This window comes from Oncorhynchus gorbuscha, unplaced genomic scaffold (genome assembly GCF_021184085.1).
Source record: "Oncorhynchus gorbuscha isolate QuinsamMale2020 ecotype Even-year unplaced genomic scaffold, OgorEven_v1.0 Un_scaffold_1254, whole genome shotgun sequence".
Lineage (NCBI taxonomy): Eukaryota > Metazoa > Chordata > Actinopteri > Salmoniformes > Salmonidae > Oncorhynchus > Oncorhynchus gorbuscha.
Window position 1 is genome coordinate 35,122 of NW_025746086.1, and position 72,089 is coordinate 107,210.

A 72,089-nucleotide genomic window follows, 5' to 3' on the forward strand; every position below is an offset into this window, starting at 1 on the left:
AACCACTAGTCTATCTGACCATATCTGTTACTGACCCACCACTCTAACCACTAGTCTATCTGACCATACCAGTTACTGACCCACCACTCTAACCACTAGTCTATCTGACCATATCTGTTACTGACCCACCACTCTAACCACTAGTCTATCTGACCATACCAGTTACTGACCCACCACTCTAACCACTAGTCTATCTGACCATACCAGTTACTGACCCACAACTCTAACCACTAGTCTATCTGACCATACCATACCAGTTACTGACCCACCACTCTAACCACTAGTCTATCTGACCATACCAGTTACTGACCCACAACTCTAACCACTAGTCTATCTGACCATACCATACCAGTTACTGACCCACCACTCTAACCACTAGTCTATCTGACCATACCAGTTACTGACCCACCACTCTAACCACTAGTCTATCTGACCCACCACTCTAACCACTAGTCTATCTGACCATACCAGTTACTGACCCACCACTCTAACCACTAGTCTATCTGACCATACCAGTTACTGACCCACCACTCTAACCACTAGTCTATCTGACCATACCAGTTACTGACCCACCACTCTAACCACTAGTCTATCTGACCATACCAGTTACTGACCCACCACTCTAACCACTAGTCTATCTGACCATACCAGTTACTGACCCACCACTCTAACCACTAGTCTATCTGACCATACCAGTTATTGACCCACCACTCTAACCACTAGTCTATCTGACCATACCACTGACCATGTATACCCCTCCTAGTGGTGGGGTTGTTAGGAGTGTTAATCAGACCATGTGGACACCTCCTAGTGGTGGGGTTGTTAGGAGTGTTTATCAGACCATGTGGAATCCTCCTAGTGGTGGGGTTGTTAGGAGTGTTTATCAGACCATGTGGACACCTCCTAGTGGTGGGGTTGTTAGGAGTGTTTATCAGACCATGTGGACACCTCCTAGTGGTGGGGTTGTTAGGAGTGTTAATCAGACCATGTGGACACCTCCTAGTGGTGGGGTTGTTAGGAGTGTTTATCAGACCATGTGGACACCTCCTAGTGGTGGGGTTGTTAGGAGTGTTTATCAGACCATGTGGACACCTCCTATTGGTGGGGTTGTTAGGAGTGTTTATCAGACCATGTGGACACCTCCTAGTGGTCTGGTTGTTAGGAGTGTTTATCAGACCATGTGGACACCTCCTAGTGGTCTGGTTGTTAGGAGTGTTTATCAGACCATGTGGACACCTCCTAGTGGTGGGGTTGTTAGGAGTGTTTATCAGACCATGTGGACACCTCCTAGTGGTGTGGTTGTTAGGAGTGTTTATCAGACCATGTGGAAACCTCCTAGTGGTCTGGTTGTTAGGAGTGTTTATCAGACCATGTGGACACCTCCTAGTGGTGGAGTTGTTAGGCGTGCTTATCAGACCATGTGGACACCTCCTAGTGATGATAATGTAGACAGACAAACCCCATCATGCTTCAGTCTCTGTATTGATAGACACTATGCTGCATCAGTTGATACAGGTGCTATTTACAATAAGCATTATCACATCTAGCTAAGTTAATAAAAAGAGCAATATAATAGAATAAACCCTCCATTCATCAGTATCCTGAACATAGCTGGGTGTTTCTGGGATAGAGGGTTGATATAACAGTCAGTACTACAATAGTAATAAACCCGCCATTCATCAGTATCCTGAACATAGCAGGGTGTTTCTGGGATAGAGGGTTGATATAACAGTCAGTACTACAATAGTAATAAACCCTCCATTCATCAGTATCCTGAACATAGCTGGGTGTTTCTGGTATAGAGGGTTGATATAAAAGTCAATAGATTCAGCAATACAGTAAGATTCTGAGACACAATCATTCCTATTGGTCAGCTGCAGGGAACCGCCCAAGTCTCTGCTGTCATCTAGAGGGTGTTTCTCTGTACTGCTTGACACATGGAGACCCAATGGAGGCCCAGTGGTTAGACAGGGTACATCCAAGAGCCTCTGCTGTCATCTAGAGGGTGTTTCTCTGTACTGCTTGACACATGGAGACCCAATGGAGGCCCAGTGGTTAGACAGGGTACATCCAAGAGCCTCTGCTATCATCTAGAGGGTGTTTCTCTGTACTGCTTGACACATGGAGACCCAATGGAGGCCCAGTGGTTAGACAGGGTACATCCAAGAGCCTCTGCTGTCATCTAGAGGGTGTTTCTCTGTACTGCTTGACACATGGCGACCCAATGGAGGCCCAGTGGTTAGACAGGGTACATCCAAGAATCTCTGCTGTCATCTAGAGGGTGTTTCTCTGTACTGCTTGACACATGGAGACTCAATGGAGGCCCAGTGGTTAGACAGGGTACATCCAAGAGCCTCTGCTGTCATCTAGAGGGTGTTTCTCTGTACTGATTGACACATGGCGACCCAATGGAGGCCCAGTGGTTAGACAGGGTACATCCAAGAGCCTCTGCTGTCATCTAGAGGGTGTTTCTCTGTACTGATTGACACATGGCGACCCAATGGAGGCCCAGTGGTTAGACAGGGTACATCCAAGAGCCTCTGCTGTCATCTAGAGGGTGTTTCTCTGTACTGCTTGACACATGGAGACCCAATGGAGGCCCAGTGCAAGTGCTCAAAGTCAGAACCAAACAATTGTTTGTCAGGCTGGGATCTATAAAGCAGTATGTTCTTCAATTAGATGCCAACTAATATTCATAAAGGGACAATAGGTGGGTCAGGAGGAAGAATGGTGTTCCTGATTTACACAGGGACAATAGGTGGGGCAGGAGGAAGAATGGTGTTCCTGATTTACACAGGGACAATAGGTGGGGCAGGAGGAGGAATGGTGGTCCTGATTTACACAGGGACAATAGGTGGGGCAGGAGGAAGAATGGTGGTCCTGATTTACACAGGGACAATAGGTGGGGCTCCTGGTCCTGATTTACACAGGGACAATAGGTGGGGCTCCTGGTCCTGATTTACACAGGGACAATAGGTGGGGCTCCTGGTCCTGATTTACACAGGGACAATAGGTGGGGCTCCTGGTCCTGATTTACACAATTCCTCTTTTTTCTTTAGAGCTTCAGATTGAGATTGTTGTTATTCTCCAATATGTTTTTCTTCAGTGTTGCACACTGGGTTCTCCAAGGGGAAAACTCTCCCTATTATCCTCTTGACAGTTGGAGCTCCAGGCTTTTGATGGGAAATGTCAACTGTTGGTATCGATTTATTTGGTCCCAAAAAGACCAAAATAAAAGTGTATTTGTCTAGTTTTATCTGAGTCCCCAGTTAGAATCCAGTTAGAATCCATGTGGTTCATTGAAACGTTTCTAAAAAGACTAAAAGTGCATTTAAAAAATGTCTCCACAGCCCCCTCCACCTCCGACTGTTCCTGACTATCTTGGAACAGCGGTGCCAGACCAGATTATCGTAGCCGCAGGTTGTCTGTCCAAAAACCTTCATTTGATAGCAACTGGTTCACAAGAAGAGAGTGTCTGGAATACTGACTTACTGAAGATGTGTGGGTCCATCTACTTGGAGGTGGTTAACTAGTCTGTATATATAAAGTTCTGTGTGGGTCCATCTACTGGGAGGTGGTTAACTAGTCTGTATATATAAAGTTCTGTGTGGGTCCATCTACTGGGAGGTGGTTAACTAGTCTGTACATATAAAGTTCTGTGTTCCATCTACTGGGAGGCGGTTAACTAGTCTGTATATATAAAGTTCTGTGGTCCATCTACTGGGAGGTGGTTAACTAGTCTGTATATATAAAGTTCTGTGTGGGTCCATCTACTGGGAGGTGGTTAACTAGTCTGTATATATAAAGTTGTGTGTGGGTCCATCTACTGGGAGGTGGTTAATAACAACAACCAGGCTATACAGTAGTAGAATGACTGATACAAAGCACCATTTAATAACAACACTAACAACCAGGCTATACAGTAGTAGAATGACTGATACAAAGCACCAGTTAATAACAACAACCAGGCTATACAGTAGTAGAATGACTGATACAAAGCACCATTTAATAACAACAACCAGGCTATACAGTAGAAGAATGACTGATACAAAGCACCAGTTAATAACAACAACCAGGCTATACAGTAGTAGAATGACTGATACAAAGCACCATTTAATAACAACAACCAGGCTATACAGTAGTAGAATGACTGATACAAAGCACCATTTAATAACAACAACCAGGCTATACAGTAGTAGAATGACTGATACAAAGCACCATTTAATAACAACACTAACAACCAGGCTATACAGTAGTAGAATGACTGATACAAAGCACCATTTAATAACAACAACCAGGCTATACAGTAGTAGAATGACTGATACAAAGCACCATTTAATAACAACACTAACAACCAGGCTATACAGTAGTAGAATGACTGATACAAAGCACCATTTAATAACAACAACCAGGCTATACAGTAGTAGAATGACTGATACAAAGCACCATTTAATAACAACAACCAGGCTATACAGTAGTAGAATGACTGATACAAAGCACCATTTAATACCAACAACCAGGCTATACAGTAGAAGAATGACTGATACAAAGCCCCATTTAATAACAACAACCAGGCTATACAGTAGTAGAATGACTGATACAAAGCACCATTTAATAACAACAACCAGGCTATACAGTAGAAGAATGACTGATACAAAGCCCCATTTAATAACAACAACCAGGCTATACAGTAGTAGAATGACTGATACAAAGCACCATTTAATAACAACAACCAGGCTATACAGTAGTAGAATGACTGATACAAAGCACCATTTAATAACAACAACCAGGCTATACAGTAGTAGAATGACTGATACAAAGCACCATTTAATAACAACAACCAGGCTATACAGTAGTAGAATGACTGATACAAAGCACCATTTAATAACAACAACCAGGCTATACAATAGTAGAATGACTGATACAAAGCACCATTTAATAACAACAACCAGGCTATACAGTAGTAGAACTATGTTAAAGGAATTAAATTGCTCTATGTTTTAATTCCCAATTAAAATTAAACACTCTGCCAATTCATAAGGATTTGTAAGATCCTTATTCTATAATAATAGACAGACCCCAGTCTTTAAGTCAAACAGCAGAGTTTATTCACGAGAGTACTGAATACGACACTGGTTACCACAGGTTATAAACTGAAAATGACGTCATTAGTTCCAGTACCAACCGCTGCCATCTCCGTTCCAGTACAAAGGATGTATCTCAAGCCTTCCCACATCCGTCTCCCTACGAATTTAATATAATTTATGGCTGAGCCAAGGTTTTCCGGTGTAGATAAGCATTCTAGCCAGTCTGAAGATATTGTTCATTCATTCCTACCCAGGAACAGACCGTCATTGTTCTACCTCTTGACGACATTCACACACATTATATTCAGTACTGGGATCAAGAAAGAAAACTCATACATATACAGCAACATAATAGTATTCTGATTAGTACATATACAGTAACGTAATAGTATTCTGATTAGTACATATACAGTAACATAATAGTATTCTGATTAGTACATATACAGTAACATAATAGTATTCTGATTAGTACATATACAGTAACATAATAGTATTCTGATTAGTACATATACAGTAACATAATAGTATTCTGATTAGTACATATACAGTAACATAATAGTATTCTGATTAGTACATATACAGTAACATAATAGTATTCTGATTAGTACATATACAGTAACATAATGGTATTCTGATTAGTACATATACAGTAACATAATGGTATTCTGATTAGTACATATACAGTAACATAATAGTATTCTGATTAGTACATATACAGTAACATAATAGTATTCTGATTAGTACATATACAGTAACATAATAGTATTGTGATTAGTACATATACAGTAACATAATGGTATTCTGATTAGTACATATACAGTAACATAAAAGTATTCTGATTCGACAGTCCTGATTGAAATGTTTACATAATTAGTCATCATTGATAAAAATTCCCTTAACATATCCACCCTTTGATGAAATATTATACATCCAATCACACATGTAGTTATATTGTAATATTAAAAAGCCTATTTATATTTTTATTAGAGATATTTCTTGTCATCAAAACATCACCTAAACATAACCCACTACTTACATTCGCCATGACTGTTTCTCAGGCCTACATCAGAATCATAACTCTTCTTATCAGGATTTCCGTTACAATCATCATTAAAAAAACAGTCTAATATTGAAACAGAATACAACCTAGCCTCCCTACACATCAAAAATGGTCTCCTCAAACATAAATTCCCCGCAAATGAAGGATCCAGATTCGTTCACTTGTTCTGTAGACATGCATTCAGCACTCCACGGGTCAGAACCTGGAATCCACTGGTACCTCACCATCTATTGTCATCGATTTCTCCAGTCCTGGAAATAAAGCCTCGTACCCAGGGAATTAGACAACAGCCCCATAAAACTAAAACAGTAACACAGGTGAATGTAGCCCATACTACATTGATCATAATATTTTTTCCATTTTCCGAACATACTATCAAACCAATTAGTCAGAGAAGTATCCACCCCAGAGTTTTCTGCCAAACCGTGAGCCAGGGTGATCAAACCAGCTGAGGCTTCGGGCACTGATTCGTCCGGAGCTGTGTTATTTGGGATGTAAGCACAAACATGGTCCCGGTAATCACGCATACTTCTCCCTTTTCAGCCAATAACATATCTAATGCAATTATATTCTGCCAAGCCATTAGGCTGGTTGCTTCAGTCTGTTCTGCAAAACCTTTAATAGCATCTCTGGTATACTTGGTAAAGCTCTGTTGATTATCATAAATATAATTAATCCAGTCCACGTTCTTATTGAGAGTAGACCACCCGGAAATACTTAACTCTAATCCTGCTAGGATCTGATTTCTTGCTTCGAAATCATCTAGCATCCCCCGTGGAACCCCAATGTTATCAATGTATACTTTGTCATGAAGAGACCCGGATGGAGTAGTTATTTTTTCCATTTGGCTAAACTTCATGTCTTGGTGTTGAATGAGTGTGAAAGGCATTCCCAAATGTACAAGGGAGCATAATCCTGTCCAATCTGTCGGTAAAACCTCGCCCTGACATCACTTCCCAAGAGTACTGTACCGGTAATAATCTCGGTAATAATCTCCTTGATTAGAGTGAAACATCATGTTGTGTTTGACACAGGGACCATCTGACACAGGGACACTGAGAAGCCAGAACCCCAAAGATGAATCCCTGGATAGAGGGGCTCAGTGAATGTGGAGGTGAATGTGATCAAGTGGGTCAGTGTGTCAGTGGAGGCTCTATAGAAGGACAGAGTGCCGGCTGGCCAGTCCAGATACACTCCTACTCTGTGGGAGCTGGAGGGGGGGACGTCTATGTTAGTGAGATTCTTATTGTGCCTGGCATAGTAAAGGTTGTCAGAGCAGCGCAGACTCCAGGACTTGTCATTCCATCCAATATAACAGTCATCAGCCCCTCCTTTCCTCCTTATTCCTTTATATGTCACTCCTATATCAACCTCTCCGCCACTCCTCTCTACCTCCCAGTAACAGCGCCCAGTCAGACCCTCTCTACACAGCACCTGTCCACAGCCCTCAAATCTCTCTGGGTGATCAGGATACGGCTGCTTCTCTCTCATCCCTGTCGCCGTTCTGTTCTTCTCAGACAGAGAGATGGTTCTGAATACTGTGTTTGGGTCCAGTGTGAGATCACAGACATCTGATGGATGAAACCAGACACAATATTAGAAATCATCATCATTCACATTAGAATGTTAACTCACTTGTCACTAATTCATGTAATGTAGATGTTTCTAGGTATCAAAAGGAGAAGTTAAGGTAACTTGAGACTTGTTGAATGATCATATCTAATACTGTATGGTAATATAAAACACACTTATTCCCATGAATTACACACACACATTTCTTACATAACACAAATGTGCCACACACACACACATTGTCAAAGCAACTCTTTGTAAACTTTGGTGTCCCTGATTTCTGCTTCTGTAGAACTACAGTTGATATTTAATATGACCAAGTAAGTAATGATGATGGTCTTTGACTTTGATTTAACTTGAATTAAGACTTATTCTTAGTCATATTCTTCACAGCAGTCAACACTCACATTTTCTAAGTCCAGGTTTCATTCTGTTCTCTCCACCATGTTCCACACTGTAGCGGTAAGCAGAAGAACAGACAGTCATTGAAGGATACACCTGAACTCACACACACACACACAGCAAATAACTTCAAGCGTTTGTAAGAATGTACATGAATGTTTGTGTGTGTCCAGTGTGAGTGTGTGTTTGTGTGTGTCTCTACTGTGTGAGTATCCAGCATGTTTGTGTGTGTGTGTGTGTCCAGCATGTTTGTGTGTGTGTGTGTGTGTGTGTCCAGCATGTTTGTGTGTGTGTGTCCAGCATGTTTGTGTGTGTGTGTGTGTGTGTGTGTGTGTGTGTGTGTGTGTGTGTGTGTGTGTGTGTGTGTGTGTGTGTGTGTGTGTGTGTGTGTGTGTGTGTGTGGACACACACTGGACACACACACACACAGTCAGCACACAGTCAGCATATAACTTTGTCCAAGTGGTGGTCAGAATGTTTGTCTTAACTAGCCTGATAAGTCCAACATGTCTGATATGAACATTGACATAAACCCTCTACATACTTGAGTTTCTCCAGTCTGCAGTGTGGATCCTCCAGTCCAGCAGAGAGCAGTCTGACTCCTGAGTCTCCTGGGTGATTGTAGCTCAGGTCCAGCTCTCTCAGGTGTGAGGGGTTTGACTCCAGAGCAGAGACCAGAGAAGCACAGCCTTCCTCTGTGACTAGACAGCCTGACAGCCTGCAAAGAGTCAAATCATATTAAAATCACACTGATATTCTTTGGTGGTGAAAATAGAGGCAGTATATTTTTTCAGCATATTCAGATACATCAGTGTCCTGAAACCTGCCATATCTATTCATAAATGAATATATCATTATTATAAATGACAAATGATCAAAGTATTGCCTGCAGATGTCACGCCCTGACCTTAGTTAACTTTGTTTTCTTTATTATTTTAGTTAGGTCAGGGTGTGACGAGGGTGGCTTGTTTAGTTGTTGTACATCTATGGGGTTTGTCTAGTCTAGGTCAGTGGTTCTTAACCTTGTTGGAGGTACTGAACCCCACCAGTTTCATATGCGCATTCACCGAACCCTTAATTGGAAAAATAAAATAAGAGTTTTTCAAATTCAAAACATAGGTATATATTTTACTGGTGCACAAAATGAACCATGCGTCAACATCACTGTGTTCAAAGAATAAAATCATCAAAACATGATTTTTCACACAAAAACAAAAACATAATAATGAATATTTACTGCAAATCAGTAAAATCAGACTTCTGCTGTTGCCTTTCATACCTTAAGGGAACATTGACATTATTTATTTTGCTGAGAAAGTCCATATTGCAAATGTACGGTCCCTTACTAGACGTCCGAAAACGGTCGGCGTCGGGCCGTGCGGTAGAAAATAATCAAATGTTGGTCATTTTTCCACTGTCCCGGAAAATCCCACAAAAGGGCATAAGCAATCATATTGCAATTGTACAAAACATCACGAATCACGACGGGCCCTTATCTCCAAAACGGAAAATATTTCGAAGCCGAAACTTGGTGAGAGTTGGTTTGGCATAATGGGCAGTTGGCCCCGAACAAGATGGCGTCTAGGCCTCAACGGTTTTTGAGTTATGGCCATTTATCTGGGATTAAAGGTCCAAAATGAAAATAGAGAAATAATTTTTCCACTTCACGTCAAAGTCAAGGTTTCAATAAAAAAAGAACCAGCCATTTATCTATCGCCATTTAAGAGAAATAGTACAATGACAAATTGGTGATGTTCAAAGATAGGTGTTTTTTTTCAACAGTTACAGATCCAGTTGCAGGGTGTTCATACGAATCTTTTTAAAGTGTGCTGCGGAGCTCTGCGAGATTTCTGTGATTTTCTATGATTTTCTCGGACCGAGAAACAGCCTCGTACATTTGCAATGACTTCAATTCATTTTTGCATCACGAAAATTACGACATTTAGAAAAGTCTCAGAGTCGCAAGACTAGGTGCATTATGACAGCCTTGGCCCATATAGACGGACCCCAACGTTTCTGTCCGATAGCTCATTCAAGGACCCCGTAGCAAGTCATGGAAAAAAGTGGATTTTCAGCACCAATTAGAGTCTTGCTCGGGCACCAAACGACCTATCGAGCTGAAACTTGGGATTCGGGGTCGCCTCAGCTAGGCCTACACATAACATCAGAAATGGACCCGCAGCTAGAACGTAACTATGTGTTTTACTTTTTTTCTGGTTTGAACCGAAGGCGTTGTGAATTTCGGGCCAGCTCTGAAGTATGTGATAGTTGGCTATTAAACGAGTTGGAAAAAGTGGGTTTGGTTTCAGTTTGTATCAATTTGGTGCCAGAATGATATCTAATTGACTGATGGACGGTGACTTGCTGGTGACTCTTGTCCATTTGCAATATGTTTAAACAGTGAGGTACCATCACCAAAGTGACATTCTGAAATCAACCCTAACGAGCGATTGAGAGGAACCAGAGTCACTGCCCAGCCATCCCGAGATCATCGGGCCAGTCAATTTCGCATTCCTGCAGGATTTTTATAGCATGACAAATTCGTGACGGTAAATGCCCATTGAACCATATTGCAAATGCACAGTGACTTTGCAAAAGTGAGAATACATAAACAAATGGACATAATGAAATCAACACAACGAGCGATGGAGAAGACCCACTATCAATGCCCGGCTATCCTGTGTTCATCAGGACAGTCAATTTTGCATTTCTGCAGGATTTTCGACCATGCCAAATTCGTGATTGTACATGCCCATTGAAACATATTGCAAATGCACGTGCACTTGCAATATGTTTATATAGTGAAAAAACATCACAAAATGGACATGATGAAATCAACACAACGAGTGATGGAAAGGAACAACTATCACTGCCCGGCCATCCTGTGTTCATCAGGTCAGTCAATTTAGCAATTCTGCAGTATTTTTGAGCATGTCAAATTTCTTTTGGCATTTGGCCCCAAAACAATTTACTTTTGACTTTGACTTTGACTTCCGATGAAATCATATTGCAAATGGACAAAACATATGCCTTATGCGCAAGTAATAAAAAATAAAGACAAATATCATAATAAAATTGGACAAAAGTATATTCATACAGTTCTTACACAGGTGTAATTGACCACAAAAATCTAAAGAATTTCGAAAAACGGTCCAGAAAGCATTTTTTTGGGGGGTGATAAGTTTTTGAAAAAAAATTCACTTTTTCAAAATTTTGCTTTTGGACGTTGACTTGGGTTACATTTGCAATATGAAAAACCACGGTGGAGCGCGATCGCCACCTGTTGAATTTTTAAAGTGTTACAACTGGCAATTGCCATATGGCATTTGCAATCAACTTTACACGAAACGACGCCGAATTGGGTAGTATTGGACACAGTGTATATAGTTTGTCCAGTGCCAATGACTTCCCATTCATTTTTGTCCATTTCAGGGGGGTGTTCCCTTACAGAGATCAGTTCAGAAATGCGCCGCTTCACCTTGGCAAGTGCCACTCTCATGTCATTTTCGCAACAAAGTCTGTTCCTTTTCTTAGTTTTTATGTCCAGCATCCTCAAAGGTTTTCTCGCAAAGATATGTTGTAACAAACGGTATGAAAATCTCGAGAGCTTTCTTAGCATTAACAGGGTACGTTACCATTTGTTGACACCAAAACGTTGAAAGCGTTGTTGTTCTGAAGAGTTGCTGTTGAACCTGGCTCTGCTGAATTTCAATGATTTCATCGAGGTATCCATCATTGACATCTGTTGTCTCAACACTAAACGTGAACGGCTGTCTCACCCATGCTGGAAATGACTCCCTTATATGGAAGTATCCGTCGAGAGACTTTGCAAGCTCATCTAAGTGCGTGGCAATTGCTTGCTTCAGTTCCGCGGGTACAGAAACGTCTCCGATTCCAGATACATCTTCGATCTTACACCATCGTCCAGCAGGGGAAAGTTTCCGAAGTTATCGTTCTCTGTTCGTCGTTTCCATAACGGTAGCTTTAAAAAATATATTTTTTTCTCCGCTTCGATGATGTTGACTCCACCGCCCTGCATCTTTTGATTGAGATGATTGAGAGCTGTGAAAATATCAGCCATGCTAAAATGAGAATTAACTCAGAATTTTTGTAGCAATCTGCATGACAATTTTTTTAATTTTTTCTTTATTTTACTAGGCAAGTCAGTTAAGAACAAATTCTTATTTTCAATGACGGCCTAACAGTGGGTTAACTGCCTGTACAGCGGCAGAACGACAGATTTGTACCTTCTCAGCTCGGGGATTCGAACTTGCAACCTTTCGGTTAATAGTCCAACGCTCTAACCACTAGGCTACCCTGCCACTAGGCTACCCACTAGGCTACCCAACCGACAATGTTGGTGCTCTTGCAAAAACAGGGCTAATACCACAGGCACGGCAAAAAACACGATTCAGCACCTGTCCCCGGGATAACCACCGAACTTTAGAATGGTACAGAAGTACCTCGAATTCAGAGCCCATTTCTTTACACAGCTCACTGAAGATGCGGTGCCTCAGAGCACTAGTTCGCACATAGTTCACGCATTCCACTACAATTTTTAATACTTCTGCCAGTTTTGGAGGCAAGGTTTTTGTTGCCAACGCATGCCTGTGCAGAATACAATGCGTAACAATGATGTGTGGTGCATCAGCTTTCACTAGCGCACCAAAACCAGACTTTCTTCCCAGCATGACTGGAGCTGAAATATTGTTGTCTTTGAAGAAGTCATCCACAAGTTTCTTCACATCGGCTGCCTTGGTTGTTGTTGTAAGAGGCTTACAGAATAAAAAAATCTTCCTTTATCATGTCGTCTTTCACATAGCGCACGAATACAGCAAGCTGGCTTAGATTGGAAACGTCTGTGGTCTCGTCGAGTTGAAGGCTGAATTTTGCCAGGCTTGAAATCAGATCTGCAACTACTTGAGCCAAGATGTCTTTGCTCATGTCCTCTATTCTGTCGCTAATGGTGTCATTTAAAAGAGGAATTTAACTTTAACATCAGCCTCTTTTCCCAGCATGATATTCTCCATCTTCAACACAGCTGGTTTTATGAGTGTTTCACCAATGGTGTGTGGTTTGCCCTGCTTTGCGATCAGGTAAGCAACTTCGTACGATGCTGCGAGGATCAGTGTGTTGATGGGTACAAAGCCGAGAACAGGCAGAGTAGCCTTTTCATCGAATCTGGCTCTCTTCACCTTGAATTCAGCGAGCGTTGTGTTCTTGTATTTTCCATCTCCATGCAGCTTAAGGAAGTGTTCTCTTAGTTTTGCCGGTGCTAGACTAGAATTGCTCAACTTGGCATTGCAAATCATGCAGTTAGGACGCTGACTCCCATCACGTTCCGTTATACATGTGAATCCATATTGTACATATTCGTCCGACCACTTTATTTTTATTGCTCGACATAGTAAGTATGAAGGGATTAAAATATTAAGAAAGAAATCACAAGACGTACCATCACGACAGTCACAAGTCGACTACTGAGCGCACCAAATTCCCTGAAGCACAGATAGGCCAAGCGATGTAGCGTGATCACCTGCAGCCAATGATGGCCAAGCGGGGCGTGTCATCACGAATCATATGAGTCGGATGTGTGTCTTGACCTCCGCCGAACCCCTGAGACTGACTCACCGAACCCCTGGAGTTCGATCGAACCCAGGATAAGAACCACTGGTCTAGGTGTTTATATGTCTATGGTTGCCTGGATTGGTTCTCAATCAGAGGCAGCTGTTTATCGTTGTCTCTGATTGTGAACCATATTTATTGGTTTATTTGTGGTTTGTTTTTCATGTTTAGTTGCCTGTTCTGACATATTGCTGTTTATCGTTGTCTCTGATTGTGAACCATATTTCTAGGTTTATTTGTGGGTTGTTATTCATGTTTAGTTGCCTGTTCTGACATATTGCTGTTTATCGTTGTCTCTGATTGTGAACCATATTTATTGGTTTATTTGTGGGTTGTTATTCATGTTTAGTTGCCTGTTGTGACATATTGATTCACGGTTCATTTTGATAGTTTATTTTCTTCCTGTAAATAAAGAATAAAGTTACAACGACTGTGACATCAGATAGAAACATCTATAGAATGTTACAACGACTGTGACATCAGATAGAAACATCTATAGAATGTTACAACGACTGTGACATCAGATAGAAACATCTACAGAATGTTACAACGACTGTGACATCAGATAGAAACATCTATAGAATGTTACAACGACTGTGACATCAGATAGAAACATCTATAGAATGTTACAACGACTGTGACATCAGATAGAAACATCTATAGAATGTTACAACGACTGTGACATCAGATAGAAACATCTATAGAATGTTACAACGACTGTGACATCAAATAGAAACATCTATAGAATGTTACAACGACTGTGACATCAGATAGAAACATCTATAGAATGTTACAACGACTGTGACAGCAGATAGAAACATCTATAGAATGTCATCACGTTACAACGACTGTGACATCAGATAGAAACATCTATAGAATGTTACAACGACTGTGACATCAAATAGAAACATCTATAGAATGTTACAACGACTGTGACATCAGATAGAAACATCTATAGAATGTTACGACTGTGACAGCAGATAGAAACATCTATAGAATGTCATCACGTTACAACGACTGTGACAGCAGATAGAAACATCTATAGAATGTCATCACGTTACAACAACTGTGACAGCAGATAGAAACGTCTATAGTACAAATATTTGAGTACACTGACCAGACCAGTTTAAAAAGCAGTTTCAGTCAAAAGACAGACAGTGAGGTATCAAATTTAGATTGTATTGAGTATACAGTCCACACCATATCTATTTTGACAGTGAAGCTAACATTTTAAATGTGTCTCTGTACTCCAGCATTTTGCATTTGAGATCAAATGTTTTATATGAGGTGACAGTTTATAATGTCACATTTTATTTGAGGGTATTTTAATACATATATGTTTCAAAGTTTAGAAAAATAAAGCACTTTATGTATCTAGTACCCCATTTGAAGAAGTCATAAGTATTCAAAAGTACTCAAAAGTACTCTGACACTTAAAGTGTATTAAATTAGTCAAAAGTATATTTGGTCCCATATTCCTTGAACACAATGAGACATCAAGCCTGTGACGCCTTGACTGAGAAAGATCATGAAAGAATCATGAATAATAATGACTGAGAAAGTTACAGAGGCTACAACAAAACATGCTAACCTCTCACCATTACCAATAACAGAGATTACAACAAAACATGCTAACCTCTCACCATTACCAATAACAGAGATTACAACAAAACATGCTAACCTCTCACTATTACCAATAACAGAGACTACAACAAAACATGCTAACCTCTCACCATTACCAATAACAGAGGCTACAACAAAACATGCTAACCTCTCACCATTACCAATAACAGAGACTACAACAAAACATGCTAAACTCTCACCATTACTAATAACAGAGGCTACAACAAAACATGCTAACCTCTCACCATTACCAATAACAGAGGCTACAACAAAACATACTAACCTCTCACCATTACCAATAACAGAGGCTACAACAAAACATACTAACCTCTCACCATTACCAATAACAGAGACTACAACAAAACATGCTAAACTCTCACCATTACTAATAACAGAGGCTACAACAAAACATGCTAACCTCTCACCATTACCAATAACAGAGGCTACAACAAAACATACTAACCTCTCACCATTACCAATAACAGAGGCTACAACAAAACATCCTAACCTCTCACCATTACCAATAACAGAGGCTACAACAAAACATGCTAACCTCTCACCATTACCAATAACAGAGACTACAACAAAACATGCTAACCTCTCACCATTACCAATAACAGAGACTACAACAAAACATGCTAACCTCTCACCATTACCAATAACAGAGGCTACAACAAAACATACTAACCTCTCACCATTACCAATAACAGAGACTACAACAAAACATGCTAACCTCTCACCATTACCAATAACAGAGACTACAACAAAACATGCTAACCTCTCACCATTACCAATAACAGAGGATACAACAAAACATGCTAACCTCTCACCATTACCAATAACAGAGACTACAACAAAACATGCTAACCTCTCACCATTACCAATAACAGAGGCTACAACAAAACATGCTAACCTCTCACCATTACCAATAACAGAGACTACAACAAAACATGCTAACCTCTCACCATTACCAATAACAGAGACTACAACAAAACATGCTAACCTCTCACCATTACCAATAACAGAGACTACAACAAAACATGCTTACCTCTCACCATTACCAATAACAGAGACTACAACAAAACATACTAACCTCTCACCATTACCCTCAAATAAAATCCCGTACTGTACATTTTGTAGTCACCTAATATGAAACATTATATCTCAAATCCAAAATGCTGGTGCATGGCACCAAATTTAAAACTCTAAGCTTCACTGTCCAAACACATATGGTGTGGACTATGTGTGTCTGGTAAACACATGTGGATCTGGTGAACAGTTATCACTTGTTGACCAACTACAGGAATACTGACCTCAGAGTCTCCAGTTTACAGTGGGGATTCCCCAGTCCAGCAGAGAGCAGCTTCACTCCTGAATCCTGCAGGTCATTGTTACTCAGGTCCAGCTCTCTCAGGTGTGAGGGGTTTGACCTCAGAGCTGAGACCAGAGAAGCACAGCCTTCCTCTGTGACTCCACAGCCTGACAGCCTGACAAAGAGATCATCATGACTTCACAAACACACTGTTCATTTAATGAGGAGTTTAGAAGGACAATGGCAGATGAATTTGGTTTATTCTCCCAAACAACATATAGATTAATCTTCTGTCTCCTAGAATTGTGTGGTCATAATGTTATACTAATGTGATAATCAATGCACTGATTCAATATGTTATTCAATATAATTATCAATGAACCCTTTGTCAGTGTGATTGATATGTGATAATGAACATAGAATATCCAATTCATTAACTGTTACAACCCCAGCTTCCTGTGGTGAAACGACTGCTGTGCAAGGTATTGGGAAGCTTTAATCCTGTGTGCGCGTGTGTGTGTGTGTGTGTGTCTGTCCAGTGTGTGTGTGTCCAGTGTGTTTGTATGTCCAGCGTGTGTGTGTGTGTCTATTGTGTGTGTCCAGTCTGTGTTTGAGAGGACATACACACATTCCATGTCTGAATCCTGGCTTAGGAAGACCACCAAAAATTCGGAGATTTCCATACCCAACTATAACATTTTATATCAAGATAGAACTGCCAAAGGGGGAGGAGTTGCAGTCTACTGCAGAGATAGCCTGCAAAATAATGGCATACTTTCCAGGTCCATACCCAAACAGTTCGAACTACTAATTTTAAAAATTACCCGCTCCAGAAATAAGTCTCTCACTGTTGCCGCCTGCTACCGAACACCCTCAGCTCCCAGCTGTGCCCTGGACACCATGTGAATTGATCGCCCCCCATCTAGCTTCAGAGTTTGTTCTGTTTGGTGACCTAAACTGGGATATGCTTAACACCCCGGCAGTCCTACAATCTAAGCTAGATGCCGTCAATCTCGCACAAATCATCAAGGAACCCACCAGGTACAACCCTAAATCTGTAAACAAGGGCACCCTCATAGACGTCATCCTGACCAACTGGCCCTCCAAATACACCTCCGCTGTCTTCAACCAGGATCTCAGCGATCACTGCCTCATTGCCTGTATCCGCTACGGATCCGCAGTCAAACGACCACCCCTCATCACTGTCAAACGCTCCCTAAAACATTTCTGCGAGCAGGCCTTTCTAATCGACCTGGCGGATATCCGTATCCAGGAAGGATGTTGACCTCATCCCGTCAATTGAGGATGCCTGATCTTTCTTTAAAAGTAACTTCCCCACCATTTCAGATAAGCATGCTCCGTTCAAAAAATGCAGAACTAAGAATAGATACAGCCCTTGGTTCACTCCAGACCTGACTGCCCTCGACCAGCACAAAAACTTCTTGTGGCGGACTGCAAAAGCATCGAATAGCCCCCGCGATATGCAACTGTTCAGGGAAGTCAGGAACCAATACACGCAGTCAGTCAGGAAAGCAAAGGCCAGCTTTTTCAAGCAGAAATTTGTATCCTGTACCTCTAACTCCAAAAAGTTCTGGGACACTGTAAAGTCCATGGAGAACAAGAGCACCTCCTCCCAGCTGCCCACTGCACTGAGGCTAGGTAACACGGTCACCACCGATAAATCCATGATTATCGAAAACTTCAACAAGCATTTCTCAACGGCTGGCCATGCCTTCCTCCTGGCTACTCCAACCTCGGCCAACAGCTCCCCCCCCCGCAGCTACTCACTCAAGCCTCTCCAGGTTCTCCTTTACCCAAATCCAGATAGCAGATGTTCTGAAAGAGCTGCAAAACCTGGACCCGTACAAATCAGCTGGGCTTGACAATCTGGACCCTCTATTTCTGAAACTATCAGCCGACATTGTCGCAACCCCTATTACCAGCCTGTTCAACCTCTCTTTCATATTGTCTGAGATCCCCAAGGATTGGAAAGCTGCCGCAGTCATCCCCCTCTTCAAAGGGGGAGACACCTTGAACCCAAACTGTTACAGACCTATATCCACCCTGCCCTGCCTATCTAAGGTCTTCGGAAGCCAAGTCAACAAACAGGTCACTGACCATCTTGAATCCCACCGTACCTTCTCCGCTGTGCAATCTGGTTTCTGAGCCGGTCACGGGTGCACCTCAGCCATGCTCAAGGTACTAAACGATATCATAACCGCCATCGATAAAAGACAGTACTGTGCAGCTGTCTTCATCGACCTGGCCAAGGCTTTCGACTCTGTCAATCACCAAATTCTTATCGGCAGACTCAGTAGCCTCAGATTTTCTAATGACTGCCTTGCCTGGTTCACCAACTACTTTGCAGACAGAGTTCAGTGTGTCAAATCGGAGGGCATGCTGTCCGGTCCTCTGGCAGTCTCTATGGGGGTGCCACAGGGTTCAATTCTCGGGCCAACTCTTATCTCGGTATATATCAATGATGTTGCTCTTCCTGCCGGCAATTCCCTGATCCACCTCTATGCAGACGACACCATTCCGTATAGTTCCGGCCCGTCCTTGGACACTGTGCTATCTAACCTCCAAACGTGCTTCAATGCCATGCAACACTCCTTCCGTGGCCTCCAAAACTGCTCTTAAACGCTAGTAAAACCAAATGCATGCTTTTCAACCGTTCGTTGCCTGCACCCGCACGCCCGACTAGCATCACCACCCTGGATGGTTCCGACCTAGAATATGTGGACATCTATAAGTACCTAGGTGTCTGGCTAGACTGCAAACTCTCCTTCCAGACTCATATCAAACATCTCCAATCTAAAATCAAATCTAGAGTCGGCTTTCTATTCCGCAACAAAGCCTCCTTCACTCATTCCGCCAAACTTACCCTCGTAAAACTGACTATCCTACCGATCCTCGACTTCGGCGATGTCATCTACAAAAGAGCTTCCAACACTCTACTCAGAAAACTGGATGCAGTTTATCACAGTGCCATCCGTTTTGTTACTAAAGCTCCTTATACCACCCACCACTGCGACCTGTATGCTCTAGTCGGCTGGCCCTCGCTACATATTCTTTGCCAGACCCACTGGCTCCAGGTCATCTACAAGTCCATGCTAGGTAAAGGTCTGTCTTATCTCAGTTCACTGGTCACGATGGCAACACCCACCCGTAGCACGCGCTCCAGCAGGTGTATCTCACTGATCATCCCTAAAGCCAACATCTCATTTGGCCGCCTTTCGTTCCAGTTCTCTGCTGCCTGTCACTGGAAAGAATTGCAAAAATCACTGAAGTTGGAGACTTTTATCTCCCTCACCAACTTCAAACATCTGCTATCTGAGCAGCTAACCGATCGTTGCAGCTGTACATAGTCTATCGGTAAATAGCCCACCCAATTTTACCTAACTCATCCCCATACTGTTTTTATTTATTTACTCTTCTGCTCTTTTGCACACCAATATCTCTACCTGTACATGACCATCTGATCATTTATCACTCCAGTGTTAATCTGCTAAATTGTAATTATTCGCCTACCTCCTTCATGCCTTTTGCACACAATGTATATAGACTCTCTTTTTTTCTACTGTGTTATTGACTTGTTTATTGTTTACTCCACGTGTAACTCTGTGTTGTCTGTTCACACTGCTATGCTTTATCTTGGCCAGGTCGCAGTTGCAACTGTGAACTTGTTCTAACTAGCCAACCTGGTTAAATAAAGGTGAAATAAAAAATAAATAAAAAAAATACACTGGACACACACACACACTGAACACACACACACATAACACTGGACACACACACACAGTAACTTATAACTTTGTCCAGGTGGTGGTCAGAATGTTTGTCTTAACAATCCTGATAAGTCCAACATGTCTGATATGAACATTGATATAAACCCTCTACATACTTGAGTTTCTCCAGTCTGCAGTCTGGATCCTCCAGTCTAGCAGAGAGCAGTCTGACTCCTGAGTCTCCTGGGTGATTGTAGCTCAGGTCCAGCTCTCTCAGGTGTGAGGGGTTTGACCTCAGAGCTGAGACCAGAGAAGCACAGCCTTCCTCTGTGACTCTACAGCCTGACAGCCTGACAAAGAGATCATCATGACTTCACAAACACACTGTTCATTTAATGAGGAGTTTAGAAGGACAATGGCAGATGAATTTGGTTTATTCTCCCAAACAACATATAGATTCATCTTCCGTCTCCTAGAATTGTGTGGTCATAATGTTATACTAATGTGAAAATCAATGCACTGATTCAATATGTTATTCAATATAATGATCAATGAACCCTTTGTCAGTGTGATTGATATGTGATAATGAACATAGAATATCCAGTTCATTAACTGTTACAACCCCAGCTTCCTGTGGTGAAACGACTGCTGTGCAAGGTATTGGGAAGCTTTAGTCCTGTGTGCGTGTGTGTGTGTGTGTGTGTGTGTGTGTGTGTGTGTGTGTGTGTGTGTGTGTGTGTGTGTGTGTGTGTGTGTGTGTGTGTGTGTGTGTGTGTGTGTGTGTGTGTGTGTGTGTGTGTGTGTGTGTGTGTGTGTGTGTGTGTGTGTGTGTGTGTGTGTGTGTGTGTGTGTCTGTCCAGTGTGTGTGTGTGTGTGTGTCTATTGTGTGTGTCCAGTCTGTGTTTGAGAGGACATACACACATACCATGTCTGAATCCTGGCTCAGGAAGACCAACAAAAATTCTGAGATTTCCATACCCAACTATAACATTTTATATCAAGATATCAAGAATGTCATACTTTCCAGGTCCATACCCAAACAGTTCGAACTACTAATTTTAAAAATTACTCTCTCCAGAAATAAGTCTCTCACTGTTGCCACCTGCTACGACCCCCCTCAGCTCCCATCTGTGCCCTGGACACCATTTGTGAATTGATCGCCCCCCATCTAGCTTCAGAGTTTGCTCTGTTTGGTGACCTAAACTGGGATATGCTTAACACCCCGGCAGTCCTACAATCTAAGCTTGATGCCCTCAATCTCACACAAATCATCAAGGAACCCACCAGGTACAACCCTAAATCTGTAAACAAGGGCACCCTCATAGACGTCATCCTGACCAACTGGCCATACAAATACACCTCCGCTGTCTTCAACCAGGATCTCAGCGATCACTGCCTCATTGCCTGTATCCGCTACGGAGCCGCAGTCAAACGACCACCCCTCATCACTGTCAAACGCTCCCTAAAACATTTCTGCGAGCAGGCCTTTCTAATCGACCTGGCCCGGGTATCCAGGAAGGATGTTGACCTCATCCCGTCAATTGTGGATGCCTGGTCTTTCTTTAAAAGTAACTTCCCCACCATTTCAGATAAGCATGCTCCGTTCAAAAAATTCAGAACCAAGAACAGATACAGCCCTTGGTTCACTCCAGACCTGACTGCCCTCGACCAGCACAAAAACATCTTGTGGCGGACTGCAAAAGCATCGAATAGCCCCCCGCGATATGCAACTGTTCAGGGAAGTCAGGAACCAATACACGCAGTCAGTCAGGAAAGCAAAGGCCAGCTTTTTCAAGCAGAAATTTGTATCCTGTACCTCTAACTGCAAAAAGTTCTGGGACACTGTAAAGTCCATGGAGAACAAGAGCACCTCCTCCCAGCTGCCCACTGCACTGAGGCTAGGTAACACGGTCACCACCGATAAATCCATGATTACCGAAAACTTTAACAAGCATTTCTCAACGGCTGGCCATGCCTTCCTCCTGGCTACTCCAACCTCGGCCAACAGCTCCCCCCCCCCCCCGCAGCTACTCACTCAAGCCTCTCCAGGTTCTCCTTTACCCAAATCCAGATAGCAGATGTTCTGAAAGAGCTGCAAAACCTGGACCCGTACAAATCAGCTGGGCTTGACAATCTGGACCCTCTATTTCTGAAACTATCAGCCGACATTGTCGCAACCCCTATTACCAGCCTGTTCAACCTCTCTTTCACATTGTCTGAGATCCCCAAGGATTGGAAAGCTGCCGCAGTCATCCCCCTCTTCAAAGGGGGAGACACCTTGAACCCAAACTGTTACAGACCTATATCCACCCTGCCCTGCCTATCTAAGGTCTTCGGAAGCCAAGTCAACAAACAGGTCACTGACCATCTTGAATCCCACCGTACCTTCTCCGCTGTGCAATCTGGTTTCTGAGCCGGTCACGGGTGCACCTCAGCCATGCTCAAGGTACTAAACGATATCATAACCGCCATCGATAAAAGACAGTACTGTGCAGCTGTCTTCATCGACCTGGCCAAGGCTTTCGACTCTGTCAATCACCAAATTCTTATCGGCAGACTCAGTAGCCTCAGATTTTCTAATGACTGCCTTGCCTGGTTCACCAACTACTTTGCAGACAGAGTTCAGTGTGTCAAATCGGAGGGCATGCTGTCCGGTCCTCTGGCAGTCTCTATGGGGGTGCCACAGGGTTCAATTCTCGGGCCGACTCTTTTCTCGGTATATATCAATGATGTTGCTCTTCCTGCCGGCAATTCCCTGATCCATCTCTATGCAGACGACACCATTCTGTATACTTCCGGCCCGTCCTTGGACACTGTGCTATCTAACCTCCAAACGTGCTTCAATGCCATGCAACACTCCTTCCGTGGCCTCCAAAACTGCTCTTAAGCGCTAGTAAAACCAAATGCATGTTTTTCAACCGTTCGTTGCCTGCACCCGCACGCCCGACTAGCATCACCACCCTGGATGGTTCCGACCTAGAATATGTGGACATCTATAAGTACCTAGGTGTCTGGCTAGACTGCAAACTCTCCTTCCAGACTCATATCAAACATCTCCAATCTAAAATCAAATCTAGAGTCGGCTTTCTATTCCGCAACAAAGCCTCCTTCACTCACGCCGCCAAGCTTACCCTCGTAAAACTGACTATCCTACCGATCCTCGACTTCGGCGATGTCATCTACAAAAGAGCTTCCAACACTCTACTCAGAAAACTGGATGCAGTTTATCACAGTGCCATCCGTTTTGTTACTAAAGCACCTTATACCACCCACCACTGCGACCTGTATGCTCTAGTCGGCTGGCCCTCGCTACATATTCGTTGCCAGACCCACTGGCTCCAGGTCATCTACAAGTCCATGCTAGGTAAAGCTCTGCCTTATCTCAGTTCACTGGTCACGATGGCAACATCCACCCGTAGCACGCGCTCCAGCAGGTGCATCTCACTGATCATCCCTAAAGCCAATATCTCATTTGGCCGCCTTTCGTTCCAGTTCTCTGCTGCCTGTCACTGGAACGAATTGCAAAAATCGCTGAAGTTGGAGACTTTTATCTCCCTCACCAACTTCAAACATCTGCTATCTGAGCAGCTAACCGATCGCTGCAGCTGTACATAGTCTATCGGTAAATAGCCCACCCAATTTTACCTAACTCATCCCCATACTGTTTTTATTTATTTACTCTTCTGCTCTTTTGCACACCAATATCTCTACCTGTACATGACCATCTGATCATTTATCACTCCAGTGTTAATCTGCTAAATTGTAATTATTCGCCTACCTCCTTCATGCCTTTTGCACACAATGTATATAGACTCTCTTTTTTTCTACTGTGTTATTGACTTGTTTATTGTTTACTCCACGTGTAACTCTGTGTTGTCTGTTCACACTGCTATGCTTTATCTTGGCCAGGTCGCAGTTGCAACTGAGAACTTGTTCTCCACTACCTGGTTAAATAAAGGTGAAATAAAAAAATAAAAAAAATACACTGGACACACACACTGGACACACACACACAGTAACTTATAACTTTGTCCAGGTGGTGGTCAGAATGTTTGTCTTAACAATCCTGATAAGTTCAACATGTCTGATATGAACATTGACATAAACCCTCTACATACTTGAGTTTCTCCAGTCTGCAGTCTGGATCCTCCAGTCCAGCAGAGAGCAGTCTGACTCCTGAGTCTCCTGGGTGATTGTAGCTCAGGTCCAGCTCTCTCAGGTGTGAGGGGTTTGACCTCAGAGCTGAGACCAGAGAAGCACAGCCTTCCTCTGTGACTAGACAGCCTGACAGCCTGACAAAGAGTCAAATCATATTAAAAGCACACTGATATTCCTCAGTGGTGAAAATAGTGGCAGTATATTTATTTCTAAATGTTCATATGCTAACATGCTAACCTCTCACCATTACCAATAACAGAGACTATAACAAAACATGCTAACCTCTCACCATTACCAATAACAGAGACTATAACAAAACATGATAACCTCTCACCATTACCAATAACAGAGACTACAACAAAACATGCTAACCTCTCACCATTACCAATAACAGAGACTACAACAAAACATGATAACCATTTATTCTGATCTTTGTGCCTCTGTAACTTTCTCATTCATCATTATTCTCGATTCATTCATTATTATCCATAATCATAGTAGCATCCACATGAATGTAGAAGTGTTCAGAAACATCTATTCTTACTGACAATACAAGTAAAGTGACTCCAAAATGACAAGACATTATTCACCATTCAGTTTCTATTAGGAAAAACATCCAAAACACAACCAAGACAAACTGCAAATTAATTCAACAAGTTAGTAGAATCACAAGCTTGATGTAATCACTGCAGGCATGGAATATGGGACCAAATACTAAACGAATGACTACTTTAGTGAATATAACCGAATAATTACGACTTTTCAAATGGGAGAACTACATACATAAAGTGCTTTCATATCTGATAACACAGACCTCAGAGTCTCCAGTTTACAGTGGGGATTCCCCAGTCCATCAGAGAGCAGCTTCACTCCTGAATCCTTCAGGTCATTGTTACTCAGATCCAGCTCTCTCAGGTGTGAGGGGATTGACCTCAGAGCTGAGACCAGAGAAGCACAGCCTTCCTCTGTGACTCCACAGCCTGACAGCCTGACAAAGAGATCATCATGACTTCACAAACACACTGTTAATTTAACACCAGTAGTGTAGAAGGACAATGGTAGATGCATTTGTTTTATTCTCTCAAAGAACATATAGATTCATCTTCTGTTTCCTAGAAATGTATGGTCATATTGTCATACTAATGTGAAAATCAATGAATTTATTCAATGTTTTTTTTAAATAATATATTATACATATTATAAAAATATTTTTCTCTAAACTGAATATTTCTTCCTGATGATTAGTTCTTAAATGTCATTTTATTTACTCACAGAACAGCTCTGGAGGCTTTGACCACTGGCAGCAGCCTCAGAAGACCTTCCTCTGATCTGGAGTATTTCTTCAGGTCAAACACATCCAGCTCCTTTTCTGAAGTCAGCAACACAAAGACCAGAGCTGACCACTGTGCAGGTGACAGGTTGGGTTTTGAGAGACTTCCTGATCTCAGGTATCTTTGGATCTCCTCCACTAGAGAATGGTCATTCAGTTCATTCAGACAGTGGAACAGATTGATGCTCCTCTCTGGAGAGAGATCCTCCCCGATCTTCTCCTTGATGTACTCGACTGTTTCTTCATGGCTCTGAGAGCTGCTTCTTGTCTTTGTCAGTAGACCTCGTAAGTGCTTCTGATTGGACTCCAGTGAGAGGCCCAGAAGGAAGCGGAGGAAAAGGTCCAGGTTTCCCGTCTCACTTTGTAAAGCTTTATCCACAGCACTCTTGTAGAAAGTAACTTCAGGCTTGTCATTTGTTTGCAGTTTGTCCATTAGATTCTCATTGTTGTTGATGAATGAGAGGAACACATATACAGCAGCCAGAAACTCCTGAATGCTCAGATGAACGAAGCAGTACACCTTGTCCTGGTACAGCACACATTCCTCTTTAAAGAGCTGTGTGCACAATCCTGAGTACACTGAGGCTTCATTAACATCAATGCCAGACTCTTTCAGGTCTTCTTCATAGAAAATCAGATTGCCCTTCACAAGCTGTTGAAAAGCCAGTTTTCCCAGTGACAGAATGCTCTCTTTATTCCAGTGTGGACCTGTCTCTTTTTTCCCAAGATACTTTTCATTCTTCTGTTTGGTATGGAACTTCACCAGGTGTGTGTACATCTCAGTCAGAGTCTTGGGCATCTCTTCTCTCTGATGTTTCAGCATGTGTTCAAGGACTGTTGCAGAAATCCAACAGAAGACTGGAATGTGGCACATGATGTGGAGTGTTCTTGATGTCTTTATGTGTGAGATGATTCTGCTGGCCAGGTCGTCATCCCTGAATCTCTTCCTGAAGTACTCATCCTTCTGTGGGTCATTGAACCCTCGTACCTCTGTCACCTGGTCAACACACCCTGAAGGGATCTTATTGGCTGCTGCAGGTCGGGTAGTTATCCAGATGAGAGCAGAGGGAAGCAGATTTCCCTTGATGAGATTTGTCAGCAGAACATCCACTGAGGTTGACTCTGTGACGTCCCAACAGATCTTGTTCTTCTGGAAGTCTAGGGGCAGTCGGCACTCATCCAGACCATCAAAGATGAACAGAACGTTGTACTTGTTGTAGTTGGAGATTCCTGATTGTTTGGTTTCCATTGAGAAGTGATTAAGAAGTTCAATGAAAGTGTGTTTGTCCTCTTTCATCAAATTCAGCTCCCGAAAAGGGAATGAAAATACAAATTGGACATCCTGATTTGCTTTTCCTTCAGCCCAGTCCAGAATGAACTTCTGCACAGAGACTGTTTTTCCAATGCCAGCGACTCCCTTTGTCAGCACAGTTCTGATAGGTTTGTCTTGTCCAGTTAAGGGTTTGAAGATGTTGTTACATTTGATTGCAGTCTCTGGTCTTGCTTGTTTCCTGGTTGTTGTCTCAATCTGTCTCAGCTCATGTTCATTATTGACCTCTCCTGTTCCACCCTCTGTGATGTAGAGCTCTGTGTAGATCTTATTGAGAATTGTTGGGTTTCCTTGTTGAGCGATCCCCTCAAATACACATTGAAACTTCTTCTTTAGATTAGATTTGAGTTCACGTTGGCAAATCACAGCAAGCTCATCTGAATCTAGAAACAACACAGAGGATATTAATATTACGTCTGTTTTAATGTCTACAGTATTGTAGGACTGTTATAAAGTTGTACATTATAATAATTCATTCTCTTAACTGACTGTAAAATGTGTAAATGTTTTCATAATGCATTACAGACTGGTGTGACTGATTATATTATTATTGGTATTATTGATGGTATTATTAATGTTCTCTCTCTCTCTCTCTAAATGAATCACCACAACACATCCCTGCTGCTACTTGATGAGGTCACTAGGTGTTGTGTTAAGGCTGCAACAATATTATTGAGTTACACAGCTACTTTAGCTGTACTTTAGCTACAGCTTTTAAATGTTATAAAACACCATTCAACATGAGGCAGACAGATCTTACATTTCTCCAGTGTGTCAGCAAGCTCCTTCTGGTTCATTTTCCTCAGGATGTGCAGTGTGATCTTCAGAGCCCCCTCTCTGGCACTGCTCTCCTGCTTCTCATCATCAGCATCCACCACTTCCTTATCCTGCTGCTGACTCTCAAAGCCTTCTGGGAGTTCTGGACTAAGAATCCTCTTGAACATCTTCAGCTCATTCTTCACAAATGTCAGAATTTTCTCTTCAAGCAACTGAAATAAATCAAGTAAATAAGTTAAGCAAGAGACTAAATGTTTTCTCATTAACACATTAATGAATGATTGACAGATCAACTTTTCTTGAGGTAAACAAAAACAAATGTACATAACAGGACCACATACAATGAATATGGAGGCCAGGTCTGTTTGATGACTCTGGGAAGACTGACCACTGAGAATCTCTGACTCTGATCTCTCCTGTTGGTTTCTGTGGACAAAACATGAGATTACATCTCCTCATCCAGGGAGTGCACACACACACACACACACACACACACACACACACACACACACACACACACACACACACACACACACACACACACACACACACACACACACACACACACACACACACACACACACACACACACACACACACACACACACACACACACACTGAGGGAATGTTGTGTTTGGTTAATATTGTTTTAGGACTATGAAAATGGACAAAATGATTAGCCTATGGATTATGAAAACAACAACAATAAATGGGAAAATGGAAGGAGAAATGACTAGAGACAGTGTTGTTTAACTCACTGACCAGGACCCATGAGTTCTTCTTACCTTTGTTCAGTAGATACGTCTCCCTCTCTAAAGTATAGAGGAGGTTCCATAGACCGGTCACTCTTCATGGACACACAGCTGGGAACAGGGGAGGCTGGTCTCTCCTGCTTGATTGGTCTTCAACACAACAGAGACAAACATTACATCTCTCATCTACTCTGAGCTCAGATGGGGAAACATAAGAAGAGTTTCACAAATAGAACTGACTTCCAGACGTTAGTTAATGGCGCGAGCAGTGTGTCATTTTTAATGACGAAATTAATTTAGCGACGCGAGCGTTGTAGTCAGTCTGTCAGCCCCGCTAAAAGGCTGGTGTCGTTACTCTGCCTTCTCCGGGGGCATGTTGAGGTAAATTTACTAACCGGGAGGGTTGAATGATGTAATTTATTGGAGGGCTGGAAGACGCACTCTCGGGGTTGTTTACTCACAATATCAGATATTAAGATGAATTTTATAATGAATGTATACTGAGGTTGAGGTTCTGACTAGTGATTATTTACCCGGGGTTCAATACCTGCTATTGAGGCGCCCTGAAAATAATATTCAAAAGTTTGGTAATTGGACGCAGAAGGTTTAAACACTAAAGTTACCGTCCATCTAGTGAAGAGAGGAGAACCGGACAGAGGTAGCCAGCATCCGTCAACGAGAGAGGAAGAAGCCTCACCGGGATTTAACAGGTGGAAGAAACAACCAGGGAGCTCCATCGGTCCACAAGAAATGCAGACAGCCGGTGATGATGTAGTGGTAGCTATGGTAACTAGGATGCTGCTGGTAGAGTAGCTAGCTAGCTTACCGAGCTGTACCGACTAGCTAGGATAACTAGGATGCTGCTGGTAGAGTAGCTAGCTAGCTTACCGAGCTGTACCGACTAGCTAGGATAACTAGGATGCTGCTGGTAGAGTAGCTAGCTAACTTACCGAGCTGTACTGACTAGCTAGCAGGTCGTTTGTCTGTCCACAAATTTAAACAAGGATAGAGAGTGAAAAGGATCTGGCTACACTCACACTGTCCCTGACCGTAAAGAAAAAAAGCAAATTGATCAATAAACTTCGGTGTCTCAACACTGTAACAAACTCCGTCATATTCCCCAAGATCACCTCAGTCCACTCTGCACGTAACCGCCTTGGCGCCACACCGAACGTGGACGTGGACAGTTCTGTACGTGGACGTGGACAATTCTGTACGGGGACGCGGACAGTTCTGTACGGGGACGCGGACAGTTCTGTACGGGGACGAGGACAGTTCTGTAGGGGGACGCGGACAGTTCTGTACGTGGAAGAGGACAGTTCTGTACGGGGACGAGGACAGTGCTGTAGGGGGACGCGGACAGTTCTGTACGTGGAAGAGGACAGTTCTGTACGTGGACGCGGACAGTTCTGTACGGGGACGACGACAGTTCTGTACGGGGACGCGGACAGTTCTGTACGGGGACGAGGACAGTTCTGTACGTGGACGTGGACAGTTCTGTACGTGGACGCGGACAGTTCTGTACGGGGACGAGGACAGTTCTGTAGGGGGACGCGGACAGTTCTGTACGGGGACGAGGACAATTCTGTACGGGGACGCGGACAGTTCTGTACGGGGACGAGGACAGTTCTGTACGGGGACGAGGACAGTTCTGTACGGGGACGAGGACAGTTCTGTAGGGGGACGCGGACAGTTCTGTACATGGAAGAGGACAGTTCTGTACGTGGACGCGGACAGTTCTGTACGGGGACGACGACAGTTCTGTACGGGGACGCGGACAGTTCTGTACGGGGACGAGGACAGTTCTGTACGTGGACGTGGACAGTTCTGTACGTGGACGCGGACAGTTCTGTACGGGGACGAGGACAGTTCTGTAGGGGGACGCGGACAGTTCTGTACGGGGACGAGGACAGTTCTGTAGGGGGACGCGGACAGTTCTGTACGTGGAAGAGGACAGTTCTGTACGTGGACGCGGACAGTTCTGTACGGGGACGACGACAGTTCTGTACGGGGACGAGGACAGTTCTGTAGGGGGACGTGGACAGTTCTGTACGGGGACGAGGACAATTCTGTACGGGGACGAGGACAGTTCTGTACGGGGACGAGGACAGTTCTGTACGGGGACGAGGACAGTTCTGTACGGGGACGACGACAGTTCTGTACGGGGACGAGGACAGTTCTGTAGGGGGACGTGGACAGTTCTGTACGGGGACGAGGACAATTCTGTACGGGGACGAGGACAGTTCTGTACGGGGACGAGGACAGTTCTGTACGGGGACGAGGACAGTTCTGTAGGGGGACGCGGACAGTTCTGTACGTGGAAGAGGACAGTTCTGTACGTGGACGCGGACAGTTCTGTACGGGGACGACGACAGTTCTGTACGGGGACGCGGACAGTTCTGTACGGGGACGAGGACAGTTCTGTACGGGGACGAGGACAGTTCTGTAGGGGGACGCGGACAGTTCTGTACGTGGAAGAGGACAGTTCTGTACGTGGACGCGGACAGTTCTGTACGGGGACGACGACAATTCTGTACGGGGACGACGACAGTTCTGTAGGGGGACGCAGACAGTTCTGTACGGGGACGAGGACAATTCTGTACGGGGACGCGGACAGTTCTGTACGGGGACGAGGACAGTTCTGTACGGGGACGAGGACAGTTCTGTACGGGGACGCGGACAGTAGGTGTCCTAAGTAGTTAAGAGTTAACAGCAGGTGTCCTAAGTAGTTAAGAGTTAACAGCAGCTGTCCTAAGTAGTTAAGAGTTAACAGCAGGTGTCTTGATAATACTATAGAATCATGCAGTGAGTCAGTGGTTCCTGTTCCACATGTAATTGCTTTGGAGAAGTTAAAATAATGTTCTATATTTCTATATGATCAATCCATTAATAATATAGACCTACATGCAACAGTATGTCTTGTGCTTTTGGCAATGATTTATGTATAATAATTATGTATTACTGCATGTTTGTCTGCAGAGCATTTTGTCTTCATTTTGGCAGATTAACTCAGGCTTATTTCTGAAGATTAACTCAGGTTGGAGTTGGAGCTGTGGACGAAGGGTGGCTGGTTCGAATCCCGGGCCGGGCGCTGGAAAAAACAGGTGGAATTTATCTGACCACTGGAGGGCTGCTGGATTCACATCCTCAAAACATGAACCTTTTGTTGATCAGAACTCTAGAGGTTCTTCTTCACTGAACCCCAAAATATATATAACTTTTATTGAGTTCATATTTTAAGGAAGTGATAGAAGCCTTTTTGGCTCTATAAGGAACCTTATTTTCTAAACCTGTCTTTCTTTTGATGATTTAATTATCTACATCATGTTATTTCAAGTTCTCCCTTTGGAGCGCAACATCATATTGTTAAAAAATACTCCTAAATTGGGCATGGATATAAATTGGGCAATTGAAGGCGTAATATGTGTTTGATGAAAATGAATATTGTAACAACCATCAGAATTGGTTAAAAAAAAAATGCATTCCATTATATCAGGCAATAATTAAGACCAGGCAAAGTGGTCGTGCAAAGTGGTTTGTAAAAATTCGATCAAATGTCTTACATTGCAACGAGTACAGTCAGGGTGCCGTGGATTGAGAACCCTGCATTACCTCCACAGACCCCGGATTGAGAACCCCTGCAGTACCTCCACAGACCCCTGATTGAGAACCCCTGCAGTACCTCCACAGACCCCGGATTAAGAACCCCTGCAGTACCTCCACAGACCCCGGATTGAGAACCCTGATTTAGCAGATGCTCTTATCCAGAGTGATTTACAGTAAGTGCATTCATCTTAAGATAGCTATTTATTTTGGAAATAAACTTTATAAAATATTCATTAAATTATCATCTTACCTCTTAGCTTTGGTGTCATGTCCCTCAGAGAGATGAATTTTAGAGGCAGGGCCCCCCTCCTCTCTCTTCCCGGAGAGACTCATTTTAGAGGCAGGGCCCCCCTCCTCTCTCTTCCCGGAGAGACTCATTTTAGAGCACTGACCCCTAAACAGAGATCCAGCATGTTGGTTGTGATTAACACAGTGACAACTAATTCTTGTTCTCATGTATTCATTATCTCTTTGAGAAATAAAACATTTACTAACAGACATAGAAACAGTCAGGTGATTTAATGCATCACATGAACATTTAGCTGTGACATTTCATCTCCATGGTAACTGTCAATAATAATAATAAGTTACTGTTTGTTAAGGTAGTTATAGACAGTACAGCAACACAAGGCCATGTCTCACACTTATTTTTATTCACCAAAAGTGGCTTTGTATTGTCTTTCAATCTGTTATTGTCTAAAGGTATCTGAGAATGTAGACAGAAGGGATAAAACTGGAGTGATTGATCTGAGGGGGAAATCATTGATCCATTCAGAAAGATTTTATGCATCAAGTGAGATTTTTATATTATGTAAAGTAGACTAGGTTATAATGTATAGTAGTGGGTTGTTAGTGATATGTAGATGTTATATTATGTAAAGTAGACTAGGTTCTAATGTATAGTAGTGGGTTGTTAGTGATATGTTATATTATGTAAAGTAGACTAGGTTATAATGTATAGTAGTGGGTTGTTAGTGATATGTTATTATGTAAAGTAGACTAGGTTATAATGTATAGTAGTGGGTTGTTAGTGATATGTTATATTATGTAAAGTAGACTAGGTTATAATGTATAGTAGTGGGTTGTTAGTGATATGTTATATTATGTAAAGTAGACTAGGTTATAATGTATAGTAGTGGGTTGTTAGTGATATGTAGATGTTATATTATGTAAAGTAGACTAGGTTATAATGTATAGTATCGGGTTGTTAGTGATATGTAGGTGTTATATTATGTAAAGTAGACTAGGTTATAATGTATAGTAGTGGGTTGTTAGTGATATGTTATATTATGTAAAGTAGACTAGGTTATAATGTATAGTAGTGGGTTGTTAGTGATATGTTATATTATGTAAAATAGACTAGGTTATAATGTATAGTAGTGGGTTGTTAGTGATATGTTATATTATGTAAAGTAGACTAGGTTATAATGTATAGTAGTGGGTTGTTAGTGATATGTTATATTATGTAAAGTAGACTAGGTTATAATGTATAGTAGTGGGTTGTTAGTGATATGTATGTTATATTAAAGTAGACTAGGTTATAATGTATAGTAGTGGGTTGTTAGTGATATGTTATATTATGTAAAGTAGACTAGGTTATAATGTATAGTAGTGGGTTGTTAGTGATATGTAGATGTTATATTATGTAAAGTAGACTAGGTTATAATCTATAGTAGTGGGTTGTTAGTGATATGTTATATTATGTAAAGTAGACTAGGTTATAATGTATAGTAGTGGGTTGTTAGTGATATGTAGATGTTATATTATGTAAAGTAGACTTGGTTATAATGTATAGTAGTGGGTTGTTAGTGATATGTTATATTATGTAAAGTAGAATAGGTTATAATGTATAGTAGTGGGTTGTTAGTGATATGTAGATGTTATATTATGTAAAGTAGACTAGGTTATAATGTATAGTAGTGGGTTGTTAGTGATATGTTATATTATGTAAAGTAGACTAGGTTATAATGTATAGTAGTGGGTTGTTAGTGATATGTTATATTATGTAAAGTAGACTAGGTTATAATGTATAGTAGTGGGTTGTTAGTGAGATGTTATATTATGTAAAGTAGACTAGGTTATAATGTATAGTAGTGGGTTGTTAGTGATATGTTATATTATGTAAAGTAGACTAGGTTATAATGTATAGTAGTGGGTTGTTAGTGAGATGTTATATTATGTAAAGTAGACTAGGTTATAATGTATAGTAGTGGGTTGTTAGTGATATGTTATATTATGTAAAGTAGACTAGGTTATAATGTATAGTAGTGGGTTGTTAGTGATATGTTATATTATGTAAAGTAGACTAGGTTATAATGTATAGTAGTGGGTTGTTAGTGATATGTTATATTATGTAAAGTAGACTAGGTTATAATGTATAGTAGTGGGTTGTTAGTGAGATGTTATATTATGTAAAGTAGACTAGGTTATAATGTATAGTAGTGGGTTGTTAGTGATATGTAGATGTTTTATTATGTAAAGTAGACTAGGTTATAATGTATAGTAGTGGGTTGTTAGTGATATGTTATATTATGTAAAGTAGACTAGGTTATAATGTATAGTAGTGGGTTGTTAGTGATATGTTATATTATGTAAAGTAGACTAGGTTATAATGTATAGTAGTGGGTTGTTAGTGATATGTTATATTATGTAAAGTAGACTAGGTTATAATGTATAGTAGTGGGTTGTTAGTGATATGTTATATTATGTAAAGTAGACTAGGTTATAATGTATAGTAGTGGGTTGTTAGTGATATGTTATATTATGTAAAGTAGACTAGGTTATAATGTATAGTAGTGGGTTGTTAGTGATATGTAGATGTTATATTATGTAAAGTAGACTAGGTTATAATGTATAGTAGTGGGTTGTTAGTGATATGTTATATTATGTAAAGTAGACTAGGTTATAATGTATAGTAGTGGGTTGTTAGTGATATGTAGATGTTATATTATGTAAAGTAGACTAGGTTATAATGTATAGTAGTGGGTTGTTAGTGATATGTAGATGTTATATTATATTAAAGTAGACTAGGTTATAATGTATAGTAGTGGGTTGTTAGTGATATGTAGATGTTATATTATGTAAAGTAGACTAGGTTCTAATGTATAGTAGTGGGTTGTTAGTGATATGTTATATTATGTAAAGTAGACTAGGTTATAATGTATAGTAGTGGGTTGTTAGTGATATGTTATTATGTAAAGTAGACTAGGTTATAATGTATAGTAGTGGGTTGTTAGTGATATGTTATATTATGTAAAGTAGACTAGGTTATAATGTATAGTAGTGGGTTGTTAGTGATATGTTATATTATGTAAAGTAGACTAGGTTATAATGTATAGTAGTGGGTTGTTAGTGATATGTAGATGTTATATTATGTAAAGTAGACTAGGTTATAATGTATAGTATCGGGTTGTTAGTGATATGTAGGTGTTATATTATGTAAAGTAGACTAGGTTATAATGTATAGTAGTGGGTTGTTAGTGATATGTTATATTATGTAAAGTAGACTAGGTTATAATGTATAGTAGTGGGTTGTTAGTGATATATGTTATATTATGTAAAGTAGACTAGGTTATAATGTATAGTAGTGGGTTGTTAGTGATATGTTATATTATGTAAAGTAGACTAGGTTATAATGTATAGTAGTGGGTTGTTAGTGATATGTTATATTATGTAAAGTAGACTAGGTTATAATGTATAGTAGTGGGTTGTTAGTGATATGTTATATTATGTAAAGTAGACTAGGTTATAATGTATAGTAGTGGGTTGTTAGTGATATGTTATATTATGTAAAGTAGACTAGGTTATAATGTATAGTAGTGGGTTGTTAGTGATATGTAGATGTTATATTATGTAAAGTAGACTAGGTTATAATGTATAGTAGTGGGTTGTTAGTGATATGTTATATTATGTAAAGTAGACTAGGTTATAATGTATAGTAGTGGGTTGTTAGTGATATGTAGATGTTATATTATGTAAAGTAGACTAGGTTATAATGTATAGTAGTGGGTTGTTAGTGATATGTTATATTATGTAAAGTAGAATAGGTTATAATGTATAGTAGTGGGTTGTTAGTGATATGTAGATGTTATATTATGTAAAGTAGACTAGGTTATAATGTATAGTAGTGGGTTGTTAGTGATATGTTATATTATGTAAAGTAGACTAGGTTATAATGTATAGTAGTGGGTTGTTAGTGATATGTTATATTATGTAAAGTAGACTAGGTTATAATGTATAGTAGTGGGTTGTTAGTGAGATGTTATATTATGTAAAGTAGACTAGGTTATAATGTATAGTAGTGGGTTGTTAGTGATATGTTATATTATGTAAAGTAGACTAGGTTATAATGTATAGTAGTGGGTTGTTAGTGAGATGTTATATTATGTAAAGTAGACTAGGTTATAATGTATAGTAGTGGGTTGTTAGTGATATGTTATATTATGTTAAAGTAGATATGTTATATTATGTAAAGCTAGACTAGGTTATAATGTTATAATGTATAGTAGTGGGTTGTTAGTGAGATGTTATATTATGTAAAGTAGACTAGGTTATAATGTATAGTAGTGGGTTGTTAGTGATATGTTATATTATGTAAAGTAGACTAGGTTATAATGTATAGTAGTGGGTTGTTAGTGAGATGTTATATTATGTAAAGTAGACTAGGTTATAATGTATAGTAGTGGGTTGTTAGTGATATGTAGATGTTTTATTATGTAAAGTAGACTAGGTTATAATGTATAGTAGTGGGTTGTTAGTGATATGTTATATTATGTAAAGTAGACTAGGTTATAATGTATAGTAGTGGTTGTTGTTAGTGATATGTTATATTATGTAAAGTAGACTAGGTTATAATGTATAGTAGTGGGTTGTTAGTGATATGTTATATTATGTAAAGTAGACTAGGTTATAATGTATAGTAGTGGGTTGTTAGTGATATGTTATATTATGTAAAGTAGACTAGGTTATAATGTATAGTAGTGGGTTGTTAGTGATATGTTATATTATGTAAAGTAGACTAGGTTATAATGTATAGTAGTGGGTTGTTAGTGATATGTAGATGTTATATTATGTAAAGTAGACTAGGTTATAATGTATAGTAGTGGGTTGTTAGTGATATGTTATATTATGTAAAGTAGACTAGGTTATAATGTATAGTAGTGGGTTGTTAGTGATATGTAGATGTTATATTATGTAAAGTAGACTAGGTTATAATGTATAGTAGTGGGTTGTTAGTGATATGTAGATGTTATATTATGTAAAGTAGACTAGGTTATAATGTATAGTAGTGGGTTGTTAGTGATATGTAGATGTTATATTATGTAAAGTAGACTAGGTTATAATGTATAGTAGTGGGTTATTAGTGATATGTAGATGTTATATTATGTAAAGTAGACTAGGTTATAATGTATAGTAGTGGGTTGTTAGTGATATATGTTATATTATGTAAAGTAGACTAGGTTATAATGTATAGTAGTGGGTTGTTAGTGATATGTAGATGTTATATTATGTAAAGTAGACTAGGTTATAATGTATAGTAGTGGGTTGTTAGTGATATGTAGATGTTATATTATGTAAAGTAGACTAGGTTATAATGTATAGTAGTGGGTTGTTAGTGATATGTAGATGTTATATTATGTAAAGTAGACTAGGTTATAATGTATAGTAGTGGGTTGTTAGTGATATGTAGATGTTATATTATGTAAAGTAGACTAGGTTATAATGTATAGTAGTGGGTTGTTAGTGATATGTAGATGTTATATTATGTAAAGTAGACTAGGTTATAATGTATAGTAGTGGGTTGTTAGTGATATGTTATATTATGTAAAGTAGACTTGGTTATAATGTATAGTAGTGGGTTGTTAGTGATATGTTATATTATGTAAAGTAGACTAGGTTATAATGTATAGTAGTGGGTTGTTAGTGATATGTTATATTATGTAAAGTAGACTAGGTTATAATGTATAGTAGTGGGTTGTTAGTGATATGTAGATGTTATATTATGTAAAGTAGACTAGGTTATAATGTATAGTAGTGGGTTGTTAGTGATATGTTATATAATGTAAAGTAGGTTAGGTTATAATGTATAGTAGTGGGTTGTTAGTGATATGTTATATTATGTAAAGTAGACTAGGTTATAATGTATAGTAGTGGGTTGTTAGTGATATGTTATATTATGTAAAGTAGACTAGGTTATAATGTATCATAGTGGGTTGTTAGTGATATGTAGATATTATATTATGTAAAGTAGACTAGGTTATAATGTATAGTAGTGGGTTGTTAGTGATATGTTATATTATGTAAAGTAGACTAGGTTATAATGTATAGTAGTGGGTTGTTAGTGATATGTTATATTATGTAAAGTAGACTAGGTTATAATGTATAGTAGTGGGTTGTTAGTGATATGTTATATTATGTAAAGTAGACTAGGTTATAATGTATAGTAGTGGGTTGTTAGTGATATAGAGATGTTATATTATGTAAAGTAGACCAGGTTATAATGTATAGTAGTGGGTTGTTAGTGATATGTAGATGTTATATAATGTAAAGTAGACTAGGTTATAATGTATAGTAGTGGGTTGTTAGTGATATGTAGATGTTATATAATGTAAAGTAGACTAGGTTATAATGTATAGTAGTGGGTTGTTAGTGATATGTAGATGTTATATTATGTAAAGTAGACCAGGTTATAATGTATAGTAATGGGTTGTTAGTGATATGTTATATTATGTAAAGTAGACTAGGTTATAATGTATAGTAGTGGGTTGTTAGTGATATGTAGATGTTATATTATGTAAAGTAGACTAGGTTATAATGTATAGTAGTGGGTTGTTAGTGATATGTAGATGTTATATAATGTAAAGTAGACTAGGTTATAATGTATAGTAGTGGGTTGTTAGTGATATGTAGATGTTATATTATGTAAAGTAGACCAGGTTATAATGTATAGTAATGGGTTGTTAGTGATATGTTATATTATGTAAAGTAGACTAGGTTATAATGTATAGTAGTGGGTTGTTAGTGATATGTAGATGTTATATTATGTAAAGTAGACTAGGTTATAATGTATAATAGCAGTTTGTTAGTGATATGCAGATCGAGGTCTATACCTCAGCTATAGCCTACATATCATAGATGACCAGTCTAAACCTGTTCAGATCAGTTCACATAATGTTATAGACCTACCAGCAGCAAGACAGAGAATGTACTGTATATAACCTACATATCATAGATGACCAGTCTAAACCTGTTCAGATCAGTTCACATAATGTTATAGTCCTACCAGTAGCAGGACAGAGAATGTACTGTATATAACCTACATATCATAGATGACCAGTCTAAACCTGTTCAGATCAGTTCACATAATGTTATAGTCCTACCAGTAGCAGGACAGAGAATGTACTGTATATAACCTACATATCATAGATGACCAGTCTAAACCTGTTCAGATCAGTTCACATAATGTTATATTCCTACCAGTAGCAGGACAGAGAATGTAGCCTCGGCCTGATATTTTTTACAACATTTTCAACGGAGGCCATCAGGTCGGTCGGCATGATAAGCAGTGATGTATTTTTTTTAGGTGAGGGAGCGCAGCAAACTATGTAAATGACGTCATAATTTATTCAATCAAAGTTTGTATCGACATATGTAGTAGCCTATTGAATAGTCTATCATTACAGGTCTCTCCAACCCTGTTTCTGGAGCGCTACCCTCCGGTAGGGTTTCACTCCAATCCCAGTTGTAAATAGCATGATTTATCTTATAAAACAATCCATTATTTTAATCAGGTGACTAGTTTTGAATAGTAATGAAAACCTACAGGATCAGAGAGCCCTGTTTTAGAAGATGGATAAAATCCATCCTACCATTTTTTTTACTATTCAGCTTCAGCTAACCGTACTAAAATCTTAAAAGAAATGTATATATTTTGTAACGGTGACGTTACCATTTACCTGGTAATTAAATATAATTTATTTAGAATTTATCAGAATATTTTCTTCATGTATTCTTAAAATGAAGGTTCTCCCTCCCACTACACACATGATAATCAGTGATCATAGATCAAACCTAATCTTGACTATTAAATGTCTGATGACGACCTAACTTTATAATAGTTTGTATGTTGCCTCTAGACTTACCAGAGTCTTTCGTCTTTCCTTCAAAGCAATACTTTTACCAGACGTCTAATGTTGCCGAGAAATGTGCGCCACAGTTTCATCATCCATTTTGTAAGTGCATTCGCCTACAAACTTACTTTCAACTTCTGTTAGAGGGTGTGTGTTATTTTATATCTATATGGCATCCTTTGAAGTAGTCATGGTGATTGATGTCTAGGGGCCTGGTTGAACTGGGGGGGTTTGAGTGTTTGAACTTTTGGAACATGTATGGCCCCCACCCCCAGTTGTATTGTCCTTATGGTTGTTATCTATTAAGCAGGAATGTGTGTGTGTGGGGGGTGGGGGTGGGGGGGTGTTAGAAACTAGGTCCCTTGGCATTGTGTCAATTTCAGGCTTTGAACAACAATTAAACAGCCATCTGAATAATGTTTCTCAGCCTAGTTTCCTATTTAGTTCTCTTTATATGTACAGGCACAGAGCTTCCAGATGGCTCCAGCCTAAGGATTTTCAGTGCATGTACACACAGGGAGATTAGAACCCCAAAGAAAAGATCCTAAAGGTAATTTCAGATTCAGGTTTATCATGACAGCCGCTTTATGAAAGGCCTTTACTTATGGCTAAACAGCTTCTACACAGTTTATTAATTAATGCTGTGGGATGAAATTAGGTGTTTCTAGGAGGGCTTAAACAAATCTACAGTGAAGCAAACATGTACACTCTACACACATATTTATTGACTTTTAAAAAGACCACAGTAACATGACAGAATTTGTGCAAATGCGACGAAATCTGCTAGTGGATATTAAATGTACAACAGTAATATTCTGTAACAAGCAATACGTGTTAAACATGAGGCACATGCAATCATGGGTGGGTTCTGTAGCTCAGTTGGTAGAGCATGGCGCTTGTAATGCCAGGGTAGTGGGTTCGATCCCCGGGACCACCCATACGTAGAATGTATGCACACATGACTGTAAGTCGCTTTGGATAAAAGCGTCTGCTAAATGGCATATATTATTATTATTATTATATTATTATATTATATATTATCATGACAGCTGCTTTATGAAAGTCCTTTAACTATGGCTAAACAGTTTTCTACACATCTTATTAATTAATGATGTGGGCATACCCAGGATTTACATGCCGGATGGATGATCTACACATGGAGGGAAAACTTACGGAGTTATGATGGATCGGGCAAGCGTCTTTGAGTTGGTGAATTGGAAACGGATAATGGTCAGGGCTAACCGGACCCTCTATCTGTAAGAAATAGTAAACATTTTGGAATTATAACATGTGTTAAAATGTAGGTACTAAATATTTTGAATTAAATCACGGGTTTTAAAAATGTATCTCACGCTTTAACGATAGGGGAAGAGGGGGTTTAGGGGGGTTATTAACTTTATGGAAAACAATATTCACACTATGTGGATTATAAACATGTACATACATAGAGAACCAACACATCAAGATCTAGGGGTGAGGGGGGATTCATAGTACAACAGGAGGCTTCTGTAACCTGCAATACGTGTTAAATATGTTTTACATACATCCACGACTGAATGGTTTCACAAACTACCTTTAAAGGTTTTGTCAGAAAGTTGTAACAGGCCTCATTCAACAGTCTAGAGATGAACCTAGAGACACCAAAAACATCAGCGCTTAGAGCAGCTTGGAGATTGTGTGTGTGTGTGTGTTCACAAAGGGTGTGTGTGTGCCGACCACCCGGGGTTAAACATTGATATCTCTAAGCAGAGCCCGGTGCCCCCCACCCCAGGGTTAAACATCGGCACCAACGATGTTAGGATGAAACAGTCAGAGATCACCAAGCGCAACATAGCTTCTGCGTGCATATCAGCTAGAAAGATGTGTCGGCATCGAGTAATTGTCTCTGGCCCCCTCCCAGTTAGGGGGAGTGATGAGCTCTACAGCAGAGTCTCACAACTCAATCGCTGGTTGAAAACTGTTTTCTGCCCCTCCCAAAAGATAGAATTTGTAGATAATTGGCCCTCTTTCTGGGACTCGCCCACAAACAGGACCAAGCCTGACCTGCTGAGGAGTGACGGACTCCATCCTAGCTGGAGGGGTGCTCTCATCTTATCTGCCAACATAGACAGGGCTCTAACTCCTCTAGCTCCACAATGAAATAGGGTGCAGGCCAGGCAGCAGGCTATTAGCCAGCCTGCCAGCATAGTGGAGTCTGCCACTAGCATAGTTAGTGTAGTCAGCTCAGCTATCACCATTGAGACCGTGTCTGTGCCTCGACCTGGGTTGGGCAAAACTAAACATGGCGGTGTTCGCCTTAGCAATCTCACTAGGATAAAGACCACCTCCATTCCTGTCATTACTGAAAGAGATCATGATACCTCACATCTCAAAATAGGGCTACTTAATGTTAGATCCCTTACTTCAAAGGCAATTATAGTCAATGAACTAATCACTGATCATAATCTTGATGTGATTGGCCTGACTGAAACATGGCTTAAGCCTGATGAATTTACTGTGTTAAATGAGGCCTCACCTCCTGGCTACACTAGTGACCATATCCCCGTGCATCCCGCAAAGGCGGAGGTGTTGCTAACATTTACGATAGCAAATTTCAATTTACAAAAAAAAAAAATGACGTTTTCGTCTTTTGAGCTTCTAGTCATGAAATCTATGCAGCCTACTCAATCACTTTTTATAGCTACTGTTTACAGGCCTCCTGGGCCATATACAGCGTTTCTCACTGAGTTCCCTGAATTCCTATCAGACCTTGTAGTCATTGCAGATAATATTCTAATCTTTGGTGACTTTAATATTCACATGGAAAAGTCCACAGACCCACTCCAAAAGGCTTTTGGAGCCATCATCGACTCAGTGGGTTTTGTCCAACATGTCTCTGGACCCACTCACTCTCACAGTCATACGCTGGACCTAGTTTTGTCCCATGGAATAAATGTTGTGGATCTTAATGTTTTTCCTCATAATCCTGGACTATCAGACCACCATTTTATTACGTTTGCAATTGCAACAAATAATCTGCTCAGACCCCAACCAAGGAACATCAAAAGTCGTGCTATAAATTCACAGACAACACAAAGATTCCTTGATGCCCTTCCAGACTCCCTCTGCCTACCCAAGGACGCCAGAGGACAAAAATCCGTTAACCACCTAACTGAGGATCTCAATTTAACCTTGCGCAATACCCTAGATGCAGTTGCACCCCTAAAAACTAAAAAAATGTCTCATAAGAAACTAGCTCCATGGTACACAGAAAATACCCGAGCTCTGAAGCAAGCTTCCAGAAAATTGGAACGGAAATGGCGCCACACCAAACTGGAAGTCTTCCGACTAGCTTGGAAGGATGGTACCGTGCAGTACCGAAGAGCCCTTACTGCTGCTCGATCGTCCTATTTTTCTAACTTAATTGAGGAAAATAAGAACAATCCGAAATTCCTTTTTGATACTGTGGCAAAGCTAACTAAAAAGCAGCATTCCCCAAGAGAGGATGACTTGCACTTTAGCAGTGATAAATTCATGAACTTCTTTGAGGAAAAGATTATGATTATTAGAAAGCAAATTACGGACTCCTCTTTAAACCTGCGTATTCCTCCAAACCTCAGTTGTCCTGAGTCTGCACAACTCTGCCAGGACCTAGGATCAAGAGAGACGCTCAAGTGTTTTAGTACTATATCTCTTGACACAATGATGAAAATAATCATGGCCTCTAAACCTTCAAGCTGTATACTGGACCCTATTCCAACTAAACTACTGAAAGAGCTGCTTCCTGTGCTTGGCCCTCCTATGTTGAACATAATAAACGGCTCTCTATCCACTGGATGTGTACCAAACTCACTAAAAGTGGCAGTAATAAAGCCTCTCTTGAAAAAGCCAAACCTTGACCCAGAAAATATAAAAAACTATCGGCCTATATCGAATCTTCCATTCCTCTCAAAGATTTTAGAGAAGGCTGTTGCGCAGCAACTCACTGCCTTCCTGAAGACAAACAATGTATACGAAATGCTTCAGTCTGGTTTTAGACCCCATCATAGCACTGAGACGGCACTTGTGAAGGTGGTAAATGACATTTTGATGGCATCGGACCGAGGCTCTGCATCTGTCCTCGTGCTCCTAGACCTTAGTGCTGCTTTTGATACCATCGATCACCACATTCTTTTGGAGAGATTGGAAACCCAAATTGGTCTACACGGACATGTTCTGGCCTGGTTTAGGTCTTATCTGTCGGAAAGATATCAGTTTGTCTCTGTGAATGGTTTGTCCTCTGACAAATCAACTGTACATTTCGGTGTTCCTCAAGGTTCTGTTTTAGGACCACTATTGTTTTCACTATATATTTTACCTCTTGGGGATGTTATTCGAAAACATAATGTAAACTTTCACTGCTATGCGGATGACACACAGCTGTACATTTCAATGAAACATGGTGAAGCACCAAAATTGCCCTCGCTAGAAGCATGTGTTTCAGACATAAGGAAGTGGATGGCTGCAAACTTTCTACTATTAAACTCGGACAAAACAGAGATGCTTGTTCTAGGTCCCAAGAAACAAAGAGATCTTCTGTTGAATCTGACAATTAATCTTAATGGTTGTACAGTCGTCTCAAATAAAACTGTGAAGGACCTCGGCGTTACTCTGGACCCTGATCTCTCTTTTGAAGAACATATCAAGACCATTTCGAGGACAGCTTTTTTCCATCTACGTAACATTGCAAAAATCAGAAACTTTCTGTCCAAAAATGATGCAGAAAAATTAATCCATGCTTTTGTCACTTCTAGGTTAGACTACTGCAATGCTCTATTTTCCGGCTACCCGGATAAAGCACTAAATAAACTTCAGTTAGTGCTAAATACGGCTGCTAGAATCCTGACTAGAACCAAAAAATTTGATCATATTACTCCAGTGCTAGCCTCTCTACACTGGCTTCCTGTCAAAGCAAGGGCTGATTTCAAGGTTTTACTGCTAACCTACAAAGCATTACATGGGCTTGCTCCTACCTACCTCTCTGATTTGGTCCTGCCGTACATACCTACACGTACGCTACGGTCACAAGACGCAGGCCTCCTAATTGTCCCTAGAATTTCTAAGCAAACAGCTGGAGGCAGGGCTTTCTCCTATAGAGCTCCATTTTTATGGAACGGTCTGCCTACCCATGTCAGAGACGCAAACTCGGTCTCAACCTTTAAGTCTTTACTGAAGACTCATCTCTTCAGTGGGTCATATGATTGAGTGTAGTCTGGCCCAGGAGTGGGAAGGTGAACGGAAAGGCTCTGGAGCAACGAACCGCCCTTGCTGTCTCTGCCTGGCCGGTTCCCCTTTTTCCACTGGGATTCTCTGCCTCTAACCCTGTTACGGGGCTGAGTCACTGGCTTGCTGGGGCTCTCTCGTGCCGTCCCTGGGGGTGCGTCACCTGGGTGGGTTGATTCACTGTTGTGGTCGGCCTGTCTGGGTTTCCCCCCTTGGGTTGTACCGTGTCGGAGATCTTTGTGGGCTATACTCGGCCTTGTCTCAGGATGGTAAGTTGGTGGTTGAAGATTTCCCTCTAGTGGTGTGGGGGCTGTGCTTTGGCAAAGTGGGTGGGGTTATATCCTTCCTGTTTGGCCCTGTCCGGGGGTGTCCTCGGATGGGGCCACAGTGTCTCCTGACCCCTCCTGTCTCAGCCTCCAGTATTTATGCTGCAGTAGTTTATGTGTCGGGGGGCTAGGGTCAGTTTGTTTATCTGGAGTACTTCTCCTGTCCTATTCGGTGTCCTGTGTAAATCTAAGTGTGCGTTCTCTAATTCTCTCCTTCTCTCTTTCTTTCTTTCTCTCTCTCGGAGGACCTGAGCCCTAGGACCATGCCCCAGGACTACCTGACATGATGACTCCTTGCTGTCCCCAGTCCACCTGGCCATGCTGCTGCTCCAGTTTCAACTGGCCTGGGCCCTAGGACCATGTCCCAGGACTACCGGACATGAGGACTCCTTGCTGTCCCCAGTCCACCTGGCCATGCTCCTGCTCCAGTTTCAACTGTTCTGCCTTACTATTATTCAACCATGCTGGTCACTTATGAACATTTGAACATCTTGGCCACGTTCTGTTATAATCTCCACCCGGCACAGCCAGAAGAGGACTGGCCACCCCACATATGCTCTCTCTAATTCTCTCTTTCTTTCTCTCTCTCGGAGGACCTGAGCCCTAGGACCGTGCCCCAGGACTACCTGACATGATGGCTCCTTGCTGTCCCCAGTCCACCTGACTGTGCTGCTGCTCCAGTTTCAACTGTTCTGCCTTATTATTATTTGACCATGCTGGTCATTTATGAACATTTGAACATCTTGGTCATGTTCTGTTATAATCTCTACCCGGCACAGCCAGAAGAGGACTGGCCACCCCACATAGCCCGGTTCCTCTCTAGGTTTCTTCCTAGGTTTTGGCCTTTCTAGGGAGTTTTTCCTAGCCACCGTGCTTTTACACCTGCATTGTTTGCTGTTTGGGGTTTTAGGCTGGGTTTCTGTACAGCACTTTGAGATATCAGCTGATGTACGAAGGGCTATATAAATAAATTTGATTTGATTTGATTTAAACATTGATATCTCTAAGCAGAGCCCGGTGCCCCCCACCCCGGGGTTAAGCATTGATATCTCTAAGCAGAGCCCGGTGCCCCCCACCCCGGGGTTAAACATTGATATCTCTAAGAGCCCGGTGCCCCCCACCCCGGGGTTAAGCATTGATATCTCTAAGCAGAGCCCGGTGCCCCCCCCCCCGGGGTTAAACATTGATATCTCTAAGCAGAGCCCGGTGCCCCCCCAGGGTTAAACATTGATATCTCTAAGCAGAGCCCGGTACCCCCCCCCCAGGGTTAAACATTGATATCTCTAAGAGCCCGGTGCCCCCACCCCAGGGTTAAACATTGATATCTCTAAGCAGAGCCCGGTGCCCCCCAGGGTTAAACATTGATATCTCTAAGCAGAGCCCGGTGCCCCCAGGGTTAAACATTGATATCTCTAAGAGCCCGGTGCCCCCACCAGGGTTAAACATTGATATCTCTAAGCAGAGCCCGGTGCCCCCCCCAGGGTTAAACATTGATATCTCTAAGCAGAGCCCGGTACCCCCCCAGGGTTAAACATTGATATCTCTAAGAGCCCGGTGCCCCCCACCCCAGGGTTAAACATTGATATCTCTAAGCAGAGCCCGGTGCCCCCCAGGGTTAAACATTGATATCTCTAAGCAGAGCCCGGTGCCCCCAGGGTTAAACATTGATATCTCTAAGAGCCCGGTGCCCCCACCAGGGTTAAACATTGATATCTCTAAGCAGAGCCCGGTGCCCCCCCCCAGGGTTAAACATTGATATCTCTAAGCAGAGCCCGGTGCTCCCCCCAGGGTTAAACATTGATATCTCTAAGCTGTTATGCAGGTGAATGAGGACCCAAAAGCGACTTGGCGAAAACAGAGTCTTTATTCCAGTAAAGGAAATAGGCAATACTCCTAGACAAATCGGAGCAGAAAACAAAACATAAAAAACTAATTCCACTCGTAGTGACGAGGACAGACTGGAGACTCGACCATAAACTGTAGGTTGCCTCGGAAAGGCACCGACCGTAGCAGACTCAGACACCTGCTCACACGCAGCATCTGAGGGAAACAAGACACGACAGGGCGAGACAAAGACACAGCACGGCGAACAATATACAAGGATCCGACAGGACAGAAACGGAAGACAAGGGGAGAAATAGGGACTCTAATCAGAGGGCAAGATACGGAACAGGTGTGAAAAGATTAGATGATTGATTAGGGGAATAGGAACAGCTGGGAGCAGGAACGGAACGATAGAGAGAAGAGAGAGAGGGAGGGAGAGAGAAAAAAGGGAATGAACCTAATAAGACCAGCAGGGGGAAAACGAACAGAAGGGAAAGCAAAATGACAAGACAATATAAGACAAAACATGACATAAGCAGAGCCCGGTGCCCCCCACCCGGAGTTAAACATTGATATCTCTAAGCAGAGCCCGGTGCCCCCCCCCCAGGGTTAAACATTGATATCTCTAAGCAGAGCCCGGTGCCCCCCCGGATTTAAACATTGATATCTCTAAGCAGAGCCCGGTGCCCCCCACCCCAGGGTTAAACATTGATATCTCTAAGCAGAGCCCGGTGCCCCCCCCCGGAGTTAAACATTGATATCTCTAAGCAGAGCCCGGTGCCCCCCACCCCGGGGTTAAACATTGATATCTCTAAGCAGAGCCCGGTGCCCCCACCCCAGGGTTAAACATTGATATCTCTAAGCAGAGCCCGGTGCCCCCCACCCCGGGGTTAAACATTGATATCTCTAAGCAGAGCCCGGTGCCCCCCACCCCAGGGTTAAACATTGATATCTCTAAGCAGAGCCCGGTGCCCCCACCCCGGGGTTAAACATTGATATCTCTAAGCAGAGCCCGGTGCCCCCACCCCGGGTTTAAACATTGATATCTCTAAGAGCCCGGTGCCCCCCCCCAGGGTTAAACATTGATATCTCTAAGCAGAGCCCGGTGCCCCCACCCCGGGTTTAAACATTGATATCTCTAAGAGCCCGGTGCCCCCCACCCCGGGTTTAAACATTGATATCTCTAAGAGCCCGGTGCCCCCCCCCGGGGTTAAACATTGATATCTCTAAGCAGAGCCCGGTGCCCCCCCCCCAGGGTTAAACATTGATATCTCTAAGCAGAGCCCGGTGCCCCCCACCCCGGGGTTAAACATTGATATCTCTAAGCAGAGCCCGGTGCCCCCCACCCCGGGTTTAAACATTGATATCTCTAAGAGCCCGGTGCCCCCACCCCGGGTTTAAACATTGATATCTCTAAGAGCCCGGTGCCCCCCAGGGTTAAACATTGATATCTCTAAGCAGAGCCCGGTGCCCCCCACCCCGGGTTTAAACATTGATATCTCTAAGAGCCCGGTGCCCCCACCCCGGGTTTAAACATTGATATCTCTAAGAGCCCGGCCCCCCCCCCCCCCGGGGTTAAACATTGATATCTCTAAGCAGAGCCCGGTGCCCCCCCCCAGGGTTAAACATTGATATCTCTAAGCAGAGCCGGTGCCCCCCACCCCGGGGTTAAACATTGATATCTCTAAGCAGAGCCCGGTGCCCCCACCCCGGGTTTAAACATTGATATCTCTAAGAGCCCGGTGCCCCCACCCCGGGTTTAAACATTGATATCTCTAAGAGCCCGGTGCCCCCCAGGGTTAAACATTGATATCTCTAAGCAGAGCCCGGTGCCCCCACCCCGGGTTTAAACATTGATATCTCTAAGAGCCCGGTGCCCCCACCCCGGGTTTAAACATTGATATCTCTAAGACCCCGGGGTTAAACATTGATATCTCTAAGCAGAGCCCGGTGCCCCCACCCCGGGGTTAAACATTGATATCTCTAAGCAGAGCCCGGTGCCCCCCCCCCCGGAGTTAAACATTGATATCTCTAAGCAGAGCCCGGTGCCCCCCACCCCGGGGTTAAACATTGATATCTCTAAGCAGAGCCCGGTGCCCCCACCCCAGGGTTAAACATTGATATCTCTAAGCAGAGCCCGGTGCCCCCCACCCCGGGGTTAAACATTGATATCTCTAAGCAGAGCCCGGTGCCCCCACCCCAGGGTTAAACATTGATATCTCTAAGCAGAGCCCGGTGCCCCCCACCCCGGGGTTAAACATTGATATCTCTAAGCAGAGCCCGGTGGCCCCCACCCCGGGTTTAAACATTGATATCTCTAAGAGCCCGGTGCCCCCCCCAGGGTTAAACATTGATATCTCTAAGCAGAGCCCGGTGCCCCCACCCCGGGTTTAAACATTGATATCTCTAAGAGCCCGGTGCCCCCACCCCGGGTTTAAACATTGATATCTCTAAGAGCCCGGTGCCCCCCCCCCGGGGTTAAACATTGATATCTCTAAGCAGAGCCCGGTGCCCCCCCCCAGGGTTAAACATTGATATCTCTAAGCAGAGCCCGGTGCCCCCCACCCCGGGGTTAAACATTGATATCTCTAAGCAGAGCCCGGTGCCCCCCACCCCGGGTTTAAACATTGATATCTCTAAGAGCCCGGTGCCCCCACCCCGGGTTTAAACATTGATATCTCTAAGAGCCCGGTGCCCCCCAGGGTTAAACATTGATATCTCTAAGCAGAGCCCGGTGCCCCCACCCCGGGTTTAAACATTGATATCTCTAAGAGCCCGGTGCCCCCCACCCCGGGTTTAAACATTGATATCTCTAAGAGCCCGGTGCCCCCCCCCCCGGGGTTAAACATTGATATCTCTAAGCAGAGCCCGGTGCCCCCCCCCAGGGTTAAACATTGATATCTCTAAGCAGAGCCTGGTGCCCCCCACCCCGGGGTTAAACATTGATATCTCTAAGCAGAGCCCGGTGGCCCCCCAGGGTTAAACATTGATATCTCTAAGCAGAGCCCGGTGCCCCCACCCCGGGTTTAAACATTGATATCTCTAAGAGCCCGGTGCCCCCCCCACCCCGGGGTTAAACATTGATATCTCTAAGCAGAGCCCGGTGCCCCCACCCCGGGTTTAAACATTGATATCTCTAAGAGCCCGGTGCCCCCCCCCCACCCCGGGGTTAAACATTGATATCTCTAAGCAGAGCCCGGTGGCCCCCCAGGGTTAAACATTGATATCTCTAAGCAGAGCCCGGTGCCCCCCACCCCGGGTTTAAACATTGATATCTCTAAGAGCCCGGTGCCCCCACCCCGGGTTTAAACATTGATATCTCTAAGAGCCCGGTGCCCCCCCCCTGGGGTTAAACATTGATATCTCTAAGCAGAGCCCGGTGCCCCCCCAGGGTTAAACATTGATATCCCCCCCCCCCCCCCGGTTGTAGACAGAATGTCTCGACATCCCCTCCTGTTGTTTGAATTCACAGCCATTGTTCTCTGCTTAGAGATCAATGTTTAACCCCGGGTGGTCGGCACACACACACCCTTTGTGAACACACACACACCCTTTGTTTTTGAAACGCACACACACACACACACTCCTGCTGCTCTGTCACACACTCCTGCACGCACCCTGATTTTCTGTGTCTTTTTTCTTGGTGACAGACCGGGGTGATGTCGGGAAAGGACATTTTCCTATCGTTAAAGGGTGAGATACATTTTTTAAACCAGTGATTTAATTCCAAAATATTTAGTACAAACTTTTTAAAGACGTGTTAGAATTAATTACCAAATTGTACTACTATTTAAACATGCATCATTAGTGTTTTATGTAAAAACATTGGAGGCCTACAGTTGTACCGCACACTCACGCACGCACCCTGATTTTCTGTGTCTTTTTTCTTCGTGACAGACCGGGGTGATGGATGGAAAGGACATTTTCCTGTCATTAAAGGGTGAGATATTGTGTATTCTATAATACTTTAAGATCCATACATATTTTATGCAAAATAATGAATGCTTAATGTAGTTCAGATAGAGCATGATCAGCAGGGCAGGCGATAGAGTACACAACTGTATCAACGGCTTCAATTTCTGACAAAATAATATTATCATTGTATACAATATATTTGTTTATTAGACCTACCAACATATAACACAATATTGAGATACTAAAAAATGTATATGCAACCTGTGGACTGATCTAGACTATGTTGAAATAATCTATATGAATGCAGCGACCCCTTCATTAAAAACTATAGATGCATTTGACCGTAGACCATTTTGTTTTATAATGGTTACATGTTCCATACACACCCCTGCATTCTATATTATAAAGTAGGCTGTTGGTCTTTAAGGTCCGTTATGTCAATTTGCCTTTATCTCATTGACCTACTGTCAACTCCCTCAGTTGTAAACATCTACAATAATCATTAGACGTACGCGTCAGAGTTATCATACCCCGTGTTGGGGTTTGTACAGAGTTGGTTAAATCCGCTCTTTTGCTCCCCCCTTACATGGGTAATAATCTCCAAGCTGCTCTAAGCGCTGATGTTTTTGGTGTCTCTAGGTTCATCTCTAGACTGTTGAATGAGGCCTGTTACAACTTTCTGACGAAACCTTTAAAGGTAGTTTGTGAAACCATTCAGTCGTGGATGTATGTAAAACATATTTAACACGTATTGCAGGTTACAGAAGCCTCCTGTTGTACTATGAATCCCCCCTCACCCCTAGATCTTGATGTGTTGGTTCTCTATGTATGTACATGTTTATAATCCACATAGTGTGAATATTGTTTTCCATAAAGTTAATAACCCCCCTAAACCCCCTCTTCCCCTATCGTTAAAGCGTGAGATACATTTTTAAAACCCGTGATTTAATTCAAAATATTTAGTACCTACATTTTAACACATGTTATAATTCCAAAATGTTTACTATTTCTTACAGATAGAGGGTCCGGTTAGCCCTGACCATTATCCGTTTCCAATTCACCAACTCAAAGACGCTTGTCCGATCCATAATAACTCCGTAAGTTTTCCCTCCATGTGTAGATCATCCATCCGGCATGTAAATCCTGGGTATGCCCACATCATTAATTAATAAGATGTGTAGAAAACTGTTTAGCCATAGTTAAAGACCTTTCATAAAGAGGCTGTCATGATTGCATGTGCCTCATGTTTAACACGTATTGCTTGTTACAGAATATTACTGTTGTACATTTAATATCCACTAGCAGATTTCGTCGCATTTGCACAAATTCTGTCATGTTACTGTGGTCTTTTTAAAAGTCAATAAATATGTGTGTAGAGTGTACATGTTTGCTTCACTGTAGATTTGTTTAAGCCCTCCTAGAAACACCTAATTTCATCCCACAGCATTAATTAATAAACTGTGTAGAAGCTGTTTAGCCATAAGTAAAGGCCTTTCATAAAGCGGCTGTCATGATAAACCTGAATCTGAAATTACCTTTAGGATCTTTTCTTTGGGGTTCTAATCTCCCTGTGTGTACATGCACTGAAAATCCTTAGGCTGGAGCCATCTGGAAGCTCTGTGCCTGTACATATAAAGAGAACTAAATAGGAAACTAGGCTGAGAAACATTATTCAGATGGCTGTTTAATTGTTGTTCAAAGCCTGAAATTGACACAATGCCAAGGGACCTAGTTTCTAACACCCCCCCCCCCCCCCCCCCCACCCCCACACACACACACATTCCTGCTTAATAGATAACAACCATAAGGACAATACAACTGGGGGTGGGGGCCATACATGTTCCAAAAGTTCAAACACTCAAACCCCCCCAGTTCAACCAGGCCCCTAGACATCAATCACCATGACTACTTCAAAGGATGCCATATAGATATAAAATAACACACACCCTCTAACAGAAGTTGAAAGTAAGTTTGTAGGCGAATGCACTTACAAAATGGATGATGAAACTGTGGCGCACATTTCTCGGCAACATTAGACGTCTGGTAAAAGTATTGATTTGAAGGAAAGATGAAAGACTCTGGTAAGTCTAGAGGCAACATACAAACTATTATAAAGTTAGGTCGTCATCAGACATTTAATAGTCAAGATTAGGTTTGATCTATGATCACTGATTATCATGTGTGTAGTGGGAGGGAGAACCTTCATTTTAAGAATACATGAAGAAAATATTCTGATAAATTCTAAATAAATTATATTTAATTACCAGGTAAATGGTAACGTCACCGTTACAAAATATATACATTTCTTTTAAGATTTTAGTACGGTTAGCTGAAGCTGAATAGTAAAAAAAATGGTAGGATGGATTTTATCCATCTTCTAAAACAGGGCTCTCTGATCCTGTAGGTTTTCATTACTATTCAAAACTAGTCACCTGATTAAAATAATGGATTGTTTTATAAGATAAATCATGCTATTTACAACTGGGATTGGAGTGAAACCCTACCGGAGGGTAGCGCTCCAGAAACAGGGTTGGAGAGACCTGTAATGATAGACTATTCAATAGGCTACTACATATGTCGATACAAACTTTGATTGAATAAATTATGACGTCATTTACATAGTTTGCTGCGCTCCCTCACCTAAAAAAAATACATCACTGCTTATCATGCCGACCGACCTGATGGCCTCCGTTGAAAATGTTGTAAAAAATATCAGGCCGAGGCTACATTCTCTGTCCTGCTACTGGTAGGACTGTAACATTATGTGAACTGATCTGAACAGGTTTAGACTGGTCATCTATGATATGTAGGTTATATACAGTACATGTAGCTGAGGTATAGACCTTGATCTGCATATCACTAACAAACTGCTATTATACATTATAACCTAGTCTACTTTACATAATATAACATCTACATATCACTAACAACCCACTACTATACATTATAACCTAGTCTACTTTACATAATATAACATCTACATATCACTAACAACCCACTACTATACATTATAACCTAGTCTACTTTACATAATATAACATCTACATATCACTAGCAACCCACTACTATACATTATAACCTAGTCTACTTTACATAATATAACATATCACTAACAACCCACTACTATACATTATAACCTAGTCTACTTTACATAATATAACATCTACATATCACTAACAACCCACTACTATACATTATAACCTAGTCTACTTTACATAATATAACATATCACTAACAACCCACTACTATACATTATAATCTAGTCTACTTTATATAATATAACATATCACTAACAACCCACTATTATACATTATAACCTAGTCTACTTTACATAATATAACATCTACATATCACTAACAACCCACTACTATACATTATAACCTAGTCTACTTTACATAATATAACATATCACTAACAACCCACTACTATACATTATAACCTAGTCTACTTTACATAATATAACATCTACATATCACTAACAACCCACTACTATACATTATAACCTAGTCTACTTTACATAATATAACATCTACATATCACTAGCAACCCACTACTATACATTATAACCTAGTCTACTTTACATAATATAACATATCACTAACAACCCACTACTATACATTATAACCTAGTCTACTTTACATAATATAACATCTACATATCACTAACAACCCACTACTATACATTATAACCTAGTCTACTTTACATAATATAACATATCACTAACAACCCACTACTATACATTATAATCTAGTCTACTTTATATAATATAACATATCACTAACAACCCACTATTATACATTATAACCTAGTCTACTTTACATAATATAACATCTACATATCACTAACAACCCACTACTATACATTATAACCTAGTCTACTTTACATAATATAACATATCACTAACAACCCACTACTATACATTATAACCTAGTCTACTTTACATAATATAACATCTACATATCACTAACAACCCACTACTATACATTATAACCTAGTCTACTTTACATAATATAACATATCACTAACAACCCACTACTATACATTATAACCTAGTCTACTTTACATAATATAACATCTACATATCACTAACAACCCACAACTATACATTATAACCTAGTCTACTTTACATAATATAACATATACATATCACTAACAACCCACAACTATACATTATAACCTAGTCTACTTTACATAATATAACATCTACATATCACTAACAACCCACTACTATACATTATAACCTAGTCTACTTTACATAATATAACATCTACACATCACTAACAACCCACTACTATACATTATAACCTAGTCTACTTTACATAATATAACATATCACTAACAACCCACTACTATACATTATAACCTAGTCTACTTTACATAATATAACATATCACTAACAACCCACTACTATACATTATAACCTAGTCTACTTTACATAATATAACATCTACATATCACTAACAACCCACTACTATACATTATAACCTAGTCTACTTTACATAATATAACATCTACATATCACTAACAACCCACTACTATACATTATAACCTAGTCTACTTTACATAATATAACATATCACTAACAACCCACTACTATACATTATAATCTAGTCTACTTTATATAATATAACATATCACTAACAACCCACTATTATACATTATAACCTAGTCTACTTTACATAATATAACATCTACATATCACTAACAACCCACTACTATACATTATAACCTAGTCTACTTTACATAATATAACATATCACTAACAACCCACTACTATACATTATAACCTAGTCTACTTTACATAATATAACATCTACATATCACTAACAACCCACTACTATACATTATAACCTAGTCTACTTTACATAATATAACATATCACTAACAACCCACTACTATACATTATAACCTAGTCTACTTTACATAATATAACATCTACATATCACTAACAACCCACAACTATACATTTACATTACATTTACATTTAAGTCATTTAGCAGACGCTCTTATCCAGAGCGACTTACAAATTGGTGCATTCACCTTATGACATCCAGTGGGACAGTCACTTAACAATAGTGCATCTAAAACTTAGGGGGGTGGGGTGAGAGGGATTACTTAACCTATCCTAGGTATTCCTTAAAGAGGTGGGGTTTCAGGTGTCTCCGGAAGGTGGTGATTGACTCCGCTGTCCTGGCGTCGTGAGGGAGTTTGTTCCACCATTGGGGGGCCAGGGCAGCGAACAGTTTTGACTGGGCTGAGCGGGAGCTGTACTTCCTCAGTGGTAGGGAGGCGAGCAGGCCAGAGGTGGATGAACGCAGTGCCCTTGTTTGGGTGTAGGGCCTGATCAGAGCCTGGAGGTACTGAGGTGCCGTTCCCCTCACAGCTCCGTAGGCAAGCACCATGGTCTTGTAGCGGATGCGAGCTTCAACTGGAAGCCAGTGGAGAGAACGGAGGAGCGGGGTGACGTGAGAGAACTTGGGAAGGTTGAACACCAGACGGGCTGCGGCGTTCTGGATGAGTTGAAGGGGTTTAATGGCACAGGCAGGGAGCCCAGCCAACAGCGAGTTGCAGTAATCCAGACGGGAGATGACAAGTGCCTGGATTAGGACCTGCGCCGCTTCCTGTGTGAGGCAGGGTCGTACTCTGCGGATGTTGTAGAGCATGAACCTACAGGAACGGGCCACCGCCTTGATGTTAGTTGAGAACGACAGGGTGTTGTCCAGGATCACGCCAAGGTTCTTGGCGCTCTGGGAGGAGGACACAATGGAGTTGTCAACCGTGATGGCGAGATCATGGAACGGGCAGTCCTTCCCCGGGAGGAAGAGCAGCTCCGTCTTGCCGAGGTTCAGCTTGAGGTGGTGATCCGTCATCCACACTGATATGTCTGCCAGACATGCAGAGATGCGATTCGCCACCTGGTCATCAGAAGGGGGAAAGGAGAAGATTAATTGTGTGTCATCTGCATAGCAATGATAAGAGAGACCATGTGAGGTTATGACAGAGCCAAGTGACTTGGTGTATAGCGAGAATAGGAGAGGGCCAAGAACAGAGCCCTGGGGGACACCAGTGGTGAGAGCGCGTGGTGAGGAGACAGATTCTCGCCACGCCACCTGGTAGGAGCGACCTGTCAGGTAGGACGCAATCCAAGCGTGGGCCGCGCCGGAGATGCCCAACTCGGAGAGGGTGGAGAGGAGGATCTGATGGTTCACAGTATCGAAGGCAGCCGATAGATCTAGAAGGATGAGAGCAGAGGAGAGAGAGTTAGCTTTAGCAGTGCGGAGCGCCTCCGTGATACAGAGGAGAGCAGTCTCAGTTGAATGACTAGTCTTGAAACCTGACTGATTTGGATCAAGAAGGTCATTCAGAGAGAGATAGCGGGAGAGCTGGCCAAGGACGGCACGTTCAAGAGTTTTGGAGAGAAAAGAAAGAAGGGATACTGGTCTGTAATTGTTGACATCGGAGGGATCGAGTGTAGGTTTTTTCAGAAGGGGTGCAACTCTCGCTCTCTTGAAGACGGAAGGGACGTAGCCAACGGTCAGGGATGAGTTGATGAGCGAGGTGAGGTAAGGGAGAAGGTCTCCGGAAATGGTCTGGAGAAGAGAGGAGGGGATAGGGTCAAGCGGGCAGGTTGTTGGGCGGCCGGCCGTCACAAGACGCGAGATTTCATCTGGAGAGAGAGGGGAGAAAGAGGTCAGAGCACAGGGTAGGGCAGTGTGAGCAGAACCAGCGGTGTCGTTTGACTTAGCAAACGAGGATCGGATGTCGTCGACCTTCTTTTCAAAATGGTTGACGAAGTCATCTGCAGAGAGGGAGGAGGGGGGAGGGGGCGGAGGATTCAGGAGGGAGGAGAAGGTGGCAAAGAGCTTCCTAGGGTTAGAGGCAGATGCTTGGAATTTAGCGTGGTAGAAAGTGGCTTTAGCAGCAGAGACAGAAGAGGAAAATGTAGAAAGGAGGGAGTGAAAGGATGCCAGGTCCGCAGGGAGGCGAGTTTTCCTCCATTTCCGCTCGGCTGCCCGGAGCCCTGTTCTGTAAGCTCGCAATGAGTCATCGAGCCACGGAGCGGGAGGGGAGGACCGAGCCGGCCTGGAGGATAGGGGACATAGAGAGTCAAGGGATGCAGAGAGGGAGGAGAGGAGGGTTGAGGAGGCAGAATCAGGAGATAGGTGGGAGAAGGTTTGAGCGGAGGGAAGAGATGATAGGATGGAAGAGGAGAGAGTAGCGGGGGAGAGAGAGCGAAGGTTGGGACGGCGCGATACCATCCGAGTAGGGGCAGTGTGGGAGGTGTTGGATGAGAGCGAGAGGGAAAAGGATACAAGGCAGTGGTCGGAGACTTGGAGGGGAGTTGCAATGAGGTTAGTGGAAGAACAGCATCTAGTAAAGATGAGGTCGAGCGTATTGCCTGCCTTGTGAGTAGGGGGAAGGTGAGAGGGTGAGGTCAAAAGAGGAGAGGAGTGGAAAGAAGGAGGCAGAGAGGAAAGAGTCAAAGGTAGACGTGGGGAGGTTAAAGTCGCCCAGAACTGTGAGAGGTGAGCCGTCCTCAGGAAAGGAGCTTATCAAGGCATCAAGCTCATTGATGAACTCTCCGAGGGAACCTGGAGGGCGATAAATGATAAGGATGTTAAGCTTGAAAGGGCTAGTAACTGTGACAGCATGGAATTCAAAGGAGGCGATAGACAGATGGGTAAGGGGAGAAAGAGAGAATGACCACTTGGGAGAGATGAGGATCCCGGTGCCACCACCCCGCTGACCAGACGCTCTCGGGGTGTGCGAGAACACGTGGGCGGACGAAGAGAGAGCAGTAGGAGTAGCAGTGTTGTCTGTGGTGATCCATGTTTCCGTCAGTGCCAAGAAGTCGAGGGACTGGAGGGAGGCATAGGCTGAGATGAACTCTGCCTTGTTGACCGCAGATTGGCAGTTCCAGAGGCTACCGGAGACCTGGAACTCCACGTGGGTCGTGCGCGCTGGGACCACCAGAGTAGGGTGGCCGCGGCCACGCGGTGAGGAGCGTTTGTATGGTCTGTGCAGAGAGGAGAGAACAGGGATAAACAGACACATAGTTGACAGGCTACAGAAGAGGCTACGCTAATGCAAAGGAGATTGGAATGACAAGTGGACTACACGTCTCAAATGTTCAGAAAGTTAAGCTACGTAGCAAGAATCTTATTGACTAAAATGATTAAAATGATACAGTACTGCTGAAGTAAGCCAGCTGGCAGTGGGTGCGTTGTTGACACTACACTAATCAAGTCGTTCCGTTGAGTGTAATAGTTTCTGCAGTGTTGCTATTCGGGGGCTAGCAGGCTAGCTAGCAGTGTTGTTTACGTTACGTTGCGTTAAAAGAACGACAATAGATGGCTAGCGAACCTAGAAAATCGCTCTAGACTACACAATTATCTTTGATACAAAGACGGCTATGTAGCTAGCTAAGTAGCTAGCTACGATCAAACAAATCAAACCGTTGTACTGTAATGAAATGAAGTGAAAATGTGATACTACCTGTGAGTGCGACCGGGTAGTTGAGTTCTATACAGAAGACGTTGGCTAGCGTTGGCTAGCTGTTGGCTAGCTAGCAGAGTCACCTACGTTAAGGACGACAAAATAGCTGGCTAGCTAACCTCGGTAAATTAAGATAATCACTCTAAGACTACACACTCTAAACCTAAACAACACAATTATCTTGGATACGATGATACGAAGACAGCAAAGACAGCTATGTAGCTAGCTAACACTAAACTAATCAAGTCGTTCAGTTGAGTGTGATAGTTTCTCCAGTGCAGCTAATCAGTGGACGTTAGCTAGCTGGCTAGTGAAGACTACGTTAGGACGGCGAAATACGATAATTACGCAATTATCTTTGATACAAAGACGGCTATGTAGCTAGCTGAGAAGAATTTGCTAAGATAAGACAAATCAAACCGTTGTGATATAATGAAATATAATGAAAAAGTTATACTACCCGTTGGAGCGACGTGCAGATGCGACCACTCGCTATACATTATAACCTAGTCTACTTTACATAATATAACATATACATATCACTAACAACCCACAACTATACATTATAACCTAGTCTACTTTACATAATATAACATCTACACATCACTAACAACCCACTACTATACATTATAACCTAGTCTACTTTACATAATATAACATATCACTAACAACCCACTACTATACATTATAACCTAGTCTACTTTACATAATATAACATATCACTAACAACCCACTACTATACATTATAACCTAGTCTACTTTACATAATATAACATCTACATATCACTAACAACCCACTACTATACATTATAACCTAGTCTACTTTACATAATATAACATATCACTAACAACCCACTACTATACATTATAACCTAGTCTACTTTACATAATATAACATATCACTAACAACCCACTACTATACATTATAACCTAGTCTACTTTACATAATATAACATCTACATATCACTAACAACCCACTACTATACATTATAACCTAGTCTACTTTACATAATATAACATCTACATATCACTAACAACCCACTACTATACATTATAACCTAGTCTACTTTACACAATATAACACCTACATATCACTAACAACCCACTACTATACATTATAACCTAGTCTACTTTACATAATATAACATCTACATATCACTAACAACCCACTACTATACATTATAACCTAGTCTACTTTACATAATATAACATCTACATATCACTAACAACCCACTACTATACATTATAACCTAGTCTACTTTACATAATATAACATATCACTAACAACCCACTACTATACATTATAACCTAGTCTACTTTACATAATATAACATCTACATATCACTAACAACCCACTACTATACATTATAACCTAGTCTACTTTACATAATATAACATATCACTAACAACCCACTACTATACATTATAACCTAGTCTACTTTACATAATATAACATATCACTAACAACCCACTACTATACATTATAACCTAGTCTACTTTACATAATATAACATATCACTAACAACCCACTACTATACATTATAACCTAGTCTACTTTACATAATATAACATCTACATATCACTAACAACCCACTACTATACAATATAACCTAGTCTACTTTACATAATATAACATATCACTAACAACCCACAACTATACATTATAACCTAGTCTACTTTACATAATATAACATCTACATATCACTAACAACCCACAACTATACATTATAACCTAGTCTACTTTACATAATATAACATCTACATATCACTAACAACCCACAACTATACATTATAACCTAGTCTACTTTACATAATATAACATCTACACATCACTAACAACCCACTACTATACATTATAACCTAGTCTACTTTACATAATATAACATCTACATATCACTAACAACCCACTACTATACATTATAACCTAGTCTACTTTACATAATATAACATCTACATATCACTAACAACCCACTACTATACATTATAACCTAGTCTACTTTACATAATATAACATCTACACATCACTAACAACCCACTACTATACATTATAACCTAGTCTACTTTACATAATATAACATATCACTAACAACCCACTACTATACATTATAACCTAGTCTACTTTACATAATATAACATCTACATATCACTAACAACCCACTACTATACATTATAACCTAGTCTACTTTACATAATATAACATATCACTAACAACCCACTACTATACATTATAACCTAGTCTACTTTACATAATATAACATATCACTAACAACCCACTACTATACATTATAACCTAGTCTACTTTACATAATATAACATCTACATATCACTAACAACCCACTACTATACATTATAACCTAGTCTACTTTACATAATATAACATATCACTAACAACCCACTACTATACATTATAACCTAGTCTACTTTACATAATATAACATCTACATATCACTAACAACCCACTACTATACATTATAACCTAGTCTACTTTACATAATATAACATATCACTAACAACCCACTACTATACATTATAACCTAGTCTACTTTACATAATATAACATCTACATATCACTAACAACCCACTACTATACATTATAACCTAGTCTACTTTACATAATATAACATCTACATATCCCTAACAACCCACTACTATACATTATAACCTAGTCTACTTTACATAATATAACATCTACATATCACTAACAACCCACTACTATACATTATAACCTAGTCTACTTTACATAATATAACATATCACTAACAACCCACTACTATACATTATAACCTAGTCTACTTTACATAATATAACATCTACATATCACTAACAACCCACTACTATACATTATAACCTAGTCTACTTTACATAATATAACATCTACATATCACTAACAACCCACTACTATACATTATAACCTAGTCTACTTTACATAATATAACATCTACATATCACTAACAACCCACTACTATACATTATAACCTAGTCTACTTTACATAATATAACATATCACTAACAACCCACTACTATACATTATAACCTAGTCTACTTTACATAATATAACATCTACATATCACTAACAACCCACTACTATACATTATAACCTAGTCTACTTTACATAATATAACATCTACATATCACTAACAACCCACTACTATACATTATAACCTAGTCTACTTTACATAATATAACATCTACACATCACTAACAACCCACTACTATACATTATAACCTAGTCTACTTTACATAATATAACATATCACTAACAACCCACTACTATACATTATAACCTAGTCTACTTTACATAATATAACATATCACTAACAACCCACTACTATACATTATAACCTAGTCTACTTTACATAATATAACATCTACACATCACTAACAACCCACTACTATACATTATAACCTAGTCTACTTTACATAATATAACATATCACTAACAACCCACTACTATACATTATAACCTAGTCTACTTTACATAATATAACATATCACTAACAACCCACTACTATACATTATAACCTAGTCTACTTTACATAATATAACATCTACATATCACTAACAACCCACTACTATACATTATAACCTAGTCTACTTTACATAATATAACATCTACACATCACTAACAACCCACTACTATACATTATAACCTAGTCTACTTTACATAATATAACATATCACTAACAACCCACTACTATACATTATAACCTAGTCTACTTTACATAATATAACATCTACATATCACTAACAACCCACTACTATACATTATAACCTAGTCTACTTTACATAATATAACATATCACTAACAACCCACTACTATACATTATAACCTAGTCTACTTTACATAATATAACATCTACATATCACTAACAACCCACTACTATACATTATAACCTAGTCTACTTTACATAATATAACATATCACTAACAACCCACTACTATACATTATAACCTAGTCTACTTTACATAATATAACATCTACATATCACTAACAACCCACTACTATACATTATAACCTAGTCTACTTTACATAATATAACATCTACATATCACTAACAACCCACTACTATACATTATAACCTAGTCTACTTTACATAATATAACATCTACATATCACTAACAACCCACTACTATACATTATAACCTAGTCTACTTTACATAATATAACATATCACTAACAACCCACTACTATACATTATAACCTAGTCTACTTTACATAATATAACATCTACATATCACTAACAACCCACTACTATACATTATAACCTAGTCTACTTTACATAATATAACATCTACATATCACTAACAACCCACTACTATACATTATAACCTAGTCTACTTTACATAATATAACATCTACATATCACTAACAACCCACTACTATACATTATAACCTAGTCTACTTTACATAATATAACATATCACTAACAACCCACTACTATACATTATAACCTAGTCTACTTTACATAATATAACATCTACATATCACTAACAACCCACTACTATACATTATAACCTAGTCTACTTTACATAATATAACATCTACATATCACTAACAACCCACTACTATACATTATAACCTAGTCTACTTTACATAATATAACATCTACACATCACTAACAACCCACTACTATACATTATAACCTAGTCTACTTTACATAATATAACATATCACTAACAACCCACTACTATACATTATAACCTAGTCTACTTTACATAATATAACATATCACTAACAACCCACTACTATACATTATAACCTAGTCTACTTTACATAATATAACATCTACACATCACTAACAACCCACTACTATACATTATAACCTAGTCTACTTTACATAATATAACATATCACTAACAACCCACTACTATACATTATAACCTAGTCTACTTTACATAATATAACATATCACTAACAACCCACTACTATACATTATAACCTAGTCTACTTTACATAATATAACATCTACATATCACTAGCAACCCACTACTATACATTATAACCTAGTCTACTTTACATAATATAACATCTACACATCACTAACAACCCACTACTATACATTATAACCTAGTCTACTTTACATAATATAACATATCACTAACAACCCACTACTATACATTATAACCTAGTCTACTTTACATAATATAACATATCACTAACAACCCACTACTATACATTATAACCTAGTCTACTTTACATAATATAACATCTACATATCACTAACAACCCACTACTATACATTATAACCTAGTCTACTTTACATAATATAACATATCACTAACAACCCACTACTATACATTATAACCTAGTCTACTTTACATAATATAACATATCACTAACAACCCACTACTATACATTATAACCTAGTCTACTTTACATAATATAACATCTACATATCACTAACAACCCACTACTATACAATATAACCTAGTCTACTTTACATAATATAACATATCACTAACAACCCACAACTATACATTATAACCTAGTCTACTTTACATAATATAACATCTACATATCACTAACAACCCACAACTATACATTATAACCTAGTCTACTTTACATAATATAACATCTACATATCACTAACAATATAACCCACAACTATACATTATAACCTAGTCTACTTTACATAATATAACATCTACATATCACTAACAACCCACTACTATACATTATAACCTAGTCTACTTTACATAATATAACATCTACATATCACTAACAACCCACTACTATACATTATAACCTAGTCTACTTTACATAATATAACATCTACATATCACTAACAACCCACTACTATACATTATAACCTAGTCTACTTTACATAATATAACATCTACACATCACTAACAACCCACTACTATACATTATAACCTAGTCTACTTTACATAATATAACATATCACTAACAACCCACTACTATACATTATAACCTAGTCTACTTTACATAATATAACATCTACATATCACTAGCAACCCACTACTATACATTATAACCTAGTCTACTTTACATAATATAACATATCACTAACAACCCACTACTATACATTATAACCTAGTCTACTTTACATAATATAACATATCACTAACAACCCACTACTATACATTATAACCTAGTCTACTTTACATAATATAACATCTACATATCACTAACAACCCACTACTATACATTATAACCTAGTCTACTTTACATAATATAACATATCACTAACAACCCACTACTATACATTATAACCTAGTCTACTTTACATAATATAACATCTACATATCACTAACAACCCACTACTATACATTATAACCTAGTCTACTTTACATAATATAACATATCACTAACAACCCACTACTATACATTATAACCTAGTCTACTTTACATAATATAACATATCACTAACAACCCACTACTATACATTATAACCTAGTCTACTTTACATAATATAACATCTACATATCACTAACAACCCACTACTATACATTATAACCTAGTCTACTTTACATAATATAACATATCACTAACAACCCACTACTATACATTATAACCTAGTCTACTTTACATAATATAACATATCACTAACAACCCACTACTATACATTATAACCTAGTCTACTTTACATAATATAACAACATATCACTAACAACCCACTACTATACATTATAACCTAGTCTACTTTACATAATATAACATCTACATATCACTAACAACCCACTACTATACATTATAACCTAGTCTACTTTACATAATATAACATATCACTAACAACCCACTACTATACATTATAACCTAGTCTACTTTACATAATATAACATATCACTAACAACCCACTACTATACATTATAACCTAGTCTACTTTACATAATATAACATCTACATATCACTAACAACCCACTACTATACATTATAACCTAGTCTACTTTACATAATATAACATCTACATATCACTAACAACCCACTACTATACATTATAACCTAGTCTACTTTACATAATATAACATCTACATATCACTAACAACCCACTACTATACATTATAACCTAGTCTACTTTCATAATATACATATCACTTACTATAATATAACATCATAATATAACATATCACTAACAACCCACTACTATACATTATAACCTAGTCTACTTTACATAATATAACATCTACATATCACTAACAACCCACTACTATACATTATAACCTAGTCTACTTTACATAATATAACATATCACTAACAACCCACTACTATACATTATAACCTAGTCTACATATTTACATAATATAACATCTACATATCACTAACAACCCACTACTATACATTATAACCTAGTCTACTTTACATAATATAACATCTACATATCACTAACAACCCACTACTATACATTATAACCTAGTCTACTTTACATAATATAACATATCACTAACAACCCACTACTATACATTATAACCTAGTCTACTTTACATAATATAACATATCACTAACAACCCACTACTATACATTATAACCTAGTCTACTTTACATAATATAACATCTACATATCACTAACAACCCACTACTATACAATATAACCTAGTCTACTTTACATAATATAACATATCACTAACAACCCACAACTATACATTATAACCTAGTCTACTTTACATAATATAACATCTACATATCACTAACAACCCACAACTATACATTATAACCTAGTCTACTTTACATAATATAACATCTACATATCACTAACAACCCACAACTATACATTATAACCTAGTCTACTTTACATAATATAACATCTACACATCACTAACAACCCACTACTATACATTATAACCTAGTCTACTTTACATAATATAACATCTACATATCACTAACAACCCACTACTATACATTATAACCTAGTCTACTTTACATAATATAACATCTACATATCACTAACAACCCACTACTATACATTATAACCTAGTCTACTTTACATAATATAACATCTACACATCACTAACAACCCACTACTATACATTATAACCTAGTCTACTTTACATAATATAACATATCACTAACAACCCACTACTATACATTATAACCTAGTCTACTTTACATAATATAACATCTACATATCACTAACAACCCACTACTATACATTATAACCTAGTCTACTTTACATAATATAACATATCACTAACAACCCACTACTATACATTATAACCTAGTCTACTTTACATAATATAACATATCACTAACAACCCACTACTATACATTATAACCTAGTCTACTTTACATAATATAACATCTACATATCACTAACAACCCACTACTATACATTATAACCTAGTCTACTTTACATAATATAACATATCACTAACAACCCACTACTATACATTATAACCTAGTCTACTTTACATAATATAACATCTACATATCACTAACAACCCACTACTATACATTATAACCTAGTCTACTTTACATAATATAACATATCACTAACAACCCACTACTATACATTATAACCTAGTCTACTTTACATAATATAACATCTACATATCACTAACAACCCACTACTATACATTATAACCTAGTCTACTTTACATAATATAACATCTACATATCACTAACAACCCACTACTATACATTATAACCTAGTCTACTTTACATAATATAACATCTACATATCACTAACAACCCACTACTATACATTATAACCTAGTCTACTTTACATAATATAACATATCACTAACAACCCACTACTATACATTATAACCTAGTCTACTTTACATAATATAACATCTACATATCACTAACAACCCACTACTATACATTATAACCTAGTCTACTTTACATAATATAACATCTACATATCACTAACAACCCACTACTATACATTATAACCTAGTCTACTTTACATAATATAACATCTACATATCACTAACAACCCACTACTATACATTATAACCTAGTCTACTTTACATAATATATCTACATATCACTAACAACCCACTACTATACATTATAACCTAGTCTACTTTACATAATATAACATCTACATATCACTAACAACCCACTACTATACATTATAACCTAGTCTACTTTACATAATATAACATCTACATATCACTAACAACCCACTACTATACATTATAACCTAGTCTACTTTACATAATATAACATCTACACATCACTAACAACCCACTACTATACATTATAACCTAGTCTACTTTACATAATATAACATATCACTAACAACCCACTACTATACATTATAACCTAGTCTACTTTACATAATATAACATATCACTAACAACCCACTACTATACATTATAACCTAGTCTACTTTACATAATATAACATCTACATATCACTAACAACCCACTACTATACATTATAACCTAGTCTACTTTACATAATATAACATATCACTAACAACCCACTACTATACATTATAACCTAGTCTACTTTACATAATATAACATATCACTAACAACCCACTACTATACATTATAACCTAGTCTACTTTACATAATATAACATCTACATATCACTAACAACCCACTACTATACATTATAACCTAGTCTACTTTACATAATATAACATATCACTAACAACCCACAACTATACATTATAACCTAGTCTACTTTACATAATATAACATCTACATATCACTAACAACCCACTACTATACATTATAACCTAGTCTACTTTACATAATATAACATCTACATATCACTAACAACCCACAACTATACATTATAACCTAGTCTACTTTACATAATATAACATCTACATATCACTAACAACCCACTACTATACATTATAACCTAGTCTACTTTACATAATATAACATCTACATATCACTAACAACCCACTACTATACATTATAACCTAGTCTACTTTACATAATATAACATCTACATATCACTAACAACCCACTACTATACATTATAACCTAGTCTACTTTACATAATATAACATCTACATATCACTAACAACCCACTACTATACATTATAACCTAGTCTACTTTACATAATATAACATATCACTAACAACCCACTACTATACATTATAACCTAGTCTACTTTACATAATATAACATCTACATATCACTAACAACCCACTACTATACATTATAACCTAGTCTACTTTACATAATATAACATATCACTAACAACCCACTACTATACATTATAACCTAGTCTACTTTACATAATATAACATATCACTAACAACCCACTACTATACATTATAACCTAGTCTACTTTACATAATATAACATCTACATATCACTAACAACCCACTACTATACATTATAACCTAGTCTACTTTACATAATATAACATATCACTAACAACCCACTACTATACATTATAACCTAGTCTACTTTACATAATATAACATCTACATATCACTAACAACCCACTACTATACATTATAACCTAGTCTACTTTACATAATATAACATATCACTAACAACCCACTACTATACATTATAACCTAGTCTACTTTACATAATATAACATCTACATATCACTAACAACCCACTACTATACATTATAACCTAGTCTACTTTACATAATATAACATCTACATATCACTAACAACCCACTACTATACATTATAACCTAGTCTACTTTACATAATATAAGATCTACATATCACTAACAACCCACACTACTATACATTATAACCTAGTCTACTTTACATAATATAACATCTCACTAACAACCCACTACTATACATTATAACCTAGTCTACTTTACATAATATAACATCTACACATCACTAACAACCCACTACTATACATTATAACCTAGTCTACTTTACATAATATAACATCTACATATCACTAACAACCCACTACTATACATTATAACCTAGTCTACTTTACATAATATAACATCTACATATCACTAACAACCCACTACTATACATTATAACCTAGTCTACTTTACATAATATAACATCTACATATCACTAACAACCCACTACTATACATTATAACCTAGTCTACTTTACATAATATAACATATCACTAACAACCCACTACTATACATTATAACCTAGTCTACTTTACATAATATAACATCTACATATCACTAACAACCCACTACTATACATTATAACCTAGTCTACTTTACATAATATAACATATCACTAACAACCCACTACTATACATTATAACCTAGTCTACTTTACATAATATAACATCTACATATCACTAACAACCCACTACTATACATTATAACCTAGTCTACTTTACATAATATAACATCTACATATCACTAACAACCCACTACTATACATTATAACCTAGTCTACTTTACATAATATAACATCTACATATCACTAACAACCCACTACTATACATTATAACCTAGTCTACTTTACATAATATAACATCTACATATCACTAACAACCCACTACTATACATTATAACCTAGTCTACTTTACATAATATAACATCTACATATCACTAACAACCCACTACTATACATTATAACCTAGTCTACTTTACATAATATAACATCTACATATCACTAACAACCCACTACTATACATTATAACCTAGTCTACTTTACATAATATAACATATCACTAACAACCCACTACTATACATTATAACCTAGTCTACTTTACATAATATAACATCTACATATCACTAACAACCCACTACTATACATTATAACCTAGTCTACTTTACATAATATAACATCTACATATCACTAACAACCCACTACTATACATTATAACCTAGTCTACTTTACATAATATAACATATCACTAACAACCCACTACTATACATTATAACCTAGTCTACTTTACATAATATAACA

General features: G+C 39.8%; 1 protein-coding gene across 1 annotated transcript; it reads right to left on the reverse strand.

Moving 5' to 3' along the window:
- Window positions 1-7,161: 7,161 nt before the first annotated feature.
- On the reverse strand, window positions 7,162-32,785 carry LOC124022005 (NACHT, LRR and PYD domains-containing protein 12-like). Its single transcript, XM_046337060.1, has 13 exons — window positions 32,741-32,785; window positions 32,613-32,695; window positions 28,790-28,906; window positions 28,346-28,430; window positions 27,988-28,216; window positions 25,840-27,610; window positions 25,382-25,555; window positions 24,528-24,701; window positions 20,586-20,759; window positions 16,683-16,856; window positions 8,666-8,839; window positions 8,127-8,173; window positions 7,162-7,718 (listed from the first exon to the last, which is right to left on the reverse strand). Exons 2-13 carry the CDS (start codon window positions 32,693-32,695, stop codon window positions 7,162-7,164), a joined length of 3,759 nt encoding a protein of 1,252 aa, XP_046193016.1. The 5' UTR covers window positions 32,741-32,785.
- Window positions 32,786-72,089: the final 39,304 nt, after the last annotated feature.

What these genes read in the sequence shown, in the direction of transcription:
- LOC124022005 (XM_046337060.1), bottom strand. Translation starts at nt 32,695, where the DNA reads ATGAGTCTCTCCGGGAAGAGAGAGGAGGGGGGCCCTGCCTCTAAAATT. An exon ending in TGCTGACACACTGGAGAAAT is followed by an intron (nt 27,611 to 27,987) that starts GTAAGATCTGTC and finishes TGTTGTTTCTAG; the next exon opens with ATTCAGATGAGCTTGCTGTG. An exon ending in TGTAAACTGGAGACTCTGAG is followed by an intron (nt 8,840 to 16,682) that starts GTCAGTATTCCT and finishes GACTCTTTGCAG; the next exon opens with GCTGTCAGGCTGTCTAGTCA.